The sequence below is a fragment of the Taudactylus pleione genome, unplaced genomic scaffold, assembly GCF_031769625.1.
Source record: "Taudactylus pleione unplaced genomic scaffold, aTauple2 ptg000238l, whole genome shotgun sequence".
Lineage (NCBI taxonomy): Eukaryota > Metazoa > Chordata > Amphibia > Anura > Myobatrachidae > Taudactylus > Taudactylus pleione.
The window spans coordinates 5,278,993-5,351,081 of NW_028284640.1; positions in this window are offsets into that span (position 1 = coordinate 5,278,993).

Below are 72,089 nucleotides of genomic sequence, written 5' to 3' on the forward strand. Positions count from 1 at the left end.
CCACATCTATGGCTGAAACCGAATCTGAAGCACGGCTGAGTTATGTGTCTGTCATTCAAAATTTTTTAGCCAATCACAAGGCAAACAACTATCATTAATTAGTCCACAACATGCTAAAATGTTTCAAGAAAGTAGGAGCCAAAATGAGTATTAAAGTACATTTTTGTACAGCCATTAAGATCACTTTCCGTCCAATTTAGGAGAATTAAGCAAAGAACAGGGTGAACGGTTCCACCAAGATATTCAGGTAATGGAAGAAAGATATTAAGGAAGGTGGGATCGTCACATGATGGCCAATTACTGCAGAGGGACTGCCCGCAGCTAGAATACAACAGAAAATCCTACAAAAAACGGTTCTCATAGCTTCCTGACACTTATGTATGTAAATATCCTGTGTCTTTTTATAACATTTTACTAATCAAATTTAATCAGAATAAAAAAATATTATTTTAACTATTTTAATATTGTTTAATTTAATTTTTCATAAATATTAAAGACATATACATATTTCAAAAACTAGACTTAATTTAAAAATAAGTATGGCATATTCATGATCAGGAGCACAAAATTAATCAAAACCAACTCTTTAATCCCTGGCAACAGATTAACTGTTCCCCAGTGTACAAATGACTTATTTATTTTTAATTAATTTTGTTTAGAAGGGTACCACATTTTTTTCCCTCTTGCCTTGTAGCACAATCTTATTGAGCATGAGCAGCCATTTGTGTATGACTGCTCATGTACACTTTATAACACTTTAAAGAGATGTTTAGCACCTGGATTCATTTTTATTTTGTCTTTTAAGCAGGCAAAATGTAATCCTCTATGTTCAACAGAGGGACCCTAATTATCATTATTACCATTTATTTTGCCTTTCATTACTATACTTTCTGGGTCAGATGCTATAGTTCTTAAACGTTTCCACTAGGGAGAATAGTTACAGACCTTAAATCAGTGATGCAGTCATTTACAGTAGGTTCTGTAAAGACATTTTTCTTCAAACTTTTTTACAACATAAAATATACATAATTACCATAGCATGAAGGTAACCCTTTAGAAATTACAGAGGGTAAATGACTCGAATAATGGATTACAAATCATAAATTGTCTCAAAATCCAAATTGCTTGCTTGCAAGCTTATGATCCATAAGAAATTATGAGTTTTTTACAGTCAAGGGTTAACTGCCACATATTGCATTTTTGACCAGCCAGGTTGCATTTGCGAGACTATATAATCCAATTACGCAACAATGTTGGTTCGGGATCAGAAGATTGTTTGAGTATAAAAAGTAAAGGAAAAGTGTAAGTTTTATGTGAACTGTGTAGAGAGGTGGAATGTGGTTAAAATGGTGGTATGGGAACATGATAATTTTACCAAAGTTGTGTGTCTTCAGGGAACACTTGAAAATGTGGTGGCTAATGGGAAGTCTTGTTGTATGTGGGAGACAAATCTACAAAGTGGGTTAAGCCCTAAGAAAAACGTTTGAAACAATGGGGTTTATGTATGAAGCAGTGAAAAGCGTGGACCAGTGGAGAAGTTGCCCATAGCAACCAATCAGCTTTGAAGTAGCACTTATCAAGTACAGTCTATAAAATAATAGGTAGAAGCTGATTGGTTGCTATGGGCAACTTCTCCACTGGTCCATTCTCCACACTTTTCTCTGCTTGATACATAAACCCCTATGAATGGAAACAAGTACAATCTGAGGATAAGAGATGCAGATCTTCTGTAGATCAGGTGGATCAAGTTAGAAACTATTTTAAAATAAAGAGATGTATGTAAAATATTTAGTGACTATATATTAAGCATTTAGGTTGGATTCTGTAAAGTACATGTAACCAATGTAGTTCCTATAAGAGTGGAACAGCAGTAGTAGAACATTTGTCCATTCTGCAGATGGATTTTGTGTTTTCAAGCACCTGAACATGCCTTGGAGCCTGCATGCATAGATTTCATTAACTACAAGCATTTCAGAGTAGCACAAATCTCAGAGTATTCTTCGCTTGTGGCTGAGTAGGTGTATCTGGATGACAACTGGGCATTTGTGTGTAGGATAAGTGCCATGTGGGCATGCTGTATGTCGGAGTGTAGATAGATTTCAGACTGATCTGCAGCATGGAATGGATGGGCGTGGTGGGAAGCATTGAGCCAACCACCTCTGAATACAGACAGATATTCACATTTATTTTATTTTATTCTGCCATTTTACGGACTATATTTGAAAAATGACAACCAATTAAATAGGAATTGCAAGTCAGCAGGGTAGAATATGTGAACTATTGTAACGTTTTTTAGATTGTTTTGTTTGAGGTATGTGAGTATTCTGGATAAGTTTCTTAAATGCTAATGCTGTAGTAAGATTTGGAAACAGACTGAATGTGAGAAATAATGGAAGTAAGGAGTCAAGGATAATAGCTATAAGCCAACACAACTGGTGAATATTTTGTAGAGAAGACATACATTTGAGTGCCATCCACATAGGGACGATGTTAAAATCCAAATGAGCTTACTAGTTCTCCAAGGTAAGTGGTATAGGTAGAGAGCAACAGAAGGCCTAGGTCACCCTTGTGGTACTCCAACAGAGGAAGTGAAGAGGTCATGGATTCAAAGAAATGAACTCAGAAGAAACAATTTTATGAATGCGGTGAAAACCAGTATAGGACAGTGGAATTCAACATTTGTGTGAGAAGTGAGTGGTTGACAGTGTTAAATGAAACAGAGAGTGGCAGGAGAATTAGAGGAGGGTAGCAGTCTTAAGATTTAGCAGCGCTTAAATCTTTGGCCACCTTAGTCAGTGCATGTTCGGTGAATGTTGGCAATGAAACCTTGGATAAAGAAAACTCCATAGATTGTGTGAAGAAAGAAAGCATGTGAGGCAAGCATCTCAAGAAGCTTGGGGCACCGGAAATGACATACAGCATCAGACAGAGAGAGAATGTAGGTAAGAATTAGTTGTTAAGAATAGGAGTGATAGTTGCATATTTGAAAAATTATGGGGAAAAACAAGTGGAGAGAGAGGTTACAAATTTAAGCAGAAGATGGGATGAGCACACGTCAGAATAAATTAAAAGAATCAAGAGAACAGGCAGTAAATAGAGTAAGAACAAATTAAGCAAATTTGTTAGATGCTGCAGGTAAGAAATTGATCAATTTGTTGCTTGTTTGATCTTGTCATTCTTGTTATTGAAGTAAGAATGAAGATCGTGGGTAGTGATCATGATTTGAGAGATTGGTGTGGGAGGGTTGAGAGGAAATTGAAATGTGTTAAAGAGGAGCTTGGGGTAGAAATTGGTTGGAGCTGAAAGATTGGAAGTATATTTATTTGCCAGACCTTTTTGGTGGCATAACTGAGGAAGTCATAAGAGATCTAGAACTTTACCAATGAATGGTATAATGGAGGCAACATTTATGGAGTATTTATATGTTTATAAGCATTCAGAACTTTTTTTTTAAAATCTCTAATTATTATAACAAGGATTTCAAGAATATACAAAATAATGGTTGACAACATTTTATTCATGTAAACATAAACTAAACAAATAAACTAGAGATGTGCGCCGACCTCTGTGTTTTGGTTTTGGTTCTAATTCATCTTCGTGTTTTGATTTTGGTTTTGGCAAAACCACCCTTAGGTGTTTTGGTTTTGGATCTGTATTTTTGTAAAAAATGTTTACAAGAACAGCTAAAAAAATTTAATTTGAGCCTGTGTTTCATCCTACGGTATTACTAACCTCAATACCATTAATTGCCTGTCAAGTTTGACCACCTCACAGCATGTTTGCAGAAGCCTGCACAGATCAGTGTGATCTGTGCAGTGCTTCTCTGTGTGTAAAAGTAAATGAAGTGTTAAAATTCAGAAAAAAATGTGTGGTGTCCCCCCATTGGCGTAACTACCATAGATGCAAGGGCTGCAGCTACTATGGGGCCCAGAGCTTAGGAGCGCCCATCTTCCTTGTAAAAGTTACAGGTGTTATATACATTTTTCACCATTGGGTGTTACAAAGGGGTCCTTACAAACTTTTGCTATGGGGCCTTAAAATACACAGTTACACCCCAGGGTCCCCTCCTTCCCAAGCATAATCAGCGGGCTCTTGAGATGGCCCTGTTTAAAAACATACGGGAACAAATTGTGTAGGGGTCCTCTGTGGTTTTAGAACCAGCAAGAGCTATAACTGAATGCTTCTATAAATTTAAAACAGACGGCTCAGTGAAATCGGTACCTATTACATAACCCCCTATATATAAACACATTTTCATTTTTGGTGTGTATTCACATTAAGGAAATCTGTATCTTATGTAAAATTCCAAATAACCCCTCCAATGTATTACAAAATGATCATATAATCATGATCAATATTCTTTTGTTCTATCTTGGAGCAAATTGTGCTGCTAGTGTTACATCTGCATAAAATATGAATTAAACTCAATAAAGTGCAGATTTTTCAAAGTTCAAGGTCAACATTTCAATATCTTATCATTTATAATTGTATCTTTGGTCCGATCCTCACTGAGTACTTAAGTAATCTAATACAGTTCTGCTGATAGCGCTATATTTAACAACCAACCTGTATTAGAAATTAACACTGCATTATTCGGATATATTGTCTGTTTAACCTCTATGAAATTAATTTTAGGTGTAATGGTTTAGTCATTCTCATGGGCTTTTTATACTTTATTATATGACTGGAATATTAATAAGAGCAAAATACTGTACATGCAATCCTAGCAACATGTAGAAGGGAGCAAAACAGTATATTCTCTGTCATTGTAGTTGTAACATTAGAATGGTAAAGGATTTAATAAACAAATGTGTTATCACTTAATTTACATTATAGCACAATATGTGTTTTTTATGGAAATAAAATGTATTCAATGTAATCCTAACTATATAAAACAAGTGTATGCCTAGGCAGGAAATATACTTTAATAAAAATAATAACAAGCAAAAATTATGTGCCAGAAAAGTGAACGTAAGAGAAACACAAAGAAAGAGTGCACTTGAATTCAGAATGCAATATCCTGCACTGCGATCAGGAGGGGAAGCAGTCAGGATGCCGATCACCAGATTCCCGATTGTGCAATCCCAACAGAGGACTAATGATAGGTGTCAAAATCCAGACGCCTATCATTATCCCTACGCCGGGATCCCGACGCCTGGGCCCAGACAGCTGTGTGGGGGGAGGGTTAGGTTAGGAGCTCCCGGGTGGATTTAGGGTTAGGCACCCACCGAGAGTGTTAGGGTTAGGCTAGGTGAAGGGGGGTTAGGGTTAGGCACCCCCCCAGATGGGTTAAGTTTAGGCTGTGGGAACGGGGGGGTTGGGGTGGGTTAGGTTTAGGCACTAGGAGGGGAGGTTAGGGTTAGGCACCCCTAAGGGAGGGTTAGGGTTAGAGGGGGAGAGGGTTAGGTTAGTTAGTATACTTACCTATCGGGATCTTCACTGCTGCCGGTCTTCCAGCATCAGGACTTGAACCGCCGGACATAGGTCCAATGGAATTGCACAGCTGCTGTGTGTGGCTTTGCAATTTCCCTCCTCTGCTGAATCATGCCCACAACTCTCCTATATCCTGCCCTTAAAACGGTACATCTCTGTGTGTCTGAATAGCCACCTTCCAGTGACCACCCAGGGCTGCCCAATACATTTCCAATACATTATAGGCACCACGTGTCTCAATTGGTACTGTGACTCAGTGCTTGCATGCCATGGATTTTTAGGGATTTTCTCGCATCAAGGGTGTATTTATAATGGGTGCACATGGGCCCCTGGGTTCAGAGGGGGCCCGCACAGCACACCCTGCACCCATAGTAAACTTACCTCTCAAAGTCCCACGTCGGAACTGGTGTCTGCACTGTAAAAACGGTTGAAAAATGGCCACTGCGGCCTTTTTCCCGTCATTTGCGCATGCGCAGTGCCACCGCCATTTTCCCCGTGACCGGCGCATGCTGTATAGACTCTGGGCACACTTTAGTGCCCAGAGTCTATAAGTGCGGTGCTGGTTGCACAGCCGTCGAACTGAGAGGTGGAGACTGCACACAGGTCCCTCCTCTCTGGAAACACACCTGTCTTGCATGCACAGTTGCAAAAAAATTGGCAATTTACCTGAACAGCAATTAGTTTGCAGCAAAAAATCAAATTACAATTTGTTTGACATTATATTTAATATTAATACTTTATCTACCACATTAACTGCTAAGGTAGTCTGGATTGGATATGATATGCAGAATCTTTACTTTCTTTACAGTATGTCACAATGTCGACACTCATATTTTGTCCTAAAACTAACTCTAACCCTAACGCTAATTACAGCCTAATGCTAATTTCAGCCTAAACTTCCTAACCCTTACCTAATTGCAGTCTACCCCTAATCGTCGCCTAACCCTAACATCAATGGCATATGTCGATTTTGACTCTCAACGTTAACAATGTTGACATTTTGAAAATGTCAACTTTATGTCAGTGTCGACATTGTGGATGTCAACATATCATTTGTGACATGCTAAACATGTTTGACAGCCTTAATGTCGATATTCAGAACATGTTGACTTTATGGTGTCGACATTTTGATTGACAAAATTCTCAATGCCGACATCCTGACTGAAACCCCTCACCTGTTATCAGTCTTTTCATTTCCTTAAAGATTTCCTGCAGCTTTATTGGATAGCATAACTGCTGAACAAATCTTCCAACCCTCCTGATATAAATGTTATTAGCAGCTCTTGTTATATAAAACATTCCATTCCATTTTACATTAGGTGGCCCTTTAAACAAGTCTTCTTATTTCTCATTTGTTCTGTCATGTGTGTGTCCTGACAACTACAAATGCATCTCGAAGATCTATTATGGAATTATTAAGATAATTCAACATTATCAATCAACACGATGTTGGTAAGCTAATTTAAGGAGCGGATTTCACATTATATTAAAAAATGAATGCCACTAAATCAAGCAAGGCTTGTGGATAAAGTTTTTAAAGGTTAATTTGTAGAGGCCTTTCTATTTGCTGGGCTATTCGTTTCATTGACATTAACTAAGTATTATGGGGAATAACACAGTGTGACCTCAGGCGAGCTGGCGTGATACGTGAGACTATACTTGGGTGAATTTCCCCTCTTAAATTCTTCATGAAATTCTCTCAGCAGGATCACTGTTCAGCTCTAAAGAGATTTTAAATGTAATATCCAGGGCTGTTTCTATAAGGCCATCAAAAAACAGTTATTTCATTGATGGTCTGCCAGACACATTTTTAAATGCGGCATAGCAGTACCGAGTCGGTTCAAAGACCATCAGTTGTAAAGTGATAATTTTTCACCAAAGCAACATAATATCACACGCTTAATTATTCATTACTAATGCTTGTCACAGTGAAATATAGGCCCAACTAATTCTGAAACCACTGGGCCGAGCTTCTGTTCCTTGAAGGTTAATGGCTGAGCCCTAGGTGTCATTAGCTTTCCCAGACACAGAGTACCTCATATGTCAACAGATTTTTCTTGGAGAGCTAGAATAAAGTACTCAGAACATGTTCTATAGTATTGTAGCAGAGTATATGATAGCAAAAGACTAAGACTTGAATGAATTCAAATAAACCATTAGCCTATTATGCTTGAAGTGGATTACATATTGTTAGTGCTAATTTTCAGTTAAAGCCCTTGATACAATAGTGTTAATTTAACTTTTTATTTCATAGTCACTTAAACAGGAGGGAATGCTGACAGTCGAGTGCATGCATCTGTGGGCAATTCTGTGTCATATGTATGTATCTCACTCACTACTCTAACAAACTACTTGCTGTTGATCCGGCCTAATAGGGCCTGATTAAGAGATGTACACAATGGCGTTGTTTTTTTTTTTTTTTTTACGCTGTGATTTTTGTTCTATTGAGCTTGCTTCAAAGCAGAACTATGCACATGCAGCGATTGTCTTGCAATTCCATACATGCACAGAGAACACATTCGTAAAGTGAGTGACAAGTAGTCAGTGTTTGGGGAAGGTAATGGGAGGTGGATAAAATTTACACGCAGTTACATGGGCATGCATAAATTAGCCATTGCTTTCTCATACACAGCATGAGAGCCCTCTGCATGTGCGGAGAGCCACTGTATTTGAAACAGATAAGACCTGCCACAAGGGTTGTAATTCTGGTCAATGTGCGTCAATGTTACCGATATTTATACTGGTATGCGACCTCAGACACAAATGAGAAGGCAGCAATTTTAGCCAGACCTTGGCAATTAGTAATTACAGGTATAATCAGGGCCAGCTCCAGGGGTAGCCGTACCTGTGCCGCCTGGGTAATGGTCGCCCTCTAGCCGCATGTGGGGCATGGCCTAATTACCATAGGTTACGACCCTAAATGAAGTTATTTGGGGGAGTGCCTGCAAAGCACGCCCCCCCCGTGTAACATCAGGCTCGGGGCGAGCCCAGCACTTCGTCACTACCTGGGCTTCCCCCAGCCTCTCCCGACACTGAATGGATGCCACGCGCATGAGCGCAGCATCGATTCAGCTACTCCGGGGTCTGGCCCACAGGTGGAACAGTGGGACAGTGCTTTCCTGCTGAAACCGGGATGTTGGGAGGGGTGCGCCCTCTATGGGTTGGCGCCCCTGTTCGACCGCACTGGTCGAACATGCCTCGAGCCGCCCCTGGGTACAATGCTGGCTTCTGCCTGCAGGCAATTGGTAATATAAGGCTCAACACTGGTTCCTGGTTCTGGGAAGATGGTAATTCCAATTTTACAACCTTTAAATTAAAGTGAAAAAATAAGTAGTGATGCTCCACATTAAAAAGAAAAACCTTATCCTGAAAACACCAAGGGGCTCTTTGCAAGCTCTCACCAGCAGGGCCCTTTTCCCTTATGTGCTTTTCCTTCCGTCACTAATACCATCATCTCCTCCCCACTGCCTCCAACAGCACCAAATATGTATTTATTTGTTTATTACCAGTTATTTATATAGTGCATACAAATTCCGTAGTTTCATATGATTGGTCTGCTATTGCTTTTTGCAGTACATGCACAATCTGTTGATTTTGGTGACAAGCGTCGACAGTCAGAGTTGTTTATTTATTACCATTTCTCTATATAGCGCACACATATTCCACAGTGATGTACAGAGAATATTTGGTCATTCACATCAGTCCCTGCCCCAGTGGAGCTTACCTATGTACCAGTATATTTCGGAGTGTGGGAGGAAACCGGAGTACCCGGAGGAAACCCACAAGCACAGGGAGAATATACAAACTCCACACAGTCAAGCCATAGTGGGAATCAAACCCACAACCTCAGTGCTGTGAGGCAGTAATGCTAACCATTACACTGTCTCTGCTACCCAATCTTTGTGTTATTCCACCATGCTGCTTATTTGGGTATTTAAGTACTGTAAATATTGTCCATGTTCTGCAATGTTCTGTACTGTAAGTCACTTTTTTCTTGTTTTGTTCATATTGTTTCTGTTTATGTACTGTGTAAGGTGCTGCGGACCCTTTGTAGCACCATATAAATTAAGGATATAATAATAAAGTGGAGAGAATTTTAAATGTGTCAATATGAAGATATGCATAGAGTTATTTACATGTATCATTATACAACCACATTTTAGAGACATATGCCATTGTCAATTTGGATAATGATGGCTGGTATTTTAATGTATATTTAAAAAAAAATAAAAAAATACATTTATATTTTTAAAAGCTGTTTCTCCCCTCTCATTAAAAAGTCAACCAAACACCAGCCCCACAGTCTAGACAATCAACAAGCCCAGTATATAATGAAAAATAATACTGATTACAGTTTACAAATTATTCATGAAATACTGTAATCTATTGTAGTAGTTTACCAAACACGTTTTCATACAGGTTGCCACAGTGGTTCCTTTAAGTCAGATCTGGCCTAGCTTGTCTCCACTACAGGTGATACTGTGGGACCTCTTCAAGCATCTCTAATCCCCAATGGGAAAATATTGTGCATTTTGTTTTGTGAATTGATTTGAGTCCTCTAAAGATTATATATTTGATAAATTAAAAAAAAATGCCAAGTGTGTCTGTTTATTTCTGTTGTATTGGCTAAATGAGAAAGTATGGAAGTTTGGTACATAAAATAAAAAGTAATGTTTTAATATATAGATAACAACATCAAATACTGAATATAGCAAAAAAAATATTATTTTTCATTCCACTGTGTACTTCAAATATTGCAAATTAGATGAAACATTATTATTAATATTTTTAAATATAGACTATATATAAGTTTTTATATAATATTAATGTGTCTGCTGTAAGTAGGAAAATTGAAAATTTCCTGCCAGAACATAGACTTTCTATATTTTTTTTACATTTTTTAGGCAGCTAGAAAAGTGGACTATTAAAATGTTAATTTAATGTTCAGTTTGATTATAAAACAATTGCAATCTTATATTTAAAGAACATTGGATTGCAAATTAAATTTATTATAAAAAGACAGTCCAATCCTGAAAATAAAATTATAACATAACTGTATTAATTTATAGCTTTAACTGAATTACATTAGTTGTTATTATTATAGTTTCAATCTAATAATAATACCATAATATATACATTTGCAATTCAATATATTTAACTTTTTTATATATATTGATGCAATTGCTATTATTATTAATTACATGTGAAACTGCTTACTAGTAATTAAGAACTCTTTAGGTGGTTAATAATACTCAGCAGTTGCTGACATAAAGGAATATATTTTATATATATATATATATATATATATATATATATACAGAAAACTCAGCACTCACCAATGTTAAATCACTCACAATAATACATAACCAATGGGGTTTAAACTCTATGATAGCAGCTACCAGGTTTCCATAAGTATGACAGATAGTGTAGGACCTGCAAAGAAATGGGGTCCCGTGATGTGGGCTGCAGGCTTAAATGCATTGATCAATCCATGAACCAAAACCCCATTATTTATGTATTATTGTGAGTGATTTAACAATGGTGAGTGCTGAATTTTCTGTTTTATTTATTTATGCAATGTGGTCACAAGCCTGCACCCTAGTCCTGGGAATGGCAAGTGCAGGTTTGCACCCAAAATCTGGGAGTGGCAAGTGCAGTGGATTTCTGACTTTGTTTATTTAGTTAATTTTTAATTGGCCTTTTTGTGATCACAGCTTTCTCATGCACCCCTGTGCAAGCTCATTTATATTAACCTGTGTCAGCTGAATTTTTTTTAGCATGATAGAAGCTATGTTTGGTGACTGCCTTACCTTTAAGAGCCATAAGTTAGTTGGCAGGTGAGCTTTAAAACAGTTAACATTTTTTCAGTTTAAACTCTGTGATAGTAGCTACCAGGCTTCCATAAGTATGACAGATAGTGTAGGACCTGCAGAGAAATGGGGTCCCGTGATGTGGGCTGCAGGCTTAAATGCATTGATCAATCCATGAACCAAAACCCCTTTATTTATGTATTATTGTGAGTGATTTAACAATGGTGAGTGCTGAGTTTTCTGTTTTTATTTATTTAAGCAATGTGGTCACAAGCCACTTGCACCCCAGTCCTGGGAATGGCAAGTGCAGGTTTGCACCACAAATCTGGGAGTGGCGAGTGCAGTGGTTTTCTGACTTATATATATACTGGTGGTGGGATGGATGATACTGTATTTCTCTTTTCCTAAAAGACTAGATAACAGACACAAATATAGCAGGAAGACGCGAAAATACTACATCCAAAGGTAAAATGAACTTGTTTAATTGTATCTCATACTGCTAAGCACTACACAGTGGTGTAACTAGAGTATATGGAGCCCAGGGCAAATTTCAAATGGAGCTGCCCCCCCCCCATGTGTGCACACTGAAGATGCGCACTGCGAAAAATGGTCATGGTCAAAAGGAGCATGGCCACTTAAAAATGGGGCATGTCAACATGACACACACCCCTCTCTCATCACTCTGAACATTTTGATCCATTCCATATGCACCTCAATGCAGTGCCCCCAGTAGTGGTCCCCCTTATACAGGCCCCCAGTAGTGCCCCTAATACAGTACCCCAGTATACAATGTCCCAGTAGTGATCCCTCTTCTGTAGGCCCTGAGTAGTGCCCCTTATACAATACCCCCAGTAGTGGTCCCCCTTATACAACCCCCATTAGTCCCCCAGTAGTGGTCCCCCATATGCAGGCCCCCAGTAGTGCCCCTTATACAGTGCCCACAGTAGTGGTCTTTCTTATGCAGGCCCCCATTAGTGAACCCCCTTATGCAGTACCCCATGTAGTGGTCCACTCCATGCAGTGCCCCCAGTAGTGGTCTACCTTATGCAGGCCCCCAGTAGTGCCCCTAAAACAGTACCCCCAGTATGCAATGTCCCCGGAAGTGATCCCTCTTATGCAGGCCCTCAGTAGTGCCCCCTATACAGTAGCCCCAGTAGTGGTCCCTCTTATGCAGCCCCCCATTAGTTCCCCTTATACAGGGCCCCCAGTAGTGGTCCCACTTATGCAGGCCCCCAGTAGTGCCCCATTTACAGTGCCCCCAGTAGTGGTCTCCCTTATGCATGCAAGTAGTGATCCCCCTTATGCAGTGCCCCATGTAGTGGTCCTCCCTATGCAGTGCCACTGGTAGTGCTGCTTATACAGTGCCCCCAGTAGTGGGCCCCCTTATGCAGGCCCCCAGTAGTGATCCCCCCTATCCAGTGCCCCTTATACAGTGCCCCCAGTAGTGTTCCCCATTATGCAGGCCCCCAGTAGTGATCCCCCTATCCAGTGCCCCTTATACAGTGCCCCCTGTAGTGGTCCTCCCTATTCAGTGCCCCCAATAGTCCCTTCCATGCAGTTCCCCAGTAGTAGCTCCCTCCCCAGTAGTGCCCCCAGTGGCATAACTAGGGTATTTGGAGCCCAGGGCAAATTTGAAGAAGGAGCCCCCCTATGTGCACGCACCACAGTGACCCTTATACAGTCCCCCTTATGCAGTGCCCCCCCTTATGCAGGCCCCAAGTAGTACCCCTTATATAGTACAATGCCCCCAGTAGTGGTCCCTCTTATGCAGGCCCCCAGTAGTGCCTCTTATGCAGGCCCCCAGTAGTGCACCTTATACAGTACCCCCAGCAGTGGTCCCCCTTATGCAGCCCCCGATTAGTTCCCCTTATACAGTGCCCCCAGTAGTGATCCCCCATATGCTGCCCCCCAGTAGTGATCCCCCATATACAGTGCCCTTTATACAGTGCCCCCAGGAGTGATCCCCCTTATGCAGGCCCCCACCAGTGCCCCTTATGCAGGCCCTCAGTAGTTATCCCCCTTATGCAGTGCACCCTGTAGTGGATCTCCCTTTTCAGTGCCCCCTGTAGCAGTTCTCCCTTTTAAGTGCCCCCAGTAGTGGTACCCCCTGTGCAGTGCCCCCAGTAGTAAGCCCCTTATAGAGTCCCAGTAGGAGTCCCCCTTGAAGCAGTTCCCCCTGTAGTAGTCCCCAGTAGTGGTCCCCCCATTGCAGTGCCCCCAGTAGTGTCCCCCCAGTAGTAGTCCTCACTAGTGCCCCCCCCAATGCAGTGCCCCCAGCAGTATCCCCCTCTGTAGTAGTCCCCAGTAGTGGTCCCCCCCAATGCAGTGCCCCCAGCAGTATCCCCCCTGTAGTAGTCCCCAGTAGTGGTCCCCCCCAATGCAGTGCCCCCAGCAGTATCTCCCCCTGTAGTAGTCCCAGTAGTGGTCCCCACCAAAGCAGTGCCCCCAGCAGTATTCCCCCTGTAGTTGTCCCCTCCAATGCAGTGTCCCCAGTTACCAGTAGTATCCCCCCTCCCGCTCCCGATAAATACACACAGAATTTAAACAATAAATAAAAGAAAAATTCTTACCTGAATCCACATTCCCGCCGCCGCCGTCGTCCGCACATCAGTCCTCCCAGGCTTGTGCGCTCTGCATTATGGGAGAGACATCATGATGTCATGACGTCTCTCCCATTACCCACTGCAGGAGCCGGAAGGGAGTCGGCTCTTGCAGTGGGCGCTGCGGCTACAGCAGTCAATGAGAGTCTATCTGACTCTCATTGGCTGCTGTTTAACACACACATCGCCACCTTCGCTGGCGGCGATGTGTGTGTTATGCACAGCCTGAGCCCGCCTGTGTGCCACCCTCCTCCTGGTGCTATTGGGCAAGCGCTCAGGGGGAGGGAAGGGGCTCAGCTATGCAGCACAGGACTGGCGCTGGAAGCCTAGCACCGGTTCTGTGTAAATGTGTAGCGCTGACCGCACTCACAGCGGTCGGCGCTACACTGGCTAACTAGGGCGGGCCAGTACCGTGGCCGGCAGTGCCCCCCCCCGCCACCGGTCCCACGGTGCCCAGGGCACACACCCTGCTCGCCCTGCCCTAGTTATGCCACTGAGTGCCCCCAGTAGTGGGTCCCCCCGATGCAGTACCTCAGTAGTAGTCCCCTCCCCAGTAGTGTCCCCAGTAGTGGTCCCCTCTGATGCAGTGCAGTGCCCCCAGTAGTAGTCCCCAGTAGTGGTCCACCCTGATGCAGTGCCCCAATAAACAACACACGAGTTTAAAAAAAAAAATACCACTTACCTTAATCCCCACTCCGGCTCCTGCTCCCGCCGCCGTCCACACCACAGATGGCACACTCTGCATTATGGAAGAGACATCATGACGTCTCTCCCATTACACACTGCAGGAGCTGGAAGACGGAGCTCATGAGTGAGCTCCAGCCTGGCTCTTGCAGTGGGCGCAGCAGCCAATGAGAGTCTGTCATCCTCCAAGAGTAAATTCTCCCAACCATCCAAGAACAGTTTGGTGATGAACAATGTCTTTTTCAGCATGATGGAGCACCTTGCCATAAGGCAAAAGTGATAACTAAGTGGCTCGGGGAACAAAACATCGAAATTTTGTGTCCATGGCCAGGAAACTCCCCAGACCTTAATCCCATTGAGAACTTGTAGTCAGTACTCAAGAGGCGGGTGGACAAACAAAAACCCACAAATTCAAACAAACTCCAAGCATTGATTAGGCAAGAATGGGCAGCCATCAGTCAGTATGTGGCCCAGAAGTTGATTGGGCGAATTGCAGAGGTTTTTAAAAAGAAGGCTCAACACTGCAAATAGTGACTCTTTGCAAAAACTTAAAGCTTTTGTCAATAAATGCCTTTGACACTTATGAAATGCTTGTAATTTTACTTCAGTACACCATAGTAACATCTGACAAAAAGTTCTATATACACTGAAGCAGCAAACTTTGTGAAAACCAATACTTGTGTCATTCTCAAAACTTTTCGCCAGAGCTGTACATAGACCCCTTAGTTATGTTATTGTAGGGCTTTATTTACAGATGTTGGTTTGTCAGAGATAATGTACACACCAGCGGAATGTATGACTGACCCAAGGATAAGTCTAGTGAGCTTAACCAAGCAGTTTAGTTTATTGAGAAAATAATATTACAGCCATACTTACTGTTACACTGGTTGAAAAGCATGAAGAGGAGCTTATAGTGGAGCGGCGTTGCCAGCCGGGCCAGATGCGGTAGCGGTGCGGGAGCAGAAATAGCGGTATTGCAGGAATTAGGTCACAGGTCTCAGCAGCTAAGGTGGAGATGTCCATCTCACACTATGTCACTCATATACAGTGACAAGATGGCTACACGAAAGCACAGTAGTAGGGTATGGTGGGCAACTTTGAGTGAGAGAGAAAGAGCCTAACATCAAAGACTGATATTCTTGTTATCGTTTGTTACTAATCTTAAATGGTGCTGCAACCAATCAGCTCATGTCATCTGTTTGAAAAATAACAGTTAGGAGCTAATTGGTAGGGGCACCATTTAACATTAGTAACAAGTGATAACTAGAATATCACTCATTGATAAATGAGGCCCTCTTTGTTTTTCATTTATAAATGAAAAGATTTTTACATGATGTGATAATAAGTCTAGAACATGTATTGAGCTTAAAAGGTAGACCATTTGGGAAGTTATATTACCATAATATCTTCCTAAATTCTGGACCTATTACAGTTATGTTTGATATTGTCATCTTGTTAAATTGATGCTCAATATATTATATGTAGTATTATATTTCTTCCATGTTCCCAAAGAGGCATATATTAGTTTTAAGAGTTCCTAAGTGGGAGACATTAGGGACTAAGGAGAGAGCCTCCATAGCATATGACTGGTCTTCCCTCAGTGACATCAGAGGAGAAGGGGGCTGTGGAGAAAAGAAAAGTTTTTAAATATTTTGGACAACTATGAAAAGTCTTTTAAATCTAATCTGAATAAATCATCTATATTCTTGCCAATTTCTCAGCAGTTTGTATAATGTCAGGTGTAAGTTTTATACACTATCTGAGTTTCTCATCTTTATTTTAAATTTAACTTTAACATATTGTAACATCATTTTTATGACCAAACAGTATATTAATTTTTTGTATGTTAAAGTTAATAACATCCCTTTCAGACCGATGACCAGGGAAATACACGGGTTTATCAATCCATAAATTTCCCAGGTCTCGGGGCCTGATTCAGACCCGGTCGCAAGTGCTGAACGCTCGCAACCAGGTCGATGGTGGCCTACAGCGCATGCGCACGACAGAGCCAGCTCCATCGTGCACATGCGCGAGACCCGGCTAGCAATGGGCAATCAGTCGCTCCGGGTCTCGCTCCAAAGGGGCGAGCTATTGATGTTAAGTGACAGGTCGCCCCCTTTGGTGGGCGGGCGCGGGGGTAGCTGCCCAAATGGAGGCGTTCCCATGTGACCGCCTGCCATTTGGTGGCGGCCCCACTGTCAGTGGAAGATTCCGGCTCTGTTATAGCTGAAATCTCTCTGGGGCTTGCGGCCACGAGACCCTACCACAAGGGTCTCGTCGCAAGCCTGATGGTCACGATGGTCTTAACCATCGCGACCATCAACCTGGTCACCCACAGCTATGCGAGCGGTCAGCAGGCCACACACAAAAAAAAACGTCCTGATTCAGAGCGAGTGCTCTTTCAGGGCGTCCGGCTCTGAATCAGGGCCTCAGTCCCCGATCCTGGTAAATCCCTATCTCACATAGCCCAAATACCAAGGGATTTTGTTGGTACATGTGCACCGACCCGGTGCTCTGTTCCAGGGTTCGGGGTCTGAGACCTGGAAATTCACGTGTTGACAGACCCATGTATATCTGAGTTCATCATTTTGAAAGGGGCATTACAGAGCAGGGTCGCAGACCCGGAACACTGACTTGGGGAGGCTCCTTTCACACATAGGCCCTGATTCAGAGCCGTACGCTCTGAAAGAGCGTTCGCTCTGAATTTGGGCATTTTTTTTTTTTTGAGCGGCTGTGGGTGACCACCCACAGCTATTGCGAGCGGCCAGGATGATGGTCACGATGGTCAAGACCATCGCGACCATCAGGCTTGTGACGAGACCCTTTTGGTAGGGTCTTGTGGCCGCAAGCCCCAGAGAGCAGGTGTTCGCTTGAGAATGCCTCCGTTTGTGAAGCCACCCCCCCGCCTCGCCTACAAAACAGGGCGAGCTGTCGATCAATATTGACAGCTGCCCCTTTTATAGTGAGCCACTGAGTGAGTGCTTTTTGTGCTCACTACTGGGCTCGCGTGCGCACTGGGCCACCATTAACCCACTTCCGAGTGCTATGCGCTTGCGAGCGAGTCTGAATCCGGCCCATAGTCTAGACCCAGGTAGTATGTAATAATATACTGCATTAATAAAGGTATTCAATTATTCTAATATTTATTTTGAGCCTTCTATTTAATTGTAGGTTCTGCACTATAAACATATCAATATATAACCACTTTTTAATATATATTTTTACATAATTTGTATTAATTTAAACTATCAAATATCCTTTGTTATAGATACACTGTTATAAAATTCAATTTTTCTTGTTTCTTCCCATAGCTGCCGATGGCTGACAGAAGTTGTTGAAGCTTATGGAATTACAAGCACCACCATGAACTGGCAACTAGAACCTACTGGAACATGTAGTTACACAAATGTACCTAATAGTAAAAGAAAAAAAAAACACAGTCATCGAATGTTGTATTGTTTTATATGAAATTCACAAAATCCATGTTTACCTTGTTTATTAGTCTTTTAAATTAATGGGACTGCATCAAGTATTTTTGCCAAGTGGTGTCTCAGGACATCCAGATCTAGGTTCTATTTTTAAAATTGATGGTATATTCACTATTAACTTAAAAATAATATTTATTTCATATTTATGATATCTTGAGGATGCAAGTAATGTCAAATATTTATGGAATCTACAGTATATTTTATTTGCAGATTTTCTTTAGTGAAGGCTATATTTCTATATTAGGAATGAAAGTCAGCCTTGTCCCAACGTGAATGAAAATATAAAAACTGTGTTCTCCCTTTCCTTCCTCTTGTGCTCCACACGATACATCTTTATTTGAGAACTACTGGGGTCATAACCTCAAACAGGATTGCTAGTTTCCAACACAGGGTCATCGAAAGATCACACCTATAACAAAAAACAATTGCACCATAAAGCAATGCGAACAGAAATGGGATTTTAACTTGTCTTTAGCTGTAGAGCTGTAAAGATCTGAGGAAAAAAAAAAAGAAAAAGAAAAAACACAGTAGCAAGTGGCTTATATGTACATTAAGCTGGAAGGTTGTGAGAGACAAAGGAGTGCACAGTAATGAGACTTTACTTTCAGAAAAAGTTATATCCGAAATACCGCCGGTAATTATAGATCAGCCATACTGTAAAGGTTCCTGATGCTTTTAAAAAGCTTGGTTAAAATTTATATTTAAAATCTTCAGTTATAGTTTTCATTATATGGCATGCTTGCTTTACAAAAAAAAAACAACACAAAGGGACACATGTACAATTGCTTGTGTCCCTATACGCTGTATCTTACACTTACTGTACGACTCCTTACACCAGAGTTTCCCAAACTCCACCATTACAGACCAGGTTTTAAGGCTAGCCATGCTTCTGTCCTGATGTTCAAATCAAATTGACTGAGGTTAGGGATGGCCATCGGTAGGGGTGTCCATCGATTGTTTCCATCGATTGGTCCATCGGAGATTACCATCAATGGTCTGTGCACCTTTCAATGGCCACCGCTCCTGGGGGCACGGTGAGCCACGGGCCAATCAAAAATGGGGGTGGGGCTTAGCAGCTTCCAGGTGGCGGGGCTAAGCTCTGTCCCGTATAGAAAATAACCAACACCTCCCACTCGTCCATCGATGGCAGAGAACCATTGGCTCTCTGCCATTGATGGCAAAACCATCGACCGTCGACCATTAACCATTGATGATTGCTGACTCTTGATGGTCGATGGCCATCTCTAACTGAGGTACTAATTTAGTTACCTGTGTCAAGCATGGATATCCTTAAAACCTGGACTGTATTAGCAGAGTTTGGGAAACTCTGCCTTACACTTAGAATGGTGCAATAGGGGAATGGGATGGGAGGGGCAGGCAAGCACAAGCCGATGACAGAAAGGGAGCATCCGTGTAAGTGTACAGCGTTAGACAAGGGCACATATATGCTTGTCAAGTAGTGTATCTGATACAGATTCTACATACTGGTGTAAATATGCACTGATGATGATAATTATCAGCCGTATTACTGTATCTAGCCACTTCTAATTATGGATTCACCTCTCCAGCTCATCATTATTCCTTTGTTTGCATTGTACCTATGATAAATGTCTGTTTGCATTTCCTACTTAAAATCTTTACAACCATTTTTGCGAAGGAGATTCCGAAGCACAGTAATACTTGTGCTTCTAATGAATTACAATGGTAATGTTTACATGTGAGTGCTAATTTTTCCTTTTAACACTTTAGGCACATACTATGGATGATGTTGTTTTACTCTTATACTAATTCAGTCCCACAACAGTAACAGCACTGTCATTTTTTGGGGTACTACAACCACATGTTTTTCACAGGGCATCGATATGAATTACCGCTGGACAGGCGGTTCAAATCCCGACAGCGCCTGGCCGACAGAGGAAGAATCCCGATCGTTCATAGGTAAGTATTGACTAACCTAATCTACCCCCTAACCCTCCTTTAGGGTGCCTAACCCTAACCTCCCCCCCCTAGTGCCTCACCGTAATCCCCCCTCTAAGTGCCTAAACCTAACCCCCCCTTCCCTGCCGCCTAAACCTAAGTCCCCCAGGGGGGTGCCTAACCCTAATCTCCCCCCGGGGGTGCCTAACCCTAACCCTGTCTCCCCCTAGCCTAACCCTAACCTTCCGGGGGGGTGCCTATACCTAAGTCCCCCCGGGAGCCATAAATCTAACCCTCCCCCCCACGGCTGTCCGCTGCGGCTCCCGGCATCCACTCAATCGGGACGTCGCGACATCGGTCAAATGACAGGCGTCTAGATTTAGACGCCTGTCATTCGTCCCTAGTCGGAATAACAATTTCTGGAAGCCGGCAGTCGGCATTCCGTCCGCCGGCTTCCTGAACGTATACCTTTTCACAGCACTATACGCAGAGAGCATACTGTTTTATCATTGTGAAACATCTGTGTGATTTGCTTATTTGCCTATGTTTTTACCAGGTTTGTTTCATTCATTTCCTGGATGGTGACAGGTGACATATTTCACACCTGTCTCTGCAACGATCTTCATTATAGCAGAACTATTCTTTCACTACCAAGCCAGATAATTTAATTTAATCTTCTGTTCTGTATATTTGCAATGAGATATCAAAGGGCCTGATTCAGTATGGATCGCTATTCTGCTTATACTGTGCGCACGCAATGCAGTTGCTAATATCAGCGGTGAAATGTAAATGTTTGCATTCACATTTCGATCGCAGCCTGACATAAGGAAAGGACACCCACTTCCCATTACTCACATCCGTATCATACATGCCTACTTTCCAGATTTGGCCGGGAGCCTTCCAAAAATCGTGTGCCGCTCCCTGCCCCCGGAAAAGTAGGCAAGCCTCCAGGGCTCCTCCAGTCCTCCCAGCAATGCAGGCGCAAACTCCCGCAGTGTGGGGACTGATGACGTGATTCGCGCTGAATCATGTCATCATGACCCCGCCCCCTGCTTCACAATACCAGAAATCTCACCATTGTGTAGTGGGGGCAGGGCCAAAATGACGCATGGCCACGACCCCAGCTCCGCCCTTAAATGCCATGTAATGTGCCCACCCATGCCCCTCTATGCTGGCCCTGCCCCCCTGCTAAGCCGACACTGCTACTCCCTCCTGGAGGGGGCAGCCAGGATGTCGGCAAGTATGATCCATATACTTGGCCAACGTAGCAAAACAATTGGTAACATCGACTAACATCAGACCTATACGCACAGTTAAGGCAGATCAGACTATACTCAGGAATTGCTTACTTCAGCGCACGCTATGAGGCCTCAGGCTGAGTATGGTATCACAGTGTAATTTATGCATGCCCATGCAATGGCGTTCAAACGCACTGGCACACCTGCGTTCACCCGACCATCCCCCCATCCCCTTCCACAATTGACACTTCCTGTCAATCACTCGGCCATGGGTCTGTGTAGTCTCTGCGATCGCAGTCCTGATAGCAATAGCTAGTTCACGCACTGCGATGCATACACTTGCGCAGAATGCAACAATCGGCCGATTGCGTGTGAATAAGCAACTGTATTCCTTGCTGAATCAGGCCCAAAGTGACTAAAAACTTACTGTAGCTGGTCCAAAACGAAATGCAACATACATGCTGTACTTATATACAGTATTTATATTTACACTGTTTTACTAAACTGGTTTATCAACAGATTACACATGATAGATGTGCAGTGTGTCTCCAGCAATCTCCAGCAATCTGTAAATTCCTTGCATATTTTCCTGATTTAATCACATCAGATTTGCATAATAATCACACATAACATTATTATGTGCTTTGTGTTCATGTGTTATTTGATCAGATGTTATCTATATCTTTAGGAGAAAAGCTGCCAGTGCCAGCAGCTATGACCCAAATCCCTGGTCAGTGCCGGATTAAGGGGAGGGTGACCGGTGCGGTCATCCCAGGGAGCCCACACACAGAGGGGCCCCCACAACTAGAGCACGCAGGGGGGTTTCTGAGTACCTAGAAACACCCCCCCCCCGACAGACCAATTTAATCTCCGACCGTTTCCGAAATGGGGGCGGGGCCAACATGACAAGCCCTGCCCCCATATGGCCCCCGAATCGCGGCAGTACGGCGTGAGGGGGTAGGGCCTAATGAAGTGAGCAGCAGCTACATAGAATGTAAGTATACTGTTTTATTATTTATATATGTGTATGTATGTATATGTGTATGTGTTGTGTTATTGTATATACAGTATGTTTGTGTGTGTGTATATATATATATATATATATATGTATGTGTTTATGTTTGTGTATGTGTTATTGTATATACAGTATGTGTTTGAGTGTGTGTATACTGTGTATGTGTGTGTATGTATGTGTTTGTGTGTATATATGTGTGTGTTATTGTATATACAGTAGGTGTTAGTGTGTATATATGTGCTAGTGTGTGTATACTGTGTATGTATGTGTTAGTGTGTATGTGTTTATGTGTGTGTATACTGTATATGTGAGTGTTAGTGTGCATGTTATATAAAATATATGTTTGCTACATATATATTATTTGTGTGTGCGCGTGTCTAACATGTTGTGGGTGAGGGTGGTAGGCTCCATGAGGCTTGGTGGGGGCCCCCACAACTTAGTTGCCCCAGGGCCCCCACAAGCCTTAATCCGGCCCTGTCCCTGGTGCATGTTTACGGGTCATGCATAAGATTTTTTGCCCTGCCAGACTCAGTGGTGAGAAGGGATTCAGGCTCCCACCTCAGGCCATCCTAGAAACGCTGAAGATTGTGTAGAGAGACCTTAAGCCAATGATATTCACCTACAAAGCAATACAACTGCCTGATTCACTACCGATCACAACTGCGATTGCAATAGCGATTACACACGCAGTCTCACTGTGATAGTATGCTAATCCATTGCGATCTCTATGCCGCCGCAGCACAACATAAGGAAGCCCACTTTACCTTACACACATCCGTAATACTTAGCAAGACTGCAAAAACATAGGTTCAATCGAGTACCATCGCAGCCTCATGCACACTTGCACAAGCTCTGACCTTACTCATAATTGCTAACTTCATCACACGCTATGAGTCCCCAGGTTGCGTACGGCATTGCAGTGGATAATTTATGAACGCCCCTGCAATGCCGTTTAAACGCACTGGCACTTCTGCATTTCGCCGACCCCCCACATCACCACCTACAAATGGCACTTCCTGTCAATCACTCTACGATGGGTCTGCGTGGTCGGTTCGCGCACTGTGATGCGTACACATGCGGAAGACGCAACAATCGGCTGATTTTGTGCGTAATCACAGTTGCGATCGGTAGTGAATCAGGCCCTAAGTTGTTGGCTGGGCAACAATTCTGTGCAACTGGTGCATTCCAGACCTCAGTAGTTGTGGTGGAAGGGATTTCATATATTTCTCTTAGTCATCTACTAAAATAGGCCAAACAGTGTTCTTGCTGCACATCCACTTTATTCAATTTCAATTTGATGGTGACTCCATTTTAAAGATCAAAGAGCAATTTTAGCAATTTGATCATGTTCTAAGTTTCCACCTATAGGAGCAGTGGATGCTACACATGTAAACGCTTTATCACCAACATGAAATGAGTTAGGGGCCATCTGATAATCAGCAAACTCTGAAAACTGAAAGTTTTCGAAGTTTGTCTGCGAGAACAAGTGCCATCTTCATTAGCCCTGTTCCTTTCTACGGGAAGGAGTTCCGGGATACGAAGAGAGATATGACCGGATCCCTCCGCCACCTCCTCACTGTCTCCCCAACGGCTTTGCACATGCGTTGAAGCGGCAACGGGGGATAGGTAAGTAACACAGCTACTTCTTTTCAGAGCAGTTGTTCCTGCATCGGGGCAATGATGACTTAAGTATCCCCACGTCGAGGTGGATATTTAATCATTGGGGGCCATACAGCCCCCGATGATGAGTAGGGATTTCAATCTTTTGTAACCTTTCATAACCAGTCAAGATGAACATGTGTGGCAGTTCATGTTGTCTGTATCATGTTTTTGGCTAGAATTAGAACCTATATGTATATAGCTGCATATCTGCCCATTGCTGCAACATTGCTCCAGAGAATTAACGTTTTGCCTTATGGCAATAATTTCTCGGCGTTGGAATTGCTGTTGATGTTGGTAAAGAAAATATCAGAAATAAATTCTCAATAGTAGCACATGGAAGTACAGAGGGACTGATTCTTAGGTGTATGCTAATGAAGTAGCTACAGTATTGCAAAATTATTCTGATGTTATAGCCAATGGACTGTCCACTGATATGTCCACCATCTGCGACTCTAATCTGTTGATGTGCATATATATAGTCACACTATTGAGTGAACATCGACCGCACCATCGGGCATTCAAGCAACCCTTTGATTGTTCAGAATGTCCGACGGTACATGGTCACTGGTGCCGGTGGCACTTCATCTTCTAACACAATCCCTGACAATGGTATGCCCCTGACAGGCCCACCAACATGCCCGCCATTAAAGCCATCCCCCAGACACTGACCTGGAATGTCTACCAGAATTGCATGGATGCTTCCCCCAACGGTAACTATCGGGATGCATGCTCAATGCTCCTCAGAGGCATGTGCAGCGCCCGATTTTTTAAGCCTGTCTGAGAGGTATATTTACTTAAGTGCTGTTTTTTAGAAGTGGATATGTTGCCCATAGCAACCAATCAGATTCTACTTATCATTTATCTACCACCTTATGGAAGATAATAGCTAGAATCTGATTGGTTGCTATGGGCAACATCTCCACTTCTAAATAACTTGCAGTTTAGTAACTATACCCCTGACTATGAATCAGGTCCAAAGAGCAGTAAAATATATAGAATATTTAATTTCCAGTCCTTTCATTGTACTGTGTCATGCAAAGACTGTATGTTTTGCATGCTACATAGAAGTACAGAGCTGTCAACATTTGGGATTAAAAATTATGTTAATTGATATTACTAGTTCAAATGAATTATGTTTTATTTCATATGTAACTTTAAACATGTTTCCCTCTTATTCACAACATGTTAGAGCCATGTTATAAATATAGCATCCATTTATACTTTTGTAATATGAAAAAAACAGCAAATTGCATGATGCTTTATAACCATACAGATGTTCCATTACACATTTTTGATGCAGTCACACCAAAAAGGCGAGCCAGGTCCTATGAGACTCTACTAGTCTTTTCTGTGTCTTTTTTTTTGTTGCACGGGACCTGGCGTGAGTGAGCCGCCAGGTCCTGTGCAACTCTTGCAATGCGATGCAACTAGGACGCACCAGCATACTGTGCTGATTAATTTGATATGCAACACTTGTATATCTGAGTGCGACTGAGTCTCTGAATCTGTATACAATGTGCTACAATGTAGCGGCATTCTAAGCTCCGTTGTGCACACAAATATAGTCTCACATATCAGATTAATCAGCACAGTCTGCTGCCGTGTCCTAGTTGCATTACTTTGCGAGAGTTACACGGGACCTGGTGGCTCACTCATGCCAGGCAAGTCGCACTGCGTGACGTATTGAGGCTAGATGTATTAGGACACATCTGTACATACTGTATTAAACAGGAAACAACACTTACCGTGTTTGGCCATTGCTCTTCACTTATCTATGACATCCAGCCACAGAGCATGAATTGGCTTACACTATGACACATGCCAGCTCAAGACTGAGCATAGAAAGAGATGTTTCCTTGCTCAAAGGGCATTTCCATTGTCTTGACCACTTTGGAGGAACCATCATGTTTGTGCACAAATTGATGTGCAAGATAATTGCTTTGGATGTTATATTTCATAACAATGTCCTTTTGAAGGTGGTTAAAATAGAGGAGGACAATGGTTTGTAAGAGGAGACCTTGAATCCTGAACCTGTGATCATGGAAGTGGGACAGAGGATGAGGGATTACAGTATGTTATCCAGCAGCACTTCAGTTGTATGTAACATAACATAGATAGAAATGTGTATCAAATATTGATGATTTTACCATTGTATATAGCATACATCCTCCTTTTGAGAGAAGCCTGGAATTTAAAGCAATTCAAGTGTTTAATGGTGTCAAGAAGTCAGTCCATGTACAGAATTCTAGCTACAAATAATATTAACCTGTTATTTGCTATGTAATAGTTTAATGGACTTAGAAGACATTACTGTGCAAAGTTTGAAAGGAAACTCCGCATCCAGCACCCTGCACCATAACATGAATGCTTAGCATCCTCTCTCTGATATTCTGTTCATGTGTGTATGCCCAGTATGCTTGTATATACAGTAAGTATCTATCTCTATGACTCATTTATTGTGTTCCATCGCTGCCACTGTGCCTAACTGCTGGTCTTTTATTTGGATGTCTTGCCTGTACTGGGGCTGGTGTCCTTGATGAAGGAATTTCAATATTCAGTAATGTGGAAGGTGGTGAAGGCTGTTCTTTCACTGCACCTACAGTATGGAAATGAGAGTTATATTGAAACATTATTACACTTAGATCCCTTTTACACCAACCTAAAAATCCCAGGTTGACGCGCATCAACCTGGGATTTTTGTCTGCGTAAATTAATCCACCCCGTCCGGGGTTAAACTCGGGTACTTTGCAGGGTTGGCCACTGATCCAACATAAGTTCTTTGCAGGGTTGACCACGGGTCTTTCCCATTGTACCCTGCAGTGTAAACAGCGCAATCAGGGTCACGGTGACCTGGATCGTGCCGCATGCTGCCCGATTGGCTGGCTTCAGTGGAGCTTGGAGATTACATAATCTCCAAGCATCTATTGCAATGCCAGAAGAGCCTGGTCATCGCAGACCAGGCTCCGGTGTGAACAGCGCCGACTCGAAAGTGGTAAGTTCCGGGTCTGATCCGGATTGTTACCCTGTCAGACACGGATTATTGGTATAAAAGTATAAAAGGGGTATTACTGTTTACAGCTGTGACACTTGTTAGATAGTGGTAGATGTGAGGCATTTAAAAAGAAATAATACTGTATGTAGTTTGGGAGGAATATTGAAAACCATGTCACACACATTACATCATTCAAATAGATGACACATAACAATCCGTGGCAGCAAAAGATGACTGCTGAATAGTCATGATGTCTAAATGTTTCAATCTTAAGAAATGAGAAATATTACATAAGATGTCAGTAGTAACACAGGCATCTGGGAGACAAGTCAGTACAACTAGGATAACTTGTAGCCATTTGATCTTACAGTGACAGCAAGAGTCAATTGTTTGAAATGTGTCAGTGCTCTCACTTTTATCTTGTTTTTGTTCTTTTTTTGAAAAAATATATTTTTAAAATGTACATTTCTCTGTTTACATATATTTGATAATATAAAAGTGGAAGAATGTATTATTTAAATGTATAACATTAACTCATATGCTGGGCATACACTACCAGATAAAATGTCTGTCAGACCGACAGACATTTTATCTGGCCGGCTGCCAGCCGCAGAAGTCGCCGGCATACACTGTGAGATTTCTCTCACAGTGTATTCGGCAGACATCTCTGCTCCGCCCCCGGGGGAGGAGACATTTCCCTGTTCCTTCCGTAGGAAGGAACAAAGGAAATGTCTGTCTGTCGGCTGCGCTGGGCATACACTGCCCGATGCGGCCGACAGTTTAACGGGAAATATCGCATCGGACGGGCATGCTGGACAATTACATGATAATTGTAGAGTGTATGGCCAGCAATAGGATTTGCTTTGTTGCAGGTGGGCTAAAAAAACAAACAAACAGCTACTAGTAAGACAAATACACGAGTGACCATTTTAGAACTAATTGTATTCATTATTGGGGTGGAACACAATTTTCTGCTTTCTGCACTAGATTTGTCATGTCAAAATCTACAGCATCGGTGATATCTCAGATGTTCTCAAGAAGCATCTATCAATATAATTTCTTTACATTTTCACCTTGTATCATAAACAGTGGGTTCCCACTGTTACACTAATGCTTCCTTGCTTCCTTGTTTGACCAGGCCTATAACACTCACATACACATCTCAACAAATTTGTCAAGTATTAACTCAATAAGGGGCCTGTTCATCAACACTAAAATAACGTTTTTAAGGACATTTTCCTTAAATAACGTTATTTTGGTATTCATGAACAGACTTAGCACAGGAGATATCACAGATATCTCCTTGCTAAGTTCCCCTGCGTTAATTTCCACACTCCCCATACATTAGTATGGGGATGTGGAAATTGTGGTATTCATCAAATTCCGAAAATTATGAATTTTCGGAATCTGATGCGGTTACTATTCGCCACTGTGAGGTGGCGAATAGCAGAATCGACTTACCTGTATCCACGTGTGCAGGTCCCCCGACGAGTCCCTCCGGCGCTCTGCTCCGTCCTCAGGCTCCGGAGGCTGGTCGGACATGTGTGCTCCCCAGCAGAGCACAAGAAAGTTTAGAAAAAGAAAAAATTTATTTATTTTTTTTCGAATCTGTCATGTGGTCTGCTGGGAAACCACATGACAGACCAGCAGGACAGAGCCGGAGGCTGCTGCGCGGACAGGTAAGTCGGGGGGGGGGAGGTGAGCGGAGGGGGGAGGGGGGTGGGGGGGGAGGGTTGTACACTACCTTAACGCATCTGTAGGCAGTGCTGCGCATGCGCTGGTTTTACAGATGTAACAGCGCATGCGCTGCACTGTTTCCAGATGCGATAAGGTAGTGTAGGCAGAGAAAAGTATCTATTTCCCGAAAAGCTGTCATCGCAAAAATGACAGCTTTTCGGAATAGATACTTATGGAGAGGTGGAATGATGAATTCCACCTATAATTAGGTAGAACTCCATGCGAGTTCTAAACCTAATTATCTCCATCTAATTTTTAGGTTTCATGAATAGGCCCCTAAGTGTTACATACTACATGAACACAAATCTATCTTTAATTCAAACAAAATCTAATTAGACAGCAAGTCTAAACAAAAATGTAATCAGTGTTTTTCTTAGTTATCATAAGAAAAGCAAATGCATGGTACAAAATCATTTACTTAACAAATATAACTTCAAATTCATGTAAATAGTAGATAAAATCCTTATGTGCAATATATATAATACAGTATATTTCTGCAGGTAATATTATTATCATTTATTATTAATATTTATATACATCCACCAATTATGCAGCCTAGACTATCATTTACATCAGTCTCTGCCACACTGGGTCTGAGGGGTATATTTACTAAAGTGCAGGTTTTTAGAAGTTGAGATGTTGCCTATAGCAACCAATCAGGTTGTACTTAACATTTATCTAGCACCTTCTAGAAGATAATAGCTAGAATCTGATTGGTTGCTATGGGCAAAACCTCCACTTATAAAAACCCGCACTTTAGGGTCTTAATCGGGAATTGAACTCATGATCCCAATGCTGTGTGGCATCAATGCTAACCACTGTGTCTCCATGTTAACAAAATATTAGATTTTATATTATAAAATACCACTTAGCCACTAATAGAATTGAATTTCCAGTTTAAATTTCATTGTGTTACCAAATTAACACTTTGTTTTCATTAATCCATTCTCATGTTTATAACTAGGGATGTGCGCCGAACCATTTTTGCTGGATAAGGATTTTGTTCTGATAAGTCCTCCGGCTTTGGATTTGGATTTGCCAAACCTGCTATAACTGGTTTTATATTTGAACTTGGATTAGGATTTTTTTTTTACAAAAAATGAGAAAAAGAGCTAAAATCACATAATTTGGGCTTTTTTTTGTTCCTAGAGTATTATTAACACCAATAACATCAATTTCCATACAGTCAATTTAGACCACCTAGCAGCTCACAATATTGTTTTCACCATTATTGGCCAAAGACTGCAGTGAGCTGGCTGGTTACTAAGCGACAGAGCAGCGGCACAGACACTGCAGTTTAAAGCACATCTATGAAACATTTCCACACACTGTCACTCACTACTGAGTCACAGTACTTGTGTGTTATGGACATGGTCATGGTGCTTGTATACACAGAGGGCTGTGGCCCAAGGAGTCATGGTGCTTGTATACACAGAGATCTACAGCCCAAGAAGTCATGGTGCTTGTATACACAGAGGGCTATTGCCCAAGGAGTCACGGTGCTTATCAGGGCCGGCTTTAGGGGTGTTCGACCAGTCCAGTCGAACAGGGGCACCACCCATAGAGGGTGCACCCCTCCCCAACATTCCAATTTCAGTGGCCCGCGGGTGGTCAAATCGGGAGGTTGGGGACCCCACCGCCACAGCTGTGCAGCGATGCCGGACCCCGGAGTCTGAATGGATGCTGCGCACATGCAAGCGGCATCCATTAAGTGATGGGAGAGGAATGGGGGAAGCCCAGCTAGTGAGGCTCCCCCCCAGCCTGACGTTGTTTGTGGGCATGCCTCCAAATAATGTCACATAAGAGGTGTGGTGTATGGTAATTAGACCATGCCCCCATTTTCACCCACATGCGATGTAGGGGCACACTAGAGAGAGCCGGCACAGGGTGCTCCAACCCTTGGAGCCGGCCCTGGTGCTTATACACACAGAGGGCTATTTCCCAAGGAATCACAGTGCTTATACACACAGAGGGTTATTGCTCAAGGAGTCATGGGGCTTATACACACAGAGGGCTATTGCTCAAGGAGTCATGGAGTCATGGTGTTTATAGCCTTATACACACAGAGGGCTACTGCTCAAGGAGTCACGGTGCTACTGCTTATCCGAACAGAGGGCTATTGCCCAAGAAATCAAGGTGCTTGTATACAGTTACAGTACACAGTGGGATACAGCACAAAAGAAAAACTCTATACTTTTTTTAAAAAATCTTAATTTGTTTTTTTTTACACTGGAGCAGATGGGCAGTACTTTTATCAGCAGCATACATCAGCACAACCAATGGAGTCTGGACACAGGCTACTACAGCTACTTTAATTAGCAGATTAGCGCAGCATACATCAGCTTGCAGTCTACCCCCTACCATACACATAACAGCACAGTCAATGGAGTATCTGGAGTCTTTTGACAACTTTGCAGAGCTCTGCACAGCGTGTGTTGACTAACAAATGGTGCTGAGTCCAGGGCAAGGCGCCTTATATGGAGGCCAAACATCATCCAAGTGTCGCAAGAATTCGACGTCGGGAGCATGGCGTTCGGCCTCGAAGTGGGATCCGAGTCAGATGAGAACACCTGAGCAGCGGATCCCTGCTGTTCAGAGCGGATCGGATTCCACAGAATCCGAACTGCTCATCCCTAATTATAACTTTGTAGTTTCATTTGGTGTGTGTCTATATAAGTGTGTGTATGCAGAGTCAGAATCAATTGGGTTTGCTCATGCACTGTAGAAAGAAATTGGTGACTGCTCATGAACTGAATCAGGCATACGCACATTGGCGGAGATCACAAGTGTGGTGGATTGATTAGACCACTCTTCCATGAAATGGGCATCACTGGGCAGTAACTTGGTTCTGACCATGTGGAAGTACGGAACTGTTCTTTCTTGTTGGAGTGTCGTGGGCATTTAAGCCAACTTCAGTAGCTGCCTGTGTGATTCCTGTTTTAGATGAATCTATTACAACCAGTATGGAGTGAGTGCATATGGTAATGATGCTTGTTGCGCTGCAGATGGAATAACAGTAGGTGGAACAATATTACACATGCAAATACATGGATGGGTGGATTCTAATATTAGTATAAGCTAGCAGGGCTGTAACTAGGGTGGTGTGGCTGGTGCCACCACACAGAGTGTAGGATGCCATGGGGCGGAACCGGTCACCCACCTCAATCTCTATTTTGCCGGGTGCCCGCTGCTGTGTATATCAGTAACAGTGTGCTCAGCGCCTTCACTGCACCCCTTCCTGTCTGTCACTTACAGGCAACTCTGCCTCCCGCATGGCTCCCACACTTGGTGCACTCTCTGTAGGGATGGGAGACATGTTATTACATATCTCCACACTCCCAGGACTCACAGTGGAAAGAGGGAGGACTGTTGGGCGTGCAGCGACAGGCCACCATACACAAGCAGCAGACAGCCAGGCAGTTTCCTTAGTCCACTCCAAACACACTAACAGCTGAGTGCTGACAAACAGTCCTGTGTCCTGTACCTGCAATAGCAGCAGCCAGCCGCTGCCAGTGGTGCCATGTCACGCATGCACAGAAAAACTTTTGCCCACTGATTGATTCTTCCAATTTCAGTGCAGCAAAGCTTCTTCTGTGCATGCACAGGTAGTCTATAATGGAAATCATCGATGATAGACAGTTGCATAGTTTATGACCATCAATGGTTCCATCTACAACTTCCAACGATGGCAACCATCAATGAGGAGGTAATCACTAGATTTTTGCAGTTCCACGCTGAGGCAAGTCGCTGAACAAAAGCTGAACTTTTCCTTAGGGATGGACTTCAGAAGCCAAAGTTTAGTAACCATCGATATTTCCGATTTGATGGAAGTTCTTTTTCCATCGAATACTGAGACTTCAATGGTTGCTAACCATCGGATGCAGCTTTCTGATGCCCATCCGATGGTTGGTTGTGTAGGGGGAGCAGGGTGTGCAGCATAAGAATAGATGCCGTGCACATGCGCATGGCATCTATTCTTAGTGTAGGGGGAGCTTGGGGGCAGCCCAGCATTGCGGAGAGATGCTGGGCATGCCCCCATAGTGACGTGGATGGGGGTACCGCGAGGCTCCATCCTTTTTAATTAGTAAGTATTACCATTACGATGGTTATACTATTTAATGGTTGCGATGCGATGGCTAGTTGCCATCACATCGCTGGATTTGATGTTGGAAGCCTGGCAACCATTATATGCTGGGCCTCTGGGGGTATATCTACTAAAAGTAAATTTTGGTCGATTTTGTGTTGCAGGGTCTAAATCACACATATTTGTTAACATGATTTTTCACATCTTTTTTTTAAAATGGATGTCAAAAAATCATCTCTAAGTGAATGTATGATTTAGACCCTGAAACACAAAATGAACAAAAAATTTACCCAACATCGACTCTCAGTAAATATACCCCTAAATCACACATTTACTTACAGATAAAAATATTTTGTCAAAAGTCATCTGTTAATAAATGTATGATTTAGACCCTGAATTACAAAATCATTGTAAATGTACAGAAGTATCCTCTTGTATCTTTGCCGCTTGTGCGAAACAATCACGCCAAATATGGCGTAAGTTGCGTGCCCATGATCAGTATGCGTGCTGCGTTCGCACCTGTGAGAAATAAGATTGCATTGTGCAAATGGAGCCGCGGCATGGCATACCATGATGCAAACGTACACGGCAAGTAGCATGGAGCAATGCGTGCGCACGTTTGCCGCACAAGTTGCAAAGATACAAGTGAACACATCTGTATGATTTAGACCCTGAAATACAAAATCGACCTTTAATAAATATTCCCCCTGATGTCCATCCCTACTTTTCCTCTATATTGGTAGTCTTAAGGTGCCTATCCATTAGGCGACCTGAAAGTCTGAATGTCTAGTGTTCAAACATTCAGGTCGTTGAGGTGCGGTGCCCGCACTGAACGGTGTTCACTGAACGTCAGTCAGTGAAGGAGCCCGACCTCCTATCTCTGAACATGCCGAACCTGACGAGCATCGTCAGGTTGACGGGCTTGTTCAGTAGACAGTCGGGGACGGCACGGACCCAGCGTGCACGTGCATTGCTGGTCCTTGCCGGCTATCCATTACCTGACTTTGTGAACAATGCAACCAAAACCTCCTGGTTTTGGTCGGATTGTTCACAAAGTCGGGAAATGGATAGGCTCCTTTACATTTTTTCACAGGGACCTAATGTTGAGCACCTTCTTTCTCTATCAAGGAGAACTTTGAACTGTCCTTACATTGATCACAAACAAGCAGCTTAGAAGGGAAGATGAGTGAACATCCCCTGGCCAAACATTTCTATGCTGCAAAGTGAAACTTAGCATCCCTCCAATACATAACCATAGGCTGTGTCTCCATATTACTGTGAGGAGGGGTTAGAGCAAGAATACAAGTTAAAATATAATTTCAAGTAAAATTAGAAGTAAGCAGCATTTACAGAATAAATACAGTGGCTCCAGTGATCTTGAATACAGTTACACCATGGATCTGCTACTAATGAACAATTTTTGATATACTGTATACTACTTTCCCTACAGTATACCCCTCAGTTAAATATCTTATATTTTGTATTTAGCATTAATATGTCTATGTTCATACAGCCTAAATGTATAATTATTTACTAAAGTAGCTTCAACTGTTATATGAAGTATTTTGATCTGTGCATAATTTGCATTTAGGTTAATTAATGCCTAAGAGTCAGTTTGTGCTGCTCTATTTCAGTTCTAGGGAATTTACCCTACAGGTTTGCATTTTTGTAGTTTCCTTAATCTTTATACATTATTTATTTTTTCTTATTTAGTTCTTATGGTGCTATATGTTTACTATTCTTTTGGTGTTCTCGATTTCCATATCTCATTCACATGCTAGCATCAGTCTGACTTCATCAGGGAAATTGGCACTTTAGTGCTATCAATTTGCTGATAAAGTACTCTGGACATCAAACTCAGGCAAACTCCCTTCCCAGGATACCTATGGGACTGTCTTGCATATGCAGGCTTGCACTCTCCTGTGTAATTTATGGAATATTATCCAAATAAACCTTCTTTTCTTTTTTTGTTTTGAATGTATTTTGTATTATTATATATTAATAACTAATTTGTATTACTACAGCGTGTCTTGCTCTCTGTTACTTTCTTTGATTTCAGCAATTGCTGAGAGCTCAATCAGGACCATAAAATATTTCAGATAAGCATTAAATATACTTTTTATTTGGTATGCAATGTAGCACTTACATTTATAAAAATCTTTATAAATTCTCATTATCGCAAATAAATAATACTATACTATATTATTCTCTTGTTTAATCTCACATCTTCCCATGGAGACACCGTGGATTAACTATAGACAGTATAACTACTGTATAGTTCACATTTCACCTTTGGAAGACTCCATCAAATAAGACCATGGGAATATGTTAATATTTTTAATATATTAACACAAAATACATACAGGTTGAGTCTCCCATATCCAGAATGCTTGGGACCAGGGGTATTTTGGATATCGGAATATTCCATATTTTGGAATATTTGTATACCATATTGAAATGTCTTAGGAATAGGGCCCAAATCTAAACACAGATAGCATTTATGATTCATATACAGCTTATACACACAGCCTGAAGGTAATTTTATACAATATTTTCAAAAGTTTTGTGGCTCAAACAATGTTTATGTACATACATGAAATTAATTTATGTTTCGTATACACCTTATACACACAGCCTATATGTCATTTTATACTTTATTTTTAATAATTTTGTGCCTTAAACACAGTTTGTGTACATTGAGCCACCAAAAAGCAAAGATTTCACTATCTCAGTCATGCTAAAAATATTCCGAATTTTGGAAAATTCCGTATTTCCCAATATCTGGATATCGGAGACTCAACCCGTATATGTGTGTGAGTGTGTGTTTGCGATCAATTGGATTGGAAGTGATCAATTGGATTGAGATCTGGAAATGTGGGGGCTTCTGGAGTACTCTGAACTCATTGTCATGTTCATGGAACCAGCTTGAGTTGATGTGGGCTCTGAGACATGGGCTTGGTGACATGACACATTATTCTGCTGGGAGTTGCCACCGGAAGATGGGTAGACTGTGGCCATAATGTGATGCATGTAGTCTGCAACCTTACTTAGGTAGGCTGTGACATTTAAACAATGCTCAATTGGCCTTGTAGAGTATTTACCAAGAAAACATTCCCCCAAATTACACAATCAGCCACCCTGAACTGTGGCCACAAGACAGGATAGAAGCATGAATTCATCTTGTTTATACCAATTTCTGTCTCTGCCATCTGTCACAGCATAATTTGAGATTTGTCAGACCAAGTGCCATTTTTCCATCCTTCAACTATCCAGTTTCGGTGAGCCCATGCCCATTTTAGCCTGAGTTTCCTGTTTTAGCTGACATGAGTAGGAACCATGGCGGTCTTCTCCTGCTGTAGCCCATCTACATTGAGATTTGACATGTTGTGCATTCTGAGATTCTCTTCTGCATATCACTGTTGCAATGCATGGTTATTTCAGTTACTGTCAACTTTTTGTCAGCTAGAACAAAAAAACCTATCTCATTAACATGGCATTTTCACTGGTTTTCTGTTGGCACTCGATGTAAAGTTTCGAATTTTAGAGAATTTTGTCAATGAAAACTTAGGAGAGATTTCATTGACAGTCAACTCTACAATTATAACCATCCATCATTGAAATAAGTTCACGGGTGACATCTTCCCTTCTAAAAACAGGCACTTTAGTAAATATACCCCTTATAGTGCTCTTTAGATATGAATTCTATTGTTGAATACGAAGTTCCCTCAGTGTGTCTACATATTGAGAAATAGGCCAATTACCTCTCTTTCTTTTTTCAGGTTGGCTTATTTTTCTTATTGGAGGATAAGCATTCAAGCCCAAATCCTGTGTTATTATCTGCAATATTTTCTGACAATTGATATATGTGTATTCATATTTCAATATCAATGTCTTGATAAAGTTCTGAAAGAGAACAAAACACACTGATCATTGGCCATTCCAAACTGCCAACTATGCTAGAGACTAATTTATTTGTCCCCCGTTGAAGCTACTTGCTAAATCCACTTTTTGCAGTTTCCTGAATTTATTTTATGAAGAGGTTCCTAACTACTACCAGAGTGAAGCTCAGATTCAGATAAATACCCATCAGTTATAGAGGTAATCTTATAGAGTAGCCAGAAGACAATGACCAGTGATAGAGATTAAGTCAAATGAGGCCAAGACCAGCGGGAATTAAAGGGCCTATCCATTACCTGACTTTGTGAACAATCCAACCAAAACCATGCATGCTGGGTCCTTGCCGTCCCCAACTATCTACTGAACATGCCCGTCAACCTCTTGATGACGCTCGTCAGGATCAGCATGTTCAGAGATAGGAGGTCAGGCTCCTTCACTGAATGACGTTCAGTGAACGCCATTCAGTGCGGGCACTGCATCTCTGCGACTTGAAGGTCTGAACGCTAGACGTTCAGACTTTCAGGTCGTCTAATGGATAGGCTCCTTTAGATGCACATTTCCCTAAAAGGGATCCTGGACATCACTGTTGCAGCTATATTTGCAGTGATGGTTACTGAGACAACTACTCAGAAAGCCAGTGAATGCTCTAAATGGGCACAGGCAAAAAATCAGTGTACATACAAATATCCTGCATTGTGGAGCAGAGTCACACAATCCCCGGAACATTTTGACAATCAAGCAATAAGTATGCACAGGAATTAGATGCACATCTCCCCAAAAGGTTTCCCTAACATTGCTGTTGCTGCTTTATTTGCAACGGTGACTATAGAGGCAATCTTCGGAAAGCCGATATATGCTGTAACCGGCCAGGGAGACATATGCCCTGTGCCAGGGAGAGCATTCCCCCTTTTTTTAAATAGGGACATAAGATAATGCACCTGAAAAAGGGCCATGGCCTCATGGGGAAGGGTCAGGGAAGAGATAGGGGAGACCAGGAGATGCTGAGGATAAAAGAAGAGAAAGCTACAAGTGAGATGACATTAAACAAGAAAATTGTCAGGGCCAAACAGCGCCTCCTGCCCTGCGGTGCCCTGTGCCATGGCACTGGTCACACCACCCTAGTTATGGCATTGCTTACAAATACTGTATGACTCATGGCAAAGTAGCTATTTGAACAGCCTGGCAGTTATCAGGAGAGTTGGCTGGGCTTCACATTTCTGTCTATTAAAAATAGTTACCATTTTAGGATGTCCCCACTACCTGGCACAGTCTGGTAATTAATTATAGCACTATACATCTGCTGCTAAATGCAAGTGGATTTGTGTACCAATTGATAATATTTTTTAACTGGTGATAATATTATTGCATACAAATTTGGTGAATGCAGCAATTTTAAGTATCTTTTTTAAGGTTTAATAAGATATGTTATTTGTAATCTGTGTAGGTTTTATATATGTCAAATTTTATAATAAATTATGTTGGTATCAAGAGGTGGTTACATCAATATTTGTAGATATTTATACCCTAATAGTGCAGTCAGTCAGACTGTGGCTGAAATGATTGGTTCGTTTGGGCCCCCACAAAACAAGCTGGCAATTAATCTGTCCCTGCACAAACTGGCTCTACGGACGCAAGATGTCATCCTCATCCTCCTCATCCACCGATTCCTCTTCAGTGTTGTGTACATCCTCATCCTCACAGAGTATTAATTCGTCCCCGCTGGATTCCACCACCACAGGTCCCTCTGTACATTCTGGAAGCTGGTCTCCCTGGAAGGGTTGATAATTCATTTTTATGAACATCATCTTCTCCACATTTTGTGGAAGCAACCTCCTATGCCTTTTGCTGACAAGGTTCCCGGCTGCACTAAACACTCTTTTGGAGTACACACTGGAGGGGGGGCAACTCAGGTAAAATAGAGCCAGTTTGTACAGGGGCCTCCAAATTGCCTCTTTTTCCTGCCAGTACAGGTACGGACTGTCTGACATGCCTACTTGGATGCTGTCACCGATGTAATCTTGTAACAGACAGACGCACACTTGTCGCTGCTGCTTTGAGGATGCAGGTGCGGCTACATTCCACACAATTCACAAAGACAGAAAAAAAAAGAATTTTTTATTTTTTGTGGAGCGCACTTTGAGGGTTACACCACCCTTTAACAGACAGACGCACACTTGGCGCTGCTGCTTTGAGGACGCAGGTGCGGCTACAGCCCACACAATTCACAAAGACAGAAAAAAAAAGAAGAATGTTTTATTTTTTGTGGAGCACACTTTGGGGGTTACAGCACCCTTTAATGGACAAGCGATCCGGCCCTTTACTTATGACACAGGCGCACGCTTGGCGCTGCTCCTTTGTTGATGCACGTACAGCCACAGTGCACACAAATCACAATCACAGAAAATAATTCCTCCACCATTCTGTCAGTGGTGACAGTATCATATGCAGTGACAGTAGAAATGTCAGATATTGACATTGTTGGCACGTCCTTCAGTCCGGACCAGATGTCCAAACCGGCCCTTGACTTGTGACACAGGCGCACGCTTGGCGCTGCTGCTTTGTTGATGCACGTGCGGCTACTGCGCATACATTTCGCACACAAACACAGAAAAAAAAGAATTGTTTATTTTTTGTGGAGTGCACTTTGGGGGTTACACCACACTTTAACAGACTTATGGGACACAGGAGCATGCTTGGCGCTACTCTTTTGTTGATGCACATGCAGCCAAAGTGCACACAATTCACAAACACAGAAAATATTTTTTTATTTTGTTTGGAGTGCTCTTTGGGGGTTACAGCACCCTTTAACGGTCAAGCTAGCCAGCCCTTTACTTATGACACAGGCGCACGCTTGACGCTACTTTGTTCATGCACGTGCGGCTACTGTGCACTCAATTCACAAACACAAAAAAATATATTTTTTTATTTTTTTTGGAGTGCACTTTGGGGGTTACAGCACCCTTTAACAGGCGAGCCAGCCGGCCCTTTACTTATGACACAGGCACATGCTTGGCGCTACTTTGTTGATGCACGTGCGGCTACTGCGCACATAATTCACAAACACAGGAAAAAAAACATTTTTTTTTTGGAGTGCACTTTGGGGGAGCACCCATGAAGCACAGATTACCCCCTTGACAACACTACAGCACCCATCTAGGACTACTGCCTTTATGGGACACTGAACCAGCCAGCCCCTATAGAGTTTGGAGTGGACACAGCCCCTATAACTGCAACTGACTGCACAACACAGCCCAGCCAGCCCCTATGACAGCAACACAACACAGCCCAGCCAGCCCCTATGGACAACAGCAGCACAACACAGCCCAGTCAGCCCCTATAGACTGAGTGGTCACAGCCCCTATGGACAACAGCAGCACAACACAGCCCAGCCAGCCCTAGCTCCTACCCTCCCTCTTCACTGTCCACAGCCGGAGTGAGAAATGGTGCAGACGTGGGGACCTTTTATAGAATCCAAAACCCGCGATATCCGGAAGGCGGGATGATGACGTTTTGCCTTGATTTCAGATCCGAGTCAGGTGGAAAAAGTCGAGCCTGACTCGAATACGACTCGGATCGGGGGGGCTCGGGGGGTTCGGATTTCAGAAATCCGAACCCTCTCATCCCTAGTTTTAATAGTCAGGCCCCATGGAAGGTGGGCTCTTGGTGTAATTCCATGTATGGCTTCATATTTAATGTGACTCCCTCAGTATTGTATTGTTTTATTGCCTACTTTGTGTGGTGTGAAAGTATTAGTTTTAAGGCCCCCATACACGGCATAAAGCAGCCGATCTGACTGATTGATATGCTTCGGCTGCTCTATTGCACCATGTATGGCCATGATATCAGACAAAGCGCGCTTGGGGTCATACATCGCACCCCCTGATCTTACTGCAGGACCAGTTGATCAGGGGATGCGATGTGCAATCCCATGCAGCGCTATGCGGGTGAGGGAGTGGACAGCCGGCATATCAGGTGGTCGGCCACCCGATCACACCGTGTGTGCGGACCGCCCGATATTTGGACGTCTGATCCCCAGTCACCTCGCATGGTGCCATCGCACATTGTATGGCCGGCATAAGTATAGTGCATCACACCTAACCGGTTAAGTTGCTGTTTTGTACACTAGGGTTAGAAAGTGTTGTAGGGTCTGTGCACCATTATTTTTTAGGCTAAGGTGGATGTCAGATACTATCTGGGTAGCTACAGTTATGCAGCCGGTATGGGTTGGTTATGTGTTTTGATACAGGTGCAGGGGATCAACCAACAAGGTAATAAGAAGAAAATATTATTATCCCATTTGTGCAACGCTGTGTGTGACTCAGGGGCAGGGCCGGATTTCCCGCTAGGCATCCTAGGCGCTCGCCTAGGGCCCGGCGGGACCCAAGGGGCCCGTGGACAGGCCCCTTTGCCTGAAGAAATTACTTGATTACAGCGCTCCCAGAGGAGCACTGCGCGAGTACCACATGGCGTCATGACGTCATATGGTCCTGCCTCCACTCCCAGAGAGCCTCTGGGCAGACTGTATCACAGTGATACAGCTGCATGCGCAGGCATGCAGGCATGCTGCAGCGCTCAGGAGGGTTCCCTGTGCCGACGTCGCTGCAAGACCTGTCCCCCACCACCAGTCTTCTGCTGCTGCTGTTGGAGCCACCAGGACCAGGTAAGTCTAAGTAGGGGTCTGTGATGGAGGGGCTGTGTTGGAGGGGGCTATGAGGAGGGGCTGTGATGGAGGGGGCTATGAGGAAAGGCTGTGATGGAAGGGGCTATGAGGAGGGGCTGTGATGGAGGGGGCTATGCGGAGAGGCTGTGATGGAGGGGGCTATGAGGAGAGGCTGTGATGGAGGGGGCTATAAGGAGAGGCTGTGATGAAGGGGGTTATGAGGAGAGGCTGTGATGGAGGGTGCTATGGGGAGGGGCTGTGGTGGAGGGGGCTATGGGGAGGGGGTGTGATGAAGGGTGCTATGGGGAGGGGCTGTGGTGGAGGGGGCTATGGGGAGGACTGTGATGGAGGGGCTATGAAGAGGGGATATGAGGAGCTGTGATGGAGGGGGCTGTGATGGAGGGGGCTATGAGGAGGGGCTGTGATGGAGGGGTCTGTGATGAGGGGGCTGTGATGAAAGGGACTGAGATGTGATGAAGGGCTGTGATGGAGGGGCTGTGATGAGAGGGACATGGGGGCTGTGATAAGGGGAGTGAGGGGGCTGTGATGACTGGGGCTGTGATGAGGGGTGCTGGGCTGTGAGGGGCTCCATGGGGGGGAATGAGTGAGCTAGGATGAAGGTCCTCTGTGAAGAGGGGATTTGAGGATCTGAGATAGAGGTGACTGTAATGAGGGGGATTGAGAGGGGCTGTGATGGAGAGGATATGAGGGTAGTTTGAGGGAGTGGGGCCCCAAACTGGTATCCTGCCTAGGGCCCCATGAGGTCTAAATCCGGCTCTGCTCAGGGGTTGATATATCAAACAATGATAAGAGTGGAAACGTGGACCAATGGAGAAGTTGTCCATAGCAACCAATCAGCTTTGAGGAAGCATGTATCAAGTACATTTTATAAAATAATAGGTAATTTCTGATTGGTTGCTTTGAGCAACTTCTCTACTCATCTATTTATCCACCCTTTCACTGCTTTGTTCATTCAGGGAATGAATGGCCAATCATTGGTCATTAATTAGGTCTGCATTGATATCATCAGAGAAAGACGAGGCAATGAACTATTTTCAGAAACATTTGTTTGCTACATTGAAGTTTTACATTATTGTTCATATACCAAAATCCACCCAAGGAGGTGCTAGGGTCATATTGCAAAGAGAGGCAAGGTAGATACTGTATATAGCATCTGGACACTGTCAGTCCAAGGGGCCTCTATGAGAATAACAAACTCAAGTGTTTCCTATATTTGGCTGCAGCCAAATTTAGCTCTTATATATTCTTCCTGAATAATTACTTTTTTGTCATATTTGTTTTGTTATATTTCTTAGTAAATAATGTGTTGATTCCAGTGAGTCACTTTTGGTATTGTGATAATTAATACTATTATCATTGTTGTCATCACTAGTATGGTCATTTTTATTTTCTTTATTTTCATTATTATTATCTATTAATATTTTATTATTTTTGTTTTTAGGTTTTTTGCATTTGGAAGTGGCGTTATTTTGTTACTACCGTAAGTGCACGTGACGAACGTTACACCTATGGAAGTGTTATAAAAGGAAGATTTGTGGTTGGGCAAGTAACTTGCTGTTGATTTGGGATATCTTCTAGCCAAGATTAAAGTCTCTACGAGGACCAAAAAGTCTGCTTGTTCATGGATTTACATATCTGATTGAACAAATTTATATTAAACTTCATTGCAAGTCAGATGAGTTCCCTGCTCTGTTTTGGTTTAGGATTTTTACTTTGGATGGGATTGGACTCTCTCTTTGTTGCTACAGGATGAGCAGCCCAGCTGGTGGGTCATAGTAAATGTAGAGCATAGTTTCTGATTATTCTCTTTCTCACTCTCTCCAACGTATATAGCACATTGCGGTGGTGCTGCTGTGGTAGTTTTTTAATCGGCCTCCCCTTGCAAGCATTTGAAAAAAAATATATAAATCCTGAGTTTTCCCTTGTAATGGTATGTGGCATATGGCAGATGGATAGTTGTGAATGCCAGATGGTGGAGTGGAGAATTAACTTGGAATGGACCTTTGGTGGTGATTGAGGGTAAGTAAGCCAAGACCTGAGAGAAGTCTGGACTGGCATATAAAGGGGCATGATTGAGGGGACACTGGGATGGCATAAAAAAGGGCATGAGGGGGCTCTGAAGCATATAAATGGATACAAATGGACTCTGGTGCATTTAAAATGCAAAAGCTTGCTCTGATGCATTTAAAGGGGAACAAGGGGGCTCTGAGGCATATAAAGGGGAACAAGGGGCTCTGAGGCATATAAAAAGGCATGAGAGGGCTCTGATGCATATAAATGGGCACAAGGTGGGTCGGGTCTGTCACATATAAAGGGGCATGAGGGGGATTTTTATTAGAGTGGTGAGAAAATGGCCTGAAATCTGACAAATAAAATACTAGTTAGACATAAAATGTATTAAATTATTTTTGAGGCACAAAACAACATAATTCGAAACACTAAACAGCACTTTTAACAGTAATCAATTAAATAATTGCAGAAAATAAAGAACATTTGTGTGGCCATTTATAGAAATGGTGCATGGATTGGAAACATTTTCTAAACTCCCCTAGAAAAATGACAATCTAATTAGTTATTATGAATGACTGCACCTTTTGTCTTGTGCACCACAGTTTTCTGAAAGCTTTGCATTATGTACATACTGTGACTTCCAGTGTGGCACCTGACATCATATTAATTCACATTGGTGTGAATTCCTTCTGCATAAATATGTTTCTAATCAATGGCATGCTGTTAAATAATGTATGATCATTAAATAACACTGTACACAGTATTCATTGTATACGTTAAGCTATTATCTAATAATAGTGAATGTGCAAGAATGTTTCTATTGCCCTGAAAAAAATCATACTGAGGCGTATACAGTATTTACTAAAGTGTGGGCTTTTAGAAGTGGAGATGTTGCCCATAGCAACCAATTAGATTCTACTTAACATTTATCAAGCGCCTCCTAGAAGATAATAGCTACTGTAGAATCTCATTGGTTGGTATGGACAACATCTCCACTTCTAAAAACACGCACTTTAGTAAATAGACTCCTGAGTACCCAATTTCCTGCTGTAACAAAAAGGTGCCAGAGCTTAGCACTGTGTCAATAAATAACTATAAAAAGAACACAAATAGATTGAATCAGTCTAATTCCATTAATCATACTCTATTTAATAGTTCACCCATGTTTTAAACCCTCAATGCAGAAAATTAAGGGGTTAATGAGCTGGTTGCAAAATGGGTGCAAATAAAACTAAAAAAAAGAGATGGATGCACAAATGGGTGTGGTATATTTTCTAGACATTCACTATATCAACATTCATTATGTTGACATTGTTTTTTTTTATGTGATTCTGTCTGTAACCCTAATGCATGGGAAACATCAGGTCCGGGGGCCGTATAAGGCCCTTGGAATCATTTGGTCTGGCCCTCTGAACTTTTTTCTGCTAGACTCATCTGCAGGCAGAATCTTTGCAGTAGTGCCGCCTGGAGCGCCCTTAGGGTGCTTCAGATGGTGAAACCGCTGCCCTTACAGCTCCACAGAGCATCCTCAGGATGCTCTGGGCATTGTTGTAATCACCGGTGATTGTGGCCCCGCCCCGTGTATGACATCACATGGAGGGGGTGTGGCCTGCACTGGGCCCGCGAATAATGTTATATATATCAAAATGGCCCTCGGAAGAAAAAAGGTTCCCCACCCCTGCCCTAATGGTACCCCCTAACCGCAATGGTACCCTTAACCCTACCACTATCCCTAATGCTTACCCTAGCCCTACTGCTTACCCTAATGCTAACCCTAATCGGAAATATTGACATTATGACAATGTTGACGTTTCTGATGTCAACATTTTGTCAGTTTTGCCATTTTGCAAGTGTCAACTTTGATTATATTAAAATTTCACCATATTAACATCATCCAGGTCAACCTTCTGCTGTTGACACTGTGAATATTGACATCTTGAATGAAGACATGGTGACTGCATACTGCACAAGCAGCATATTTCCACCCATGTGCTGACCTTGAGATGAGTTAGTCGGCATTAGCAGCATATGTGTTTGTATATTGTCAGACATGCTTCCCAGACACTTATGTCCCATCTGTGCCTACTGTATGTTGAAAGCATAATTTGTATATGCAGCAAACGCATTCGCTGTTATGCTGGGTACAGTACACTCTATGCAATATGTATGTTATTCAATCAGCTGATGAACGACATATCGCATATTGCATCGGGTGTGTATAGAAGATATGTCTGTGAACGATGTTGTCCACAGGCATACTGTTTGTTACTAGGAGGCACAGGGACTTCGGTATATTTTAAGTTAGATTTATAGATTCTACCTTTAGATTAAGTATTTGCACATTTGAATTTTGTTTCATTATCTTTGCATTATAGTGTGTGGCACTATTTGTCTTTTTTGTGCCGGCAGCCTTTAATCAGAAGCGCCAATACATTGCAGCCACTTTATTTTCCAGATATAATAGGTGGACTAAAGTGGACAGACAGACATACAAAGAAGGAGGGAGGAAAGAATAGACAGGTACAAGGAGGAGACAGAGATACCCGGTGACGGGCCTGTAGACATGAAGACAGTGAAACAGAGAAATGGGAGGAACGGAGGTGATGATGTACAGTAAGCATGCAAGAAGATGCAGAGAAGTTACGGAAAATAGCATGCGTATAGGAAGAGCTGTGCTCCCTATTGTAACAGAGTGGCTGCAGGCTGCCTCTACAGAGCAATAGGCAACATGTGGTTTGTGTATTCTAAATGTGTTGCTTCTACTGGTGCCCTCATCAATGCCAGTGTCTACTGATGACTCTGAAAAAGATCTCACCTTTAGTGCACCTTTGCTGGCACTACATGACCTTGCAGGTGGGTGCTGAGCATGGTGGGAGCATGGGTGGGCCTCTATCACAATTATCTCTCCCCATTTCCACAACCTCTTCTTCCTCATCCCCACCCTCTACTTTCTTCCCTACCTTGTGCATATGGCTGCAATAGGGTAAATAAAGCTCTGCATATGGGATGCATACAGCTTTGGATATGGGGTGCATAAGGTTCTGCCTATGATGCATATGGTGTATTCAGTGCTCTGTTAATTCGGTGCCTAAGGCTCTGCATTTGGGGGTGCATAATACTTTGCACATGGGTACAGTAAGGCTAGGGTTGAAGGACGTTATGTGGACATTGGGACCTGTAGACTTTTGTTTTGGAGATTTGTGATGCATTGTGAGATAGCATTTGGCTTGCAAGATGCATACATACAGTAGGTTATATGGAGGCTGTGTTACATATATATATGTCTATCACTGAGTACATGGTACAAAATACAGGTGTAGGAGATGCACCTCCTCTATGACACCTTTCTCTGCCCTGGCTAGCTTGTGGGTGTGGGCAATCAGGGGTGCACGGAGGGGAGAGACAGTTACTAATTAGCCATCTATGTCATTGTCTGCTCTGCCAGGTGGGACCTGGCAAGCTGTTGAGGAGGAAAAATTAACCCCTTCACAGTACCACCACAGCAAAACATCAGCACGCATAGTATTTTTCTTTTCTGATAGCATGTGGACATGCCTCTCTAAATGTACTCATACCCACCGTCTCTCCTGGGCCTGTAATTTGTCTCAGTAGCTGTGTGTTCAGTAAATGACAAAACAGTACCTCAATGCACCTATATTTCTTTTAAGTCTTTTGCCCCTACTCAGTCTGCATCATTCTCCCCAAGGACCTTGCATTGACCTCTAATTTAAGGGAATATGCATCAAGTGTTTAGTCATATTAAGGATGTGAAGCTTGGAGCTTGGAGAGAGATGAAGCTGAGTAGTTGCCCAAAGCAACCAATCAGCGTCTAACTTTCATTTCAAAAACTGTGCTAGATAAATGACAGGAACTGATTGGTTGTTTTGCGCAGCTTCTCCACAATATCCGTCTCCAAGGCTTGATACATCTCCCCTTAGTCCCCCTCACAGGTTCATCACTACACAAACTCTCTCTCTTCACATGCTCCACCATGGAGGGGATTCAGGGCCAGCATTATACAGACTCCGGGGCTGATTCAGAGCTGGATATAAGTTGGCTGCAGATGCAGCTGCACTTCATGCTTGAAAATGAATGGGAATCTTCCCCTGTAATTATAGAGTTGGCTGTATCTATCAGTGCACATTGTAACCAGCCCTATCCTTAGTGCAAGAGAGCCATCTAAAATCAAATAGATCTCTGTGTACACTCAACATAGAATAGCCTGCAATTCTGCCTGCATGTCCATCACAGGACCTCATACACTTACTCCAAGTGTAGATGCCCAGATGCCACACGGTTACACCCACTGATCTGCAATTGGGAATCCCCCTGAGATGTGTATGATTCTGCTGTTAGCACATACTGTTATAATTAGAGATATGTGGTTCGATTTTCCTGAAATATGAACACTCCCAAACTTAGGGGTTCTAAGTCGAATCGAGTCCCAGTTTGGAATCACTTTGGGGTTCTGAATAAAACCGAGTCCTGGTCCAGTTTTGTAATCAGTGCCCGATTCAGACCCACTCACTAGATGCGTTCCTACACAGCCAGAGTAAGCAAATCCTGCGATCGCACGGCAAGAAATTAGCACGCCCACTATGTCTTGGCGTGCAATCGCAGTGTGTATATAGACTTCCACCAGCCTGTCATAAGACAGCCACTTTCCCTTCGTAATACACATCATCTTCAGGAAGTGCATGCAACAATCGGTAACATCTAGTAACATCGGATCCATATGCAGCACTTGTGGCTGATCATACCCTACCGCAAGTACTGCGAGTGCTGTAGTGTGTAATTCAGCCTTGTCATATGTAATATTACGCTGTGTCTTAATTATGCACGCCTCTGAAACAGCATTAAGACACACAGATACACCTGCATTCGCGCCAAAACACCCCCGTTTTATTGATTCCTACCTATCGATTCCTACCTACCTATACCTTCTAAAATTGTCACTATTTAGCGTAATGAGTCGCACAAGAAATAAATGCTTTCAGACTTTGAGTGAGGTTCCAAAGCACAAACAGTTATTATTCAATATAAAAACAGATGGTTACACGCTGTGCTCTAAATACAATTAGCACAAATAAATCATACAGACCCAAGGTACAGTTGTTACATATGCACGAGCTCTGGACCCAGATTCCGACATCAATATAGAAACCTCCGTCAACAGCAAGGCAAGAAGACTGGCATCCAAGTTTAGAGAGCCCACATATATACACTAGCAGAGATAGGCAATACAATAGAACAGTTTGGCATGATTCCATTGGTTCTTCTTCCTGGTTCTTCTGTTACAGTATAGTTCATAGGTCAATTCGAATGGACACAATCCAGCCTCCAACAGCCCTTTGAGTCCTTTTTCCCGCTGCATAATAAATCTAAGCTGTCTACATTACAAAGTACATTTTAATGTTTAACTCTCTATAGTCCACAGTTTGCAGACAAATGATGCGATCTTCTCACCGATGGTATTGGAAATCAGTACAACACCAAACACGGACTGCTTACCATGTACTAATCCTTAGATATCAAATTACATTTATTTCACAACATTAATAATACTAAATAAACCTTGAATATTAAACTTTAATGCTAGGGAACCTTTTATGTAAGTGTGCAGTGTGTAATTATTTGGATTTTGGGAAAAGACGCTAGTTAGCGTTGTGTAACTACGTGTTTGTGGAGTACACCATGGTACGTGTTTTGCAGGGTTAATCATTTTATATGTTTTAGTGACTGTCTGTATTTATATGGTGAGGACTTTCAACTTCTTTCTATTACGTGGGAATCGCACTACGCTAAATAATAGCAGTATGTACTTATAATGGGTGAGATTCACTAAAAATGGCACTGGGTGGCCAAGTCACAAAATGGCGTCTCATTACCATTCGCAAAATGGCGTCATGCAGATTTCATTTTAAACCGATCCTGTCTCAGCCAATTATCCGGCTTCGACAGTCCACCCTTTGATAGCAAACAACCTGCTATCATACTCTGATTTTAAAATTAATTTAGGCTTACTTTATGACATATTATTTAATGTTATATTATGGGATGGCACAAGGTGGTTCTTAAACCATCGATAATGTGTCTCTAGGAGGGGACATAAAACTACCCTTATACGCACACCGCGGATCTTGGGAGATCATGGGAAAGATGTGGGGATGCACCAATCCTATAAAGGAAGTCTTGAGGGGGAATAGGGACTTCCATTATTTAAGATGTTATTTAAGATGTTTTAAAATAACATTTTAATAACACATTTTATGCATGTCTAAATCTTATACATCATATGATGGTACCTTCTAGTTCAGGGTTGTAATGCAGTCCTACATTTACCTCAGTATTCATATTGTTACCACCATCATAATTTCGTTCCTTTGATTCACCTTATCTTTACATTTTCCACATTCCAACACAGTAGGAACACACCTGACACATATGCCAATTACTATGATGACAACCAGTATGAGGATCAGGAGTTTACCTATGTTCGCAATCATTTCCTGGACCCACTCTCCTAGACCTGAGAACCATTTCACTGGGTTCAACCAAGAAACCCATTCCTCTACCTTATCCTCTACTTTAGCCACTGAAGCTTTATGGATCTTTCGAAATTCCCATTTCAGCTGCAGAATTTCATCCATCTTCCGGTCTATTACCTCCTTGGGATCGCTGGTATTATTTGAAAAGAAAGTGCAACATTTTACTCCAAATTGGGTGGCCAAAGTTATGCAATACCCTCCAGTGACAGCTATTAAATAATTTAACACTAGTCTATGTTGCATGACTTCTTTCTTGTAAGCTTACAACTCCCTACCTGTATACCTGAATGTGTCATCATACATCTCGGTGATATTATCTATTAATTTAGCAAGATCTTGGATATATCTAAAATTTAGTGTACCCCAAGCAATCATGGTGGGATCCAATGCTACCAAAACTTGAAAGCCAGTTGTCTCACTAATTAACTGTGTGGCTTTATGCACGTCACCAGGTATCATATTTCTTTTATCTCTGTGTTCATACTGTGTGTGAAGATATGGTGATGGTGTGTTTTTATAAATACCAAGCATTTCACCATGTGTAAGGGTCATAACTTCTGGAACTACTCTCCCCAAATAACACAAACCTTCGGAACTCGGAGAGAGCCAATTTTACGCTTTCGTTCCACATGTAAAATATCCATTTCCTTGGTGTTACTTAGTGTATATTTATACCGGAAGTGTCTTCCACCTGACCTAATTGTGCTTAACAGTTCATAATTCATAGGCTCATGATCAGCTCTTTGTGAGTAGGTCAATGTCTGGTTATTCCCAGTCACCTCCTAACTTCCTGGTTCATTGGAGTTGGTGATGTTCAAAAAACATAAAACTGTTTTATCTACCTGGTACTGGTGGAGTTTAAAATGGGGTGGTTTGGTGTTAAGAAATTTTTCCATCCAGTGTCTTCCCTTTTTGCAATTCTAAAATTTCAGAGATATTTAATGGGAATGGCACTAATCCTACATTATACTGTCCTTGGGGCATGTGAGTGAACACCCAACAGTCAGTTTGGTTCAAAATTTTGCCCACAATGGTATGATAATCCTCTAAAGGATACCCACCCCAATACTGGTTGTACTTAGGCTGGCACTGTTGGATGCATCTCTCATTGACTGTAGACCCACAGAACTCACACATACAATTATCCTCAGATGATAGACCTTCACACTGCCTCCGAGTATCCAGAATAGCAGATATCTTAACAATTACTGTACTAAGATTGGTCAGACACTCCCTTGATTGGCATAGCACTCCTCCTCTCGACTCCACTCCATCAATACTACCATTAGCTCCCATCTCCTCTATCAGTCCCCCATCACAGAAACCAGAAATCCCCGAACAAACCAGGATGATGGAAACTCTGGAATAGAATACAAAAATGAACACAGCAGACCAGTCCATTGCCGTAGCAAGGATCTACAAATTTCTTTAGTTCAGATATCTCACTGCAACCTTTTAACCCTCCTGGAACAAGCTCACGATCGACAGGTCCACGTTATCTGCCTTATCTCCGCCTTGTATCTCCACCGGTTGGTTGACCTTCTTACAGTGAGTGGAATGGACCCAGGTATCTCTCTCCGCCATCTTCAATGAGGTTGTACTCGTCAGCAACACCTGATACTTACCACCGATCAGTCAAACAACCAGAATGCAAGAAATTTCTGATCATAACAAATTCTCCAGGTTCATCATCATGACAGTTTGTTTCAGGCATATCATGTGAGAACAATTTCAGTTTCTGCTGTTGCTGTTTTAAATGTTTACTCATTGTTATAAGATACCTTACAGTTACCTCGTTGTTACCTTTCAAATCTTCCTGCAGAATTATAATCAAATGAGGTTGTCTACCAAACAGTATTTCAAAGGGGGACAGATTAAGGGGAGGCCTAGGAGTTGTCCTGATACTATGAGGGACAAGTGGTAGTGCTTCTGGCCAACCTAGTCCAGTTTCCGACATGATTTTACTTAAGTACCCCTATCACTCTCAATAATTTTAGGGATACCGTATCTGCATACAAACTTCTGAACTATTTTCTTGGCAGTAAATGCAGCAGTATTAGTAGCAGCTGGGTATGTCTCAACCCAATTAGAAAACACGTCAGTGCACACTAATACATACTTAAGATTCCTGAAGGGTGGTAATTGGATGAAATCAATTTCTATTTCCTGAAATGGTCTGTCAGTCGGAGGAATGTGGGATGGTTCGGTAGGGATTGTTTTCCCAATGTTTTCCTCAAGCAGGTCAGACAGGACATTGCTTTCTTCTCAGCTTGAGAAGGAAAACCCAGTGTGCACCAGTATGCTCTCATCAATTTGCACATACCTTGCTTTCCCAAGAGAGTCAGACCATGAACTGCCTCAGCCAGACTTGGGTAGTATGCCTTGGGAGCCACTGGCTTACCTTGTACATCTCTCCAGAATCCAGAAGACTCTTTCCCACATCCCTTGGACCTCCAGACTGACTTTTCCTGAATGGAACACAAAATTTTGCATCTCAATTAATTTCAGTATGTCAATCCTTTGAAAAGTCATCGTTTGTTCAATTGGTACATTAACTTTTAACCCTGCTGCCCATTTTGCAGCTTCATCTGCCCTGTTGTTGCCCAGTGACACCAGATCATTCTCACATGTATGGGCTTTACACTTAATTACCGCCACTGTTCTAGGTAATTGGATTGCTGTCAATAGTCCTTTTATATGTCTGGAGTGTGCAATTGGTGTGCCTGCTGCTGTCATAAATTTTCTCAGACGCCATAGAGTGCCAAAATCGTGTACTACCCCGAAGGCATACCTAGAGTCAGTGTAGATATTAGCAGATTTACCTTCCGCTAATTCACACGCCCTCTTTAGTGCTACCAGTTCCTCCACTTGGCCGAGTGTGGTGGGCCTATAGGTTTGGCCTCTGTAATGACCTCATCATTTAACACAGCATAACCTGTACATAACTCTCCAGTGTCAGTTTGTCTATGACAACTCCCATCCATGTAAAATGCCACATCTACATTTTCTAAAGTTGTATCCCGTATGTCAGATCTTGCAGTAAAGGTTTGATTCAGATATTCCATACAATCATGTGCATCAATATACCTGCAGAACTCACCTTTCACCAGCGACTGACCTCTCTCCACCCTTTGTGCATCATGTTGCACATATGGTAAATACGTAGCTGGGTTTAATGTACTGCACCTTTTGATGGTGATGTTTGCAGGTGCTATTCAGGCTAGTTCCCATTTTGTGAATCTAGCAGAGGAGACATGTCTGGTTTGGGCAGAGTTTAGCAAAGCAGATACAGCATGGGGAGTATAGACAATCATATCATGGCCTAAAACCACATCCTCACTCTTACTGACCAATAGAGCAGTTGCTGCTACACTTCTTAAACATGTTGGGAGTGATCTTGCCACAATGTCCAATTGTGCACTATAGTATGCTACAGGCCTACTGGCATCACCATGTTTTTGTGTGAGGACACCTGCTGCACAACCATCAGCTTCCATACAATACAAATCAAAATGTTTTTCATAATCTGGTATTCCCAATGCAGGTTCTCTTGTCAGACTATCCTTAAGATTAAGGAAAGCCTGCTCTGATTCCTCTGTGTGTATGACGTGATCGGGCTTTGAGGAAGAGACTAAGGACCTCATTCAGAGTCGGTCATTGCGGCCGCACGGTCGTTCGCCACCGATGTTTGCTAAACTGCGCATGCATAAAATTCACAATGAGCATGCGCAAACTAGCTGTTACGATTGGAAATATCTCTCTCCTTGAACTTGGTCAGGTCGTTAGTTTGAGTGACAGGATGAGGCATTTGTGGGTGGTAACAGGGGAAGGTGCTTGTGAACGGGGGAGTGGAGATCCAAACGAAGGCGTGCCTGACTATGCAAATGGCATTTTATGGGAGTGCATAATTAACAAAGTAGTGTCATAGCACACGTAACATGGGAGGATTTTACACTGACTTGATCGTAGAGCTTAAGAGAGGGTATGGTCCTTATATGCCCGGAGATGACGTGTAATGCGAACTAGAAGGGGGCGTATTTTTAGTCTTACGGCTGCATCCTCCCCTTGGTCATCCAGCTAATGATCCCATCTTAATGACGCAACTTGCGAGTGCATCATTTGCATATCCGGACCCTTTTCCCTACGACCGTGCGGCCGCAATGACTGACTCTGAATGAAGTCCTAAGTCCTGTAATGGCAAAGCCAAAATAGAAAAACCTGGGATCCACATTCTGCAGTATCCACACATTCTCAAGAAGGTATGGATTTGCTGTTGATTCTGCGGCAGTGTCATGTTCTGTATGGCTTGGATTCTGTCATTTGTCAGATGTCATAACCCCTGGGTTAGGCAATGTCCCAAGTATTTAACCCTGGACTAGCATGGCTGTAGTTTGTCCTTAGCATCCTTGTGTCCTGTTTGCGAGAGATGAAGCAATAAAAGTTTATTATCATTTAAACATGACATAAACGAATCAGAACATAACAATAAATTGTCCACATATTGTATTAGAACAGATCCATTGGCAGGTTGAAAAGATTGCAAACAGGCCTTATAGAAGATTATGGGGCTGTCTATGAAACCCTGGGGCAATCGTGTCCATGTGTATTGTGCAACCCTGTATGTAAAAGCGAATAGGTACTGACAGTCAGGATGAAGAGGTACAGAGAAGAAAGCAGAACAGAGGTCAATGACAGTGAAATGGGTTGCATTTGGTGGGATCTGCATAAGAATGACAGCTGGATTTGGCACTACAGGAAATTGGATTTCTACTACCTTAATAAGCCCTCTAAGGTCTTGTGCGAGCCTATAACCCCTCCCACCACTCTTCTTCACAGGAAAGATGGGACTGTTGGCTACACTTGCTGTATGGACTAAAATTTCCTGCTAATAATCGCTCAATTATGGGATAAACCCCTAACTCTACCTCCTGTTTTAATGGGTACTGGGGAATTTTTGGAGCTTGCCTCCCGCTTTTTAGATTTACCATTACGGGAGCTACATTTGCCATTAATCCAGTGTCCTGTCCATCCTTGGTCCAAAGTGAATCTGGAATTTGGGATAACATTTGATCTACCTGAGATGGATTTTTACCTGAACCAGTAGAGTGATACATTATCCTTTGGGGAGTGTCCAATATATCCCTCACCTCGTGTGCAACTCTCTCTGGGATATCTAGAAATATACCATCAGGGGTACAATATATGACACATCCCATCTCACATAACAAATCCCTTCCCAGTAGGTTAGTAGGAGCCGCTGCTGCCAGGAGGAAAGAATGCCTGGTATGCAATGGCCCGATAGTGACCTCTGTGGATTTGGTTAAAGGATAATGTTGCACTTTACCCGTTACACCCATTGCTGGTACTGTCTTGCTGGTCACCTGTAACTTAGCTGGAGATTTTATCACTGATCTGGTCACCCCTGTGTCTACAAAAAAAGGAAATTTAGTACGAGCTACATCACCGGTTCTTCCCTAGTACTTCCCGTTAACCTGAATATCTGTAGCCTACAGTTATGACCTGACCCCTAGCGTTGACTCTCACTCTCCAATACAGCATTTAGGGCCACAATTGGAGCTGCTGACTGTTGTGAATTTCCTGTACTGTGTGTATATCCCTTATGGGGATATCCAGGTACTCCCTGGTTAGGGGGTCCTACCTTCTTCACCTTACAGTTCCTACTTACATGTCCCACTTGGTTGCAGTTAAAGCACCTTCTTGAGTGGGGTGGGTGAAAGGGTTGCTGTGTGGGTTGAGCGGAAGGGAAAGATTGTGGGTATAGATAAGGATTTTGAGGGTAATATGGTGGTTGTGGATAGTATGGGTTTTGAGGCTGTGTGTAATAAATGGGGTAGGGTTGTGTTTGCAGTGGTGCAGGATTGGTAAGGTCGTGTAGTTGTGCAGGTGCATGTGTGTCTGGTGGCTGTGATGTTACAGTCATTCCTTCTAGAGCTTGAAAACTAACAGCCATTAGCTTCTCGCTCTGGGTTTCTCTCTTTTTGAGGATGTTTTTATCATGTTCAATAGCGGATTCTATGAGCGTGTCTACAGCATCTCCTTTCCAGCCAGGTAGTGAGGTCTGAACTCTGGTCTTTAGATTCTCTTTTAGACCATCCATAAGTACAGTGATAATCATTCCCCTGTGATGAGTGCTATATTTAATATCCTCTATCCCAGTGTACTGGGTGATAGCCTGCAGAGCTCGGTTACAATAATCCTCTGCAGATTCACTCTCTTTTTGTTTTATGGTGAAAATTTTACTCCAGTTAACAACTACTGGAAAATATACACCCAATTGAGTTATTATGCGGGTAATGTTATCTTGGTTACTCTCGTCTGTTACGGGACCATCTCCATCCAATACGCAATCCGTGATAAACTTTTTCACATCGGTATTGCGTGGAAGACAAGCCTTTGGCATTTGGCTAAATCCTTTTTAGGATCAGGGAAATCATTCATTATGGAATTTAGCTCCGCTCTTGTCCAAGGACAATGCATTGCTACCACCCTTGTGGGCACTACACTGTTCGCATCCACATTCCCATTCGGAACAGTTATTGTCCGGATGGGATGCAGACCAGCCGCACTGCTAATTTTGACCTTGTTACCAGGCTGGGGATTGAGTCTATTACTGCTACGTATGTGATTAACAACTTCCTCTACGGGTGCAGTGTATGTTAACACTACCTGTACTATCACTGATGAAGATGGCGGCACCACTTGTGCATGTTGTGATGGAGCATCTAATATGTGTACAGCATGGGGAATGGCAGACATAACAACAGGTTCATCATCCACATCATAAACATTTTCTTTGTGATTACTCAAGAGAGGGTACAAGTTACTTGTTACATTTTTATGGGTTTTTACAATGACTGTACCTGCATCCCCATCCGTATAGGGCGGTGGTGGTGCACGTGAACCACCACCTTCTGCAACACTACCTTGCTGCACGTGCACGCTATTTTGCGGCACACATGTACCGCAGTTTAGCTCTGCGTGTGCACTCTCCTGTAACGTGCTCGCGACTCTAGATTGCGTCGCATGCACACCTTTAAGCCACACATCCCCCTTACGCTGCCACAACTTTAAACACTCGTTATATCTGACCTTTTTCATTTGAGAGCACACCATACAGATGCTATCTCGGACATTGTTCAATACCTCCTTATCAAAGCTGCCAATTCTGGGGAAAGGTCTAACACTCTTCATCATCATTTTAAACCATACATCACAGTACTTAGTCTCATAAGCACCATACTTAGTATGCATAACATGCTGTACCGACCCAAGCGGCGCTTCCAACAGCAGCACATCATCTAACATCTCTACCGTTTGCTTGGCTCCCATTCTGGGAGAACCCTAAGCTTTTCAATAGAGATTTAGACTGGTGAAAGACAGTCAAGATACTTTCACTTACCTGTGGACGATATTAACATGATGCGCCCACACACCTATGGAAGAATAACCAGGCTGCTTCCACGCACCTAATCCCTTTTTGACTATCTTTCAACTGCTAGCATGTAGGCATTCCAATAACACCTAACCTTTTCAGTGATTTCGTCCACCCTCTACTCAGTTCACAATCACAATTTAGCCCAAAACTGTGCGGTTCAATTACAATGCTCAAATAACCCTAACTGATCACTGAATACTGTAATCATACTGAGAGCCGAAACTACAACAAAGACAACTACACCTGCTTATGTGTATAGACTGTGGTATCAACTACCGAGCCACTAGGCCGACACCAGGTGCCTAGCACTTAAGGGTCCTACGATAACCTTAACTAGGGAACACGTTACCCCTTCCAACAAATATTCACTGTTACACACCCTTTTCCTGCGCAGAAAAATACACATTTTCCCAGACTATGGCAACACTGATCAATGTATTTACAACAATGCTCTCTCTCAATATCACCGTGCACTCGCAATGGCTTTGTTTAAAACATGTGGCAGCAATACAGGAAATACGTATACGCTATTGAGCGACTAGTCACATACACAATAATGCGACTGCTACACAAAACGTATTATTACCCTTACGCTATTGTGTGACTTCCCCTTTTAAACATAAAAATCTATAATTGAAGGAAAACAAACTTTTTCCTTCCTTGTCCCTGGATTCTTAATCAGTGCTCCTTAAGCCACAATAAGTAGTGAACAGGTAGTGTACTCTCGGCAACAAAGTGGTAGCAGATTTTCAAAGGCACAATGCGTTCTCCTGCTATGGCGCCTCCACCCTTTTGCTGAGAGATCGCTGACCGAGTGTTACCAAGTGACCAGAAGCGTGATTCACACTGCAAGCCCCCAACTATCGACTCCTACCTATTGATTCCTACCTACCTATAACTTCTAAAATTGTCGCTATTTAGCGTAATAAGTCGCACAAGAAATAACTGCTTTCAGACTTTGAGTGTGGTTCCAAAGCACAAAAAGTTATTATTTAATATAAAAACAGATGGTTACACGCTGTTATCTAAATACAATTAGCGCAAATAAATCATACAGACCCAGTTGTTACATACGCATGTGCTCTGGACCCAGATACCGGCATCAATATAGAAACCTCCATTAACAGCAAGGCAAGAAGACTGGCATCCAAGTTTAGAGAGCCCACATATATACTCTTACAGGGATAGGCAATACAATAGAACAGATTGGCATGATTCCATTGGTTCTCCTTCATGGTGCTTCTGTTACAGGATAGTTCATTGGACAATTCTTATGGACACAAACCAGCCTCCAACAACTCTTTGTGTCCTGTTTCCCGCTGCATAATAAATCTAAGCTGTCTACATTACAAAGTACATTTTAATGTTTAACTCTCTATAGTCCATAGTTTGCAGACAAATTTTGCGATCTTCTCACCGATGGTACTGGAAATCTACAAAGACACAATGGATCAATACAACACCAAACACGGACTTCTTACCATGTACTAAACCTTAGATATCAAATTACATTTATTTCACAACACTAATAATACTGAATAAACCTTGAATATTACACTTTAATGCTAGGGAACCTTTTATGCAAGTGTGCAGTGTGTAAGTATTGGGATTTAGGGAAAAGACCCTAGTTAGCGTTTTGCGTCTACGTGTTTGTGGAGTACACCATGGTACGTGTTTTGCAGGGTTAATCATTTTATATGTTTTAGTGACTGTATTTATAAGGTGAGGACTGTCAACTTCTTTCTATTACGTGGGAATCGCACGACGCTAAATAATAGCATCGCCGTATGCACTTTAATGGGCGAGATTCACTAAAATGGCACTTGGCGGCCAGTCGCAAAATGGCGTCTCATTGCCATTCGCAAAATGGCGTAGTGCAGATTTAATTTCAAACCGATCCCGTCTCAGCCAGTTATCCGGCTTCGACAGTTTCTATCGACCACCCCCTGTCACCACCCACAAATGCCTCTTCCTGTCACACATTCTAGCAAAGCAGCTATGTACATCATGCAAATGCTTCCCAATCACATGGACTAGTTTGCGCACACACACACAGCGTCTTATACGCATGCACACATTGCAAACATCGGCAGGTTATGTGCAAACGCAGCCTAGCGAGCGGGTCTGAATCTGGCCCTCAGTTCCTAACTCAGGTTCAAATTACATGATTTTAGCTTTTTTCTTAGTATTTTAATACATTTTTATAAATTTTTATTGATTTTTAAGAAATGCAAAACCGAATCTCAAGTCAAAACATGTGACGGTGGTTTTGCCAAATCCAAAACCAAAACTAAAAGATGATGATGAATTAGAACCAAAACCAGTTATAATAGCTGCACCTTTAAATCCTATGATGCTCCAATATCCTTTTGAAAAAACAGTAATTTGTTCTATGAAGCACTTTCAATGAGTAATCAACATGCTACATCAGTGTAAAATAGGTTTAAGAAAAGTTATAGCACAGACTCCGCAGTAACACATATAAATTATGCACATGCTCATTATCATACATAGGAATAATCTACAGACAACTCAGTTTGCTTCCAAGCCATCAAAAGGGTTCAGAGAAGCATTTTACTAATAGAAATTCTTGTAAAGATGTAAAGCCGGTGCCAGTGGAATATGTGGTAATGAAACAATTAATAATATTGGATGTTATCAGGCCGTGCTGTTAATGGCTTAACACCGCTGAATTCTAATGTATATAATTAAAGCATGTCAGCTATGTAATGAACAAAATATTTCATATTAACTCATGATCTATACCATAAATATTTCTTGAATCACATTTCAGTTCTATATGTGTTCTTTATCAGTCAGTACAGCTAGATTTCCCTAGGGAGTAAATGAAATAAGGAATTTGCTGACACAGAATTTTGTTTCATTTAGTTGAGATTTACCAGTAGTTCTGTTACTTTTCCATAGTTTGCAATGAAGACTGAATAATGCAGTTATACAGAATCGCTGTCTTGAATACTAAAATACTACTTGCGGGCTGCATCTGTGTCTGGGAAATTCACCTAACATCAAAATACCATGATGAAGAACATTTAAATAATAATATTCTCTTTAAAGCTCTGCGTAATATGTATGCACTATATATATAAAAAAAAACTGTAAATTAATAAATTCAGTTCAACTTTACTTGAAATTTGTGTATGTGTCTTACTGTATTTATATTTTTAATATACTGAGCAGTAGTCTTAGGGGCATTTTACAACCCAATAATTGTAATTTCATATTGCCACTATTTGCAGCTATAGGAAATTAAGATTTGCCCACATGTATTAACAATCACATCCAAGGACAAGGGCTCTGTGATGTATTAGAAGTGGAGTGATCGCATTAGCAATCACTTCACTTCTCCTTCTGGACGCTGCAGCATTACTGCATATGTGCAATATGCTGACCATTCATATGCGCCATCCGTTTCCTGTGGAACCCTTTCCTGGCAGTTTCTGCAGCAAGTAGCCCATAGGCTAAAGCAGTTTTGCATTCTGGAACTTGGTAAATCTGGCAGCCTAGCAGCTGTCACAGAAACGTATGGGGTCTGCTTCTACTGTTGCAAATGGAAAGATTGCGACAGATATCGGAAATACCACTATCGCTTAAAAAAGTCTACATTGGTGGACGAAACGCATTGCTATCCCTGTCTACCATCTACTCCTAATCCCATATTTAGTACTTGAATTACTGATCCAGGGGTGTAATAGTCATACGTTCAGATGGTCACTCTGAGCACTGACTACACACTATGCTCCAGTAGTTGCTAATCAACTTTGTTCTGTTGTTGAGCGAACTGCAGGCAGAGAGTTCTACCTTTAGAGACATGGCTGTGCACAGAGGTCCTGATTCAGACCCGGTCGCAATCGCTGAGCGCTCACAACCGGGTCGATGGTGGCCCAGAGCGCATGCGCACGACGGAGCCGGCTCTGTCATTTCGAGACCCGAATAGCGATGGGCAATCCGTCGCTCCTGGTCTCGCACAAAAGGGGGCGTGCTGTCGATATTGATATTTGGAGGGCGGGCCGAGGGGGTGGCTGCCCAGATGGAGGCGTTCCCATGAGAACGGATACTGTCTGGAGGCCGCCCCACTGACATTACAAGTGATGTCAGTGGGAGAGCTTTCGGCTCTGTTTGAGCCGAAAGCTCTCTGGGGCTTGCGGCCACGAGACCCAACCACAAGTGTCACGTCGCAAACCCGATGGTTGCGATGGTCTTGACCATCGCGACCATCATCCTGGCCGCTCACATTAGTTGTGGGTGGCAACCCACAGCAATGCAAGTGGCCAGGAGGCCACTCCATAAAAAAAAAGATGTCCTGATTAAGAGTGAGCGCTCTGTCAGAGCGTCTGGCTCTGAATCAGGGCCAGAGCCCATTACACGTATGCAGAGAAGTGTCTCTTATTACCGGGCTAAATATTTCTTCGTCTGCCTCCTCCAGTCGCCACAAGCAATTCCTACAGGTATCCTTTCAATTACCTTGGTGGGTCAAATCCAGCAGCTGCTGAATTTGTCAGCTGTAACATCCAGCAACGCATAGTTACATTGACTTCTAAGTGAAAAGTACTGGTATTAAGGATTGCAAACTATACGAAAATATAAGTCTACACCACTGGGGCAAAAAAAAACTAATAGTTTGGATTAATTGTTTGGTGTTACTCTCAATTTATGATACTGATGGTTCATAGCTTTCATTAAGTGCATGATCCCCAATTTTGAAAATGTTTTGAAGACTTATGATATGGGAGAATATTACTGTAGGTAATGTGAATGGTTTTATTGTTTGGAGATCCATGTGTTATTACTTGTGGCTTATTATAATTGAATACTGGATAAAAACAACTCTCATAGGTAAAAATGAATTGATACAATGTATCTTTATGTATTTTTTATTTTTATTTTTTAGCTATTAATCATTTGAATGTGTTATGTAAAACTTAGGTTATATTCCATAAATCAATACATTTTCTTAATACAATTTTTCTGTAGCAAACAGTGTCACCAGCACAGTATTTTTTGTATTGTTGTGTTTGGTGCATATAACAATATATGTGCGGATACATTTCTATTCCAAATTGATTCATTGTTTATAGTGTGGGGCTGCAAATCCCCCTTTTATACTAGCTGCAGGTGCACTACAACGCCTGTCAACATTAAGCGCAGAGCTTTCTTAATTTAATTATAATTGCAACTAGCTCAATATTGTCAGGGTTACTAGATTTGAAAAGGAAAAGCAAATAGCTCATGTGTCAAATATCTGACTGTGGTGTAAGAGGTTGGGTAATTAAGTATCCCATTTCTTATGCTGAGCACTGTGTATTTTAAATAACACTGTTTTGGACAATGTGCACACAAATCACACTATTTATGATAGTTAAGTGTTCGATGCTCAAACCACCTCCTTGGAATGTTCAGAATGGATATACATATATACCTTGACGAAGGTTGACGAAACGGCTGTCGGGGCTGATCCGGGTCAAGAGCATGACTCCCCGGTTTTCTCCTTTTGCGCATCTGAATCGCCTGAATTGCTAAGTATTATCTATATATACTTCATCCAGTTGGTTACTACACCTGCCATGGTTGTACATTGGATTTTTACGATGGCTTATTAAAATCATATTTTGCATATTGCGGTGTGCTGGTTCTGGTTCCATTTTTGTCTACATTTGGGACTGTCTATATATATATACATACACATATATATATATATATATATATATATATTCACAGACATGTCCGGCACTCCATTCATAAAAAATACACTTGACAAGGTGCCCTCACAAAGTAACAAAATAGAAGACAGAAGGTGCAGCACTCTTGTTCATGACAAAATCAGAAATGCAGGCAATATAAATAACGTTTCGGTTTATCACCATCTTCAGAATACGGTGATAAACCGAAACGTTATTTATATTGCCTGCATTTGTGATTTTGTTATGAACAAGAGTGTCACACCTTCTGTCATATATATATATATATATATATATATATATATAAAAAATGAACAAAGGGGGTGCACTCACCAGTCTTCTAAAATGAGTTTTTATTTCATCTTTTTAGAAAAATTTTTACAGCATCATAGTAAAGCTCCGACGTTTCGGTCCTAGCCATGGACCTTTGTCAAGGGTCCATGGCTAGGACCGAAAAGTCGGAGCTTTACTATGATGCTGTAAAATTTTTTTTAAAAAGATGAAATAAAAACTCATTTTAGAAGACTGGTGAGTGCACCCCCTTTGTTCATTTTTTGTATGCAGGGATACAGGTGATCCCTTTTGGGTGGCTACCCCAGCAATTGGATTTTCAGACGTGAGTGTGGACTAATACTGGACTATATATATATATATATATATATATATATATATATATATATTTATATATATATATATAAAATATGTGACTGAAGGTTTTTTGGATGCTTTTTTTCTGCTGACATGCAATACATATAAAACAACTGTTTGCATCTATTACAGTGTGCTGGTCTTTTCCTATGTTGGATGATATTATGAATTTCTTATGACTAAGCATCCACCATATAGACTGTAAACTGAGTGTGCAATACTTGTTTTTTCTCTTTATACAAATTTTTATGAAGTGGTTTGCACCTCAATCATTATATCTGTATCTGATCAAAGATTGTACAGTTACGGTGTTCATTTTTCTCTTGGATATACTGAGAAAATGGATACAACATCAGCTGATACCAATGACCTTACAGGTCTGGAACTAAACGTTTCTGTGAAAAAGATATCTCAGAAATTCTTTTCACTAAATCTTTAATGATCTAATGAAGATGAAAAAGCATCATGTGGAATTATCATTACATGGGTTAACTTTATCACAATAGCATAAAGAAAACTTTATTCCCCGTTGTTTCAGGATCAGAAATCAACCTAAGATTGGACGCAGCAATAAGGACTTTTGTTGTGAATGGTGTATGATCCTTAACCAGTGTTCATTTGATTTGATGATTTTAGTTATTAAACAGGTTAACGCTGATATTGTTTTGCTGGAAAAAAGAGATGAAAAAAAAGAGATGAAAATGTGTGAGCACAGGTTTACAAATACTATCCACTGATAGTGATTTTTTAAGCAAAATTGAGACCACCATAGCGTCTTTTAGGGCTGATTTATTGGCGTTCAGAAAGAGCAAATATAAAAAGGTCTGTGAGGATTATAAAGAACATAAGGTTTATAAATGGGTCTTGGGTAATGATTCCCGATGCCCATGGGGAGCCATGCAGGGCCCTAGGAAACATAGAGTCAATAGATCTTACACCGATCTTGACTCACAAACATTGTAAAGCAACTCTTACAGTTCACACACTAGACGTCCTTTTTTAAAGGAACCTGTGGCAACTCACAGCAAGATCAAAAAAATAGGAGAAAACCCTGTAGAAGGGGAGGTATCAAAGCTAGGCATAAAAGAAACACAATACAGAAGGAAAGAAAAGAAAGAAGAAATAGTGGTATTTAATTTATCTACTTATGAACCCACTCCAACTGAATTGTTGGTTTTGTCAAAGGGTTTAACATTTGTCAAAACTTTTAGACAAAATGTATTTGGTTTAGAGGTTGATTTATTCAATTTGAAAGACAATTAAAATTGAAATATCTCTTTGGGTCTAAACCAGTGGTCACTAAAAACAACACTAGTACATTTAAGTCCAAAAGTACCTTTGTACCCATGGTGAATAACTGCTATATTGATACGTTTATGCAGCTAGTTAAGAGAGACACTTTGTCTTCAGTTAGAAATCAGAAAATGTATTTTAATAACCTTTCAAAAGAACAGATCGAGGTCATTAATTGTTTGAAAAACAACAGTGACATTGTCATCCGCCCTGTGGATAAGGGCGGAAGCATTGTCATATTGGCTAAGACAACATATATTCAAGAAATCTATATGCAGTTGTCCAATAGCCAGTGTTATCAAAAGCTTACATACTGTATGATCCAACTATTGGCTACAAGAAGGAATTCGAAAACATTATTCATTTGGGGCTTAACAACTCTTGGATTGATGAGAACACTGCACAGTTTTTGGTACAACATTATCCTGTAGTACCATGTATGTATACATTACCTAAGGTGCATAAAAATAAAACCCTCCTGGCCATCCCATAATTTCCTGAAGGGGCTCATTATGCCAGACATTGTCCCAAGACGTTGATTTATTTTTTCAACCAATAGCTTAATAGCTATATATATATATATATATATATATATATATATATATATATACACATATATTGTTAAAGATAGATATTTTGGATGAAGGCATGTACTAATATAGGTTGGTCAATCTGATTGTATGAGACATGATTGTGTAAGATATGGTTGTATGCTATTGTGATTCATAATATTGCACCATTCCTTGGGCTTGGTCTGTTCTGTATTGCAATAGGATAACTTTGGTGACCCTGCAGAAACCACCACACCATGCGGTTATGGAATATCATTAATATAAAGTTCTTATTTTAAATATACTTTAAGTATATTATAATGTTACATAACTGTATATTGATGTTTAGTCTTACTTTAATTAACATTTAATTTGTAGTGTATTATAGGTAAATACTGCATCCCTGTTGTAAACATAAATGTAATATTATTAGTATAATGTTTTAGATCCTGTTTATGTGCAGTTAGGCAATGTAATGTGCTTAACCTGAAACTGAAACTTCCCCCTCTCCCCTGATACTGTAAGACAAAGGAATTCCAGAATTGGGATAGTTTCAGTGGGGCCCTCTGGCTAATGTAGATCCGGTTGGCACACACAAAGAAGAGGCTACTGACCTATCCGATGTCAAGTATATACAGATCCCTGCCTGTATCCAATGATCTCATTCCCTAAGGACTATTTGAATGTGAACTTCTGAATTTTACTGCAAGGACCATTGGAAGTCAGTGCATTCAGAATTGAAGCCTTATATCGGTGCCAATAGCGCATGCATATTGTAAGGGGTGGTACGCTATTTATTTCTTTGTGCAAATAAATCCTTTGGACTTTGGAACTCCAAGTGAGCTGAGCAGACTTCACAATTATGTATCTTTGATAATATATATATATATATATATATAATGTAGCGTGGACGGCGGCACTCAGGTACAAAAGAATGTAATCACAGGCAGGTAAGTATGCTCCAACTTTTCAGGGTTATTTACTGTTCCATTTTCAAAGTACAATAAAATACAATACACAGGTTTACTTACTTTATAGCACCTCCACCACACCACGTGCAATGCAGCTCAAGGCTTCCGGCAGCTTCCAGAGAGATGGCGCTCACATGTGACGTCATCACCCCGGGTCCGTAACCATTTAGACCGCTGTACCTAAATATAAAAAAACAATAATACAGTGGCTGTTCAGTAAATATCTAATTGCGTCAACTAGGAGGATCATCTCCTGTAACGCTATATTTCTTTATATTTATGTACAGTGGTCTCCATGGTTATGGACCCGGGATGATGATGTCACATGTGAGCACCATCTCTCTGGAAGCCTGGATCTGTGTTGCACGTGGTGTGGTGGAGGTGCTATAAACCTGTGTATTCTATTTTATTGTACCTTGAAAATGGAACAGTAAATAACTCCAAAACATTGGAGCATAATTACCTGCCTGTGATTACATTCTTTTGTACCTGAGTGCCGCCATCCACGCTACATATTATTGGGACTTCAGCTTAGGTCCTTATACAGAAGGCAATGGCGAAGTTTGGCTTTTGATTCTTGGAGTGCTGCCCTGTGGGACACACATATATATATATATATATATATATATATATTCCAAAATGTCCCGCACTCACAACCATCCAATGTACAAAGTTGGGGTGCTTCCAAGGATCACATGTGGATGATCCCAAAATAGTCGTGCTTCTGGCTAGAAAAGCCGCGAAACCGGAAGTGTGCGGTGATGTTACCAAGCACTTCCGTCTACCAGCATGGAACGCACGCTGATACATGTTGCCTAGGCAACCAACCACAGAGTCCTAAAGCATGTGTGCATAATAGGGGGGGTCCACAGAATAGATTCCGCCACATGGATTACCAGGAGCCTGGTAAAGCCATACCAACATATTAATACACCATCATGCTGAGAAATTCTACTAATATTATATCGCTACAATAACATGGCTTTAATTAGTGTATTTATAAAACATCATATGTAAATACATAAATATTTATGCTGGTAAAGCCCCACATCAGATGTAACAAACACATAGCTAAGTCACAATAAATGTCATACGCAAAGGTATATAATATAATAAACATATAGATGGTGCATTGGGAACCTCTATCTATTTAGCACAAAACATACATACAAAGACAAAATTATACCTTATACACAAAAAGTTATTAAAATTTTAGAAGATAATTATAGGAATAAACTCTTTAGAAAACCTAAATTAACTGAATCCATACTATCTAGTGTATCTAATGTTATATACAGCTCAAATATCGTAACTGTTACACCGTGAGGTACCAAAGTCTAGAGGGCTGATATTATGGAAAAAAAAGAAGAAATAGTGTCCCTCTACCTCAATGCCTGTAGTGCCTATAAGAATACATTCAAGGGGTTGCATTAATTTAATCCCCTTGGCATGACCGTATTTAGTTCATGTATCCAAAAGCTTTCATGTCTTTTAAAGGCTACGAGTCTATCTGTGCCCTGCTTAGCTGGTATCCAATCTATTAATTTGCATCTTAACAATGCTGCCGGATGTGCAAATTGCAAAAAATGTCTGGCCACTGGCTTATCACTTGCGCCAGTGGTTAAGGCTGCTCGTATAGATGCCCTGTGATTGGCCATACGATCTCTAAATCTTCTGGCCAACATAATACAGGCCACATGGGCATTCTAAGGTATAGATTAGATAATCCAGCGCACAATGTAATCTATATTTAATTTTTATCTTCCAGCCCGAGTGTGGATGAGGGAACGTAGACCCTACAATCATAGAAGCACAGGTGACACAGCTGCCACAAGAATAGCTACCAGGCCTTCTTAACATTAAATCCAATATATCATTCTTTTTATCAGGATAAAGCGTAGGTCTCATTAGTAACTGTCGTAGATTTGCCCCCCTTCTATATGCCATCATGGGTGGTGCCATCTTATGAAAAGGTAGCGATTGGTCACTTTTAATAATAGGCCAAAACTTTTTTAATGATTTTTGCGTTGTCTGTGCATTACCATCAAAGGTAGTAGTGTATATAAGACGAGACTCCTTCTTGGTGTTGGTGTTCACATCACATGATTCAGTCAAAGACATAAGTTTAGCATTTTTCAGGCTTCGAGTTAGGGAAGATTGTTGGTAACCTCATTCAAGAAATCTTCCCGTCATCTCATTAAGTTGAACTTCTCTACTTGCCTCTGTAGAGTTAATACGTATGACACGTAAATACTGCGACAATGGTAGATTCTCTTTTAATTTTGTAGGGTGATGACTCGATGGCAACAGAGCCAAATTTCTATCTGTCGGTTTTCTAAACAAAGTTGTGGATAATTTCCCATCGATATAACTTATCGAGACATCAAGAAAGTTAATAGTTGTAGCATATATATACACACATACACACACAGGATGCTGTCTCCTGGGGTATGTCACGGCCAGGGTATTTCAGCATGGCGCTAGGTGGGTGTTACCTGTGAGGTCGTTGTGGTGCGGGCTGTCTGGTGGCGGAGCTGGTGTCTGGCGGGGGGCTTTGGCTGCGTGCGTTGTTGTGCGGGCCTGTTGTCACTCTGCGCTGGTAAGGCCTGGCGGCATCTCCGTTCCGTTTGGCATGGGCGCCACCATCTTGCCTTCTGGCCATGTGATGCGGCTGGCCAATCCTGGTGAGTCACATGTTCCCTCCGGCCAGTAACAGCACGGCATGGGGTATTTAGGAAGGGTCAGTGCCTTCCTTCTTTGCCAGTGCAACGTGTATCTCAGCCTAGCTGAGAGGGAGTTCTCTGTGCTTTCCTGTTCCTGTGAATTCGCTGTCTGCCAGTCTGCCTGTCAGCTCCTAGCTCCCACTGGACTACCCCGCTTCTTCCATCACCCTTGCCCATACCTGAGTGCCTGAGCCTGCTGACATCCTGCTCATTTGCCTTAGTTCACTACCTGCATACCTGGCTATTATTTTCCTGCATCACTACCTGCATACCTGGTTGATTATTTTCAGTCTCACTACCTGCACACCTGGACAGCTCTAATTGTTTCTACTTGGACATTAACCCATTACTCCCACCACAGAACTCTTGTGCACATTTATATATTCCTGGACTTTTATTTACTGCCATATTTTATGTCCACTCAAGCACTTATTAAAAAACCTAGTTTTTATTCAAATCCGCTTCTGTGATCGCTCCTGCTACCAACCCGGGTCCACAAACAACCCAGAACATAACAGTTTGCACTGGCCCCATTGAAGCCGGCCACGGATCAGGAGTCAGGAGTGGATTTGTTCCGGTGCATTTCTGGTCATTTAGAAAATCTGGAAAACATGCAGCATCAGATGGCTCAATTCTGCAAGAGATGTCCAAGCGACAGGATAGTTTGCAAACTTCCTTTTCTACCCCTGTAGTACCAGCATCTACATCAGCATCAGCGTCTGGGAATACAGGAGGCAGATCATCTCCCCGCTTACATCTTCCTTTACCAAGTAAATAGGACGGCAACCCTAAACTCTGCCGAGGACTCCTAAATTAGTGTGACATACATTTTACCCTGCAGCCTGACAACTTTCTAACTGCAAGAACTAAAGTGGCTTATATAGTCTCTCTGTTATCCGGCCAGGCCTTAGAATGGGCTTCCCCACTCTGGGAGTGCTCAGATCCGCTGCTGGATAATTACGCAGGCTTTGTGTCATCTTTCAGGAGGATTTTCGATGAACCTGGGCGTACTGTATCAGCATCATCAAACATCATGACACTGAGACAATGGGTCCGTCCTGTCAGTCAATATGCAGTGCAATTTCAAACTCTAGCATCAGAGCTCAAATGGAATGAGGAAGCCTTGTGGCATGGGTTGTCAGACCGACTAAAGGATGATCTAGTCACTCGAGAGCTTCCTACAAATCTGATTGACATGATTTCGTTGTGTATCAAAGTTGACCTATGCTTCAGGGAATGTCAGGCTGAAAAACACAGAACTGACCGGCAAAGGTCATTTGCCCTCTCCATTTCTACCCATTTCATTCCCTCTCCTACTGAAGAGGAGCCTATGCAGGTGAATCATACACACCTCTCCAAAGAAAAAAGTCAGAGAAGAATGCAAAAGAACCTCTGTCTGTACTGCGGAGAGTCCGGTCACCTGCTGATCTCCTGCCCCCGTAAACTGGGAGATACCAAATCCTAACTGACCCTGGAGACATCAAGTTAGGAGTTATGAGCCCATCTCCAAAAATTAAAGATTTGACGATTACCCTAGCATTGGATCTTAAACACAAACCTGTCTTTGCTACTGCTCTACTTGACTCAGGAGCAGCCGGAAATTTTATAACGTCTAGTTTCATAGATAAATTTCAGATTCCCTGTTCGTCTCTCAACCATGCCATCTCTCTGACCTCTATAGACGGATGCCCTCTAACTAATGGGATAGTCACCAAGGAGACTCAACCAGTTTTGGTCCGAATTGGGGCACTTCATTCTGAGTACTGAAAATTTATGGTGATATCAGATGCCTCTCAAGAAATTGTTCTTGGTCTACCCTGGTTGCGTCAACATAATCCCAGGATTGATTGGAGTTCTATGCAGATTCTGTCATGGGGTAAGGACTGTCAGAAATCCTGTCTTCTAAAAATTCGACCTGTAAGAAAGACTGTTCCATTAGTTTCTTCTGCCATTCCCAAGGAATATCAGATGTTCGCCGACGTGTTATCTGAGCAGCAAGCAAATACCTTACCTCCTCATAGGGAATCAGACTGTCCAATTGAATTGATACCTGATAAGACACCACCTCGTGGTCGTACCTATCCACTGTCCTTGCCTGAGACTCAAGCCATGACCGAGTACATCCGGGACAACCTGGCAAAGGGGTTCATTCGCCCCTCTACTTCACCTGCCAGAGCTGGGTTTTTATTCGTTGGCAAGAAGGACGGTGGTCTAAGACCATGTATCGATTATCGAGGCCTTAATGACATTACTGTAAAGAATCAATACCCTCTTCCCCTGATTACTGAGTTGTTTGATAGGGTCAAGGGCTCTGTCATTTTTTGTAAATTAGATCTGAGAGGGGCTTACAACCTCATTCGTATCCGAGCTGGTGATGAATGGAAGACCGCTTTTAATACCAGAGATGGACATTTCGAATATTAGTAATGCCTTTTGGATTGTGCAATGCCCCTGCTGTCTTTCAGAGTTTCGTTAATGAGATTTTCTGGGTTCTGTTATATGTTTCGGTTGTTGTCTATCTGGATGACATACTGATTTTTTCACCTTCCGTGGCTAAACATCAAGAACATGTTAAAGAAGTTTTGACCCATTTGAGAGAAAACCACCTTTACTGCAAACTGGAGAAGTGCGTCTTAGGTGTGCCCAGTGTACCTTTTCTCGGCTACGTTATTTCTGGCTCCAGTTTGGAAATGGACCCCAAGAAGGTACAAGCAATTCTGGATTGGACCCGACCTCAGACACTGAAAGCCATCCAGAGATTGTTCGGCTTCACCAATTATTAAAGACGCTTCATCAAGGGATTTTCTACATTGCTGGCTCCCATTACAGCCTTGACCCGCAAAGGTGCTAATCCTTCCCAATGGTCACCTGAGGCAGAGTCTGTCTTTCATCTTCTAAAACAGGCCTTTATCTCAGCACCAGTTCTTCGACAACCAGACCTGGACAGGCCTTTTT